This window comes from Trichomycterus rosablanca, chromosome 26 (assembly GCF_030014385.1).
Source record: "Trichomycterus rosablanca isolate fTriRos1 chromosome 26, fTriRos1.hap1, whole genome shotgun sequence".
NCBI classification, from domain to species: Eukaryota; Metazoa; Chordata; class Actinopteri; order Siluriformes; family Trichomycteridae; genus Trichomycterus; species Trichomycterus rosablanca.
Genome location: NC_086013.1, coordinates 10,488,078 through 10,560,166, shown reverse-complemented (window position 1 = coordinate 10,560,166; position 72,089 = coordinate 10,488,078). Strand labels below are relative to the sequence as shown.

Below are 72,089 nucleotides of genomic sequence, written 5' to 3'. Positions count from 1 at the left end.
CACAGACGCATGCTGAACATCTTGCAGAAAATACTTGGAGGCTGTTATAATTGCAAGGATAGAAAACAAGGTTATGGTCAGATGTTTACATGTACAATTATAACTGAGCTGTAAACAAGACATCACATGTGTAGCCAGATTATTCCAAAAACTGACCTATTCCGAGGACTAATAGGCTGAATTCTTTGAAAGGAAATAATCAGATTATGAAATGACTTGCACAAATGAGAAGTGAATCCACCTTGTGACATTTACTGATGACTGGGGGGGATTTTAAAGAATCATTAAGAGCACAACATGGGACCGAGCTGAGCTAGTGAAGAAAATGGCACTATAACATTTAGAAAAAAATAACCTGTGTGTGCAACTAAAAGTAAATTCTTCAAAAACAGCCATAACATTAAAACCACCTTGTTTATCAGCTCCACTTACCATATAGAAGCACTTTGTAGTTCTACAATTACTGACTGTAGTCCATCTACTTCTCTACATACTGTTTAGTCTGCTTTCACCCTGTTCTTCAATGGTCAGGACCCCCACAGAGCAGGTATTATTTGGGTTGTGGATCATTCTCAGCACTGCAGTGACACCGACATGGTGGTGGTGTGTTAGTGTGTGTTGTGCTGATATGAATGGATACGACACAGCAGTTTTTAAACACCCTGTCCACTCACTGTCCACTCTATTAGACACTCCTACCTAGTTGGTCCACCATGTAGATGTAAAGTCAGAGACGATCGCTCGTCTATTGCTGCTGTTTGAGTCGGTCATCTTCTAGACCTTCATCAGTGGTCACAGGACGCTGCCCACGGGGCGCCGTTTGCTGGATATTTTTAGTTGGTGGACTATTCTCAGTCCAGCAGTGACAGTGAGGTGTTTAAAACTCCATCAGCATTGCTGTGTCTGATCCACTCATACCAGCACAACACACACTAACACACCACCACCGTGTCAGTCACTGCAGTGCTGAGAATGATCCACCACCCAAATAATACCTGCTCTGTGGTGGTCCTGTGGGGGTCCTGATCATTAAGAACAGCATGAAAGGCGGCTAACAAAGCATGCAGAGAAACAGATGGACTACAGTCAGTAGTTGTAGAACTACAAAGTGCTTCTATATGGTAAGTGGAGCTGATAAAATGGACAGTGAGCATAGAAACAATATTATGGCTGATCGGTGTATACAGATATAAATGGACAAGATTTCACACATATCAAACAAAATCAAACACTGTGCCACAAGTCTCGTGTTTTACATGAAGGTTTTGTTTTTTTCTCTTTTTTCATTAAAAAAAAATGACTGACAGCTGTACACATATCCAAATGTACATTCTTGTAACAGGTCGCCATGGCTTATACAGTCATCCTCATGCAGTTTTTAATTCCACGACCATAGAGATATCACTTTTAAAAACAATTTACAAAAAAAAGAATGATGTACATTATGTACAATTACTAACAAACAAACATACATTGGGTTAGCTTGACTGGTTTTTAGAGCGTAGGATCGTCAGGTCTGTGTGGCTAAAATGCTGCATGACTGCATCATTTGAATCGACAGCGTTGAAGGAATAAAATATTAGGATGATTTTTATATGGTATTAATTATGGAATTCATTAAGACCCAAACCTAGAAGGAATGAAAAAGAGTGTAGGACAGAAACCAGGAATTCATGAGAAAAATGTCTCCGACAGATTCATCTGGACTCTGGACTCATTTCAAACACTTTGGACAGATTAACTTTTCATAGTCATTAATTTTTGAGGTTGGGTAAAATGACAAAACAAGGGCCTCTAAAAACGAATCCGATAACTGCGGGTCACGAGCACAATCACTAGAATAATGAACGGGTGGTAAGAAAACGTTCTTACAGATTTAAGTCTTTCAGTTTATCTGATTTTGACAAAAAGTGACAAAGTATCTAGAAATTTTGACTCCTGCTTGGGAGTCTATCGCTGGCACAGAAGTTCTTCAAAGATTCAGAAAGTCTTTACCACTTGCCCCTCTTGCTCCAGTCTTTCGGGGTGAAATGCAGGCATTTGGAGTCTATACGGAGGTGCCGCTTATGCATGGCACGTTCGTGACCATCTACAATTTCTTCTGAGAGAGTGAGAATATACTGACCCTGAGAAAAATCAAAGAAAACAGTGCATGTTAAATTGGTTGATTGTACTTCTGACTTCTGGTAACCTCTGAATAGACTGAAATTTCATCTGAAGTACCATGGGGGGGCCGAGCTATCTAATTTATTAAGATTTTAACATCATGTTTTACACACTTTGGTTACATACATGACAGAAACAGTAGTTACTCTATACACAAGTTCATGGACAATTTTGTATCTCCGATTAACCCGACTGCACGTCTTTGGACTGTGGGAGGAAACCGGAGCTCCCAGAGGAAAGCCACACAAACACGAGGGAAACATGCACATCAACACAGAAAGGACCCGGACCGCCCCTCTTGCTGTGAAGCGACAGCGCTACCCACTGAGCCACCGTGCCGCCCCAAGCTATCTAAAACAATATATGTAGCAAAGACCAAATTGCATAATTTAAAGCAGGGTCATTCTTGGAACTCTAGTAAAGGAGAAATACTTAAAGCATATGGGGTTCTTACAAACACACATAGCTAAGCATTCTTCCGGATTCTAAAGAACCACAAACAGTCTGAAAGCAAAAGCTATGTAGCTGATTATATAAAAGTATATTGTATTGTCTTGCTTTTCTTGTTTTATTTTGCACCTGGTCCTGGAGGAACGTTGTTTCATTTTAATTTGTACTTGTATATAGCTGAAATGACAATAAAGCCTCTCCTGAACTCGAGTATATTAAATTTAATTTTCGTAAATGTGTCACTTTTAAAGAACAACAGTATTAAAGCCCCTTGTGTAATGAAGTTTTGTACACAATCTATTTCTAAAAGTTCTATTCAGTTGTGGTTGTTTCACCTATTAAAGTGCAAGGTGAATTACATGATGAACATGCAGTTTCAGGGCTTTACCAGCAGATGTGACCTCAGGTAAAGCAGATAAATGTTATTTCATTTAATTTTCTTGTTTAACTTGGCTTTATCCAAGTCAGGGGGTTTGTGGGTAAGCTATCTTAAAGAGTTTAGTCTGAGGCCAAGTAGCAAGTAAATAGATAAAACCACACATAGCCAAGTGGGATTTCTGTATTGAAGTGTCAGTTTGCAATATTATATTAAACTTATTTTTTTAACAACTTATCATCAGTGGACCAAAAAGAAACACATTGACAGTGTTTAGCAATAAATTCACCGTTCTGGTCATATTCCAAACCACTTACACACAACACTTACAACTGTAGTAAATGTCATTAAAACACAACCACTGAAACACAATAAGGTGGCCCTGCACCTAATAAGGTGACTCTCGGTTTGTTTTTTAAAACACATTAACATTTACCTTGTAGTAATTGATGAGGTTGAGGTACTGTAGTGTTGATATTACATCTTCTTTCTTTACACTGGTTATTTCACTAATTTCACTATAAAGAAGAGGCAAAAAAAGAGCCGTATTTTTTACAGCTTCACAGCACTTTTAGGAAATGTAGTTACATAATAGTCAATATTACAATATAACACATATGGTGTAAAAAAGAAAGGGCTTACTTAATGGTGATTTGTGGTCTTTCTCCATTATCTGATTTAAGCTCCATGAGGATCTCGAGAATGGTCTGGGACCAGTAGGAGCGATAGGACAGCAAACCCAGGTCAGACAGAGGCTTCTCTGGTGTCCCGGTCTTCCCTTCAACTTTGGATAATTCATAACCTAAGAAAGACAGGGAGGAGTTAGGCGGCATAGGATTTTTTTTGGCAAAACTGGTAAGCTAATCTAAAGTGCATATAGTAATGAACAAATAAAATACATGACATATATTGTTTCGTGTATTTTATGTATTTATCTACATCATATTTTAACTACTTCATATTGATTGGGAGTCAGAAAGGCAGGAGTACACCCTGAACTGGGCACCAAAACAACTGAGGGCAACACATTTCTTTGCTGCTTCACAGCTATGAACAATTTAGAGCAGCCAATCCCTGTTGTTCATGTTTTAGAGAGGTGGACGGAAATAAATGCAAACATAGCGAGAAGATGTAAAGAACCTCACAGATGGTGAACATAGTCGAGTTACAAACCCAGGTACCTGAGACCCTTGTGCTTTAAGCCAGATGAAATGTACAGAAGTAAATGTGGATGTGAACAGAATCTAATGATTAATGATAAACAAAAGAATAAACAAGTTGGACACAATGAACCTGGGCCCACCGGGACCCTGACAAGGAGAAAGCAATGGTGAAACATGAAAATGCAAAGGAAATAAAAGAGAAAACTGTGAGAGCAGTTGTAGCTTAGCAGGTAAGGTACTGAACCAGCAGTCAGTGGTTCAAGCCCCACCACTGCCAGACTGCCACTGTCGGGCCCTTGAGCAAGACCCTTAAACCCCAAATGCTTAGACTGTGTACTGTCACATTACTGTAACTCGCTTTCGATAAAAGCGATTTTAACCACCTTTCATGTACCATGAATGTAATCATATTACATTTACATACACTGATCAGCCATAACATTAAAACCACCTCCTTGTTTCTACACTCACTGTCCATTTTATCAGCTCCACTTACCATGTAGAAGCACTTTGTAGTTGCAGCGCTGCTCTGTCTTATCCACTCATACAAGCACAACACACACTAACACACCACCACCAGAAAGCCTAGATATTTGGTTTCCTTTTTAGACCAACATTGTTAAACTGATGCAAGGATTCCATAGTTTTGGTTGTAGAACTTACTGAATTCAATCAGCAGTTTGCCGTAGCCTCTCCTTTGATAAGGCGGTAAGGTCAAAATACAGGCCACGTTATAATCCTCCGTTGACTCTTTTTCCTTCAAAAAGTAAAACATAAAAGAAGCATGGTTGACACACATCTCATACATTTCATTCAATTAAATTCAGTCGAAAGCAGAGTCTGCTGCAACGTGTACCTTTGAGAAGTAGCCGACTATGTGGAAGCCCTTGGAGTCATACTCTGTCATTACGTAAAAAAGGAAGGGGTCTGTGTCGTAGTAGAGCGTCTTGTGATCCAAGAAGCATTTGGCCAGTAAACACAAGTTCTGTGAATATGACTGGAAAAAGTGAAAGACAATCAGTTCTACTGTAAATAAAAATCTTAAAATGAAAGGTTCTTTATATATCAAATAAATCCATTAAGGCAGAGGTATGAAACACACGGTCAAATGTACATTTTCAGCATTTGGCAGACGCTCTTATCCAGAGCGACTTACAGAAGTGCTTCCACAGTAAACATTTACCTACTCTAGTTTAAGTAGACAACAGTCCAAGAATAAAAATATTCTGAAACAAAGGGTTTTTTTTTTTTAAATAAGATGCTATAGAATGTTGTTTGTTTATTAGGGTTTAACGTCAGGTTTTACACTTTGGTTACATTCATGACAGGAACGGTAGTTACTCATTACACAAGATTCATCAGTTCACACAAGGTTATATCAAACACAGTCATGGACAATTTAGTGTCTCCAATTCACCTTACTTGCATGTCTTTGGACTGTGGGAGGAAACCGGAGCACCTGGAGTAAACCCACTCAGACATGGGAAGAGCATGCAAACTCCACACAGAAAGGACCCGGACTGCCCCACCTGGGAATCGAACCCAGGACCTGCTATAAAAGGTAAGAAAGTGCATGTTATTGCTCAGCCTAAGTGCTTAGTAAAGGGTGGGTCTTGAATCGTCTTCTGAAAACGGTGAGAGTGTATGAACGGACAAAGGAAGTTCGTTCCACCACTTGGGTGCAAGTACAGAAAAGACCCTTGATGCGTGTCTTTCTCGAGTTCTGTGTGGTAAGTCAAGGTATCTCATTTTATATGCATGCAGGTTTCTGACAGATTTATTTGTTTTGAATAGCACAGCATATTAGCTAACAATAGTATATATTGCTACAAAAGGCAGAGAAGGAGGCTGCTCAGGTGGCGCAGCGGTAAAACACGCTAGCACACCAGAGCTGGGATTTCAAATACATCGTTCAGGGTGGGACTAGCCAGACCAGGGTTCCTCATAACTGGTGCAATTACGACCTCTGCTGGCTGATTGACGGCACCTGTGCAGGGTTGAGGAATAATGCTGATCAGGGTGTGGCTCTCCGTGCACAAGGCCGATCCGCATATGAAAGATGCAGTCGGTGCGGCACATGTGTCGGAGGGGGCGTGTGTCAGTTGTGAAGCGCCTCGGTAGGAGAAAAAGAGAGGAAAAAAAGCAGAGAAGAATGAGAATTACTTTGTTTTTCCTGCCGTCGATTTCGAAGAAGGAGATGGTCCCTTTGCGGTAGATCTCATTTCCTGGTGGATGTCGAAGGTTGCATTTCGTCTGCACAGAGTAAAAGAATATAGAAATTACCTAATGACCACACACAAAGAACTGAAGTTAAATACATATTCGGTACTAGAGATGCATGAGTACCGATACCGCGCTCATTAACTCGTACTCGTACTCGCAAACGAGGCTCCGATACTAAACATCCGATACCGTGTGCCTAGTGCACGTTGCTGCGTTATGCCTAGTTCACACTACACGATTTTTGCCCTGATTTTCGCTCGGCGCTCGGATCGAGTTTTCTAGCACGTCAGATATCTGATCTGAGATGTGCGACTGGGAATGAGTGACATGTCGAACAGCCAATGAGAACGCAGGATACGGTGTGAGGGGAAACGCAGGAGAGGAGTGTAAACAGGTGGGACAGGGGTTTAATATAGTTTATATCAGAATACACCTGCACACACACACGTTTTACAGTATTTCTGACCTGATCGTTCTCTACAAAACATAACAACAAAACACCAACATTGCAAAAATATTTATTAACCTCCAACTCACTACAGAACAATCCATGCTGTTCGTGTTGCCAAATCCACTCAGATTCATTTATTTTTCCTCCTTGATTTCATCACGTCAGCGCACAAACACTTTGATCTCTCGCTACTTGTTGACGTGCATTTTTGGACGTGGTATCATTAAACTTCTCGTCACTTCTCACGTGTGTTTTTGTTTTTAAAAAAACGGTATTCTAAATAGGTATCGGTATCGGTATCAGCAAGTACATTTTTGTACTTGCTGATACAGATACCAATACCTATTTAGAATACCGTTTTTTTTACTTGTACTTGTACTCGGTTGGGAAAAAAATGGTATTGATGCATCCCTATTCGGTACATTAATGTACTGATTACTTAATAACAGCATGTCAAATTCCTTTATTATATTTCATTAGAATTTTTTCATTTTATTTTCATCAAAAGTTTCATCCTGATTGGGGTCACGGCAGGACAAGTTCCAAGCCAGTAATCAATAGCAGGTTTTGGCCATCTTCAATCAGACATATTTGTGTGTTTCCTTTTATATCTGCTTAGTTCTGCAGACAGGGTTTATTTAAGAAATAGGTCTAGTCCCCAGTACTATACAATTCACTGTCCACACTATCTGCACAAAAAAGCTGGATAAAACTAAAACACATGCTGAAAATGAAGTCTCACCAAATGCCTCTGCAGACACTTGAGGCTTTTGAGGTACTTGAGGCAAAACTCGCACAGATAGAGGATGGGCAGCGTGGTAAGCTCCTGAGGGTACGGCGAGAAGTACCAGGGCTTGAGTCTGTGGCGTCCCAGCTCGATGCAGTCGATGTTCTTCATCCGCGTGATGATATCGTCATGGCTACGGTCTGACACGAGACTTCCGGTCATGCGTGGAGCGGAGGGAATGCCGTCCGAGCTGTCCTGCGAGTCCTGACACAGCACAAGGGGCAGAATTAATTAACCAAAAAATGTCTTGCCCCTTCACATGAATAATAAAGCATCCCACACTCATGTTTAGAGATTTGACCATTTTTTGAACACTGTGACCTGTTAAAGATAATTTAAGCCAAATAAAATGACTTCTTACTTAATCGAATCTACATTTACATTTTGTGGCATTTAGCAGACGTTTTTATCCACTTATTTTTTTTAAACCGCTTATTACTACTTTTTTTTTTAACATATTACCAACTCTTGAGTAGGTTGGTATGGCACTACATTATAAATCTAAATGTAAGGTTAATAACACTCAATTCTTTAATGCTAGAAAATAGTGAAACAGCAAAGAACACACAATGATAAATAAATGTGACGGACCTCTCCTGGAGGCAGAAAGCCAGGTGTGCTGCGAGGGCTGTTATACTGGAATACCTTTATTATCTATCAGAGAAACAAAAGGGGGTTGCAAAATGGCTTTGGGATACTTGCATATCACATGGGAGGAAAACAGGTTACAGCACAACAGATATTATTTTTTTAAGGAGGACTGGGGCTCTTAGATATGATAAGAGCGGGCCAAGACTTATACAGCATATATATACAGGGGTTGGACAATGCAACTGAAACACCTGTCATTTTAGTGTGGGAGGTTTCATGGCTAAATTGGACCAGTCTGGTGGCCAATCTTCATTAATTGCACATTGCACCAGTAAGAGCAGAGTGTGAAGGTTCAATTAGCAGGGTAAGAGCACAGTTTTGCTCAAAATATTGCAATGCACACAACATTATGGGTGACATACCAGAGTTCAAAAGAGGACAAATTGTTGGTGCACGTGTTGCTGGCGCATCTGTGACCAAGACAGCAAGTCTTTGTGATGTATCAAGAGCCACGGTATCCAGGGTAATGTCAGCATACCACCAAGAAGGACAAACCACATCCAACAGGATTAACTGTGGACGCAAGAGGAAGCTGTCTGAAAGGGATGTTCGGGTGCTAACCCGGATTGTATCCAAAAAACATAAAACCACGGCTGCCCAAATCACGGCAGAATTAAATGTGCACCTCAACTCTCCTGTTTCCACCAGAACTGTCCGTCGGGAGCTCCACAGGGTCAATATACACGGCCGGGCTGCTATAGCCAAACCTTTGGTCACTCGTGCCAATGCCAAACGTCGGTTTCAATGGTGCAAGGAGCGCAAATCTTGGGCTGTGGACAATGTGAAACATGTATTGTTCTCTGATGAGTCCACCTTTACTGTTTTCCCCACATCCGGGAGAGTTACGGTGTGGAGAAGCCCCAAAGAAGCGTACCACCCAGACTGTTGCATGCCCAGAGTGAAGCATGGGGGTGGATCAGTGATGGTTTGGGCTGCCATATCATGGCATTCCCTTGGCCCAATACTTGTGCTAGATGGGCGCGTCACTGCCAAGGACTACCGAACCATTCTGGAGGACCATGTGCATCCAATGGTTCAAACATTGTATCCTGAAGGCGGTGCCGTGTATCAGGATGACAATGCACCAATACACACAGCAAGACTGGTGAAAGATTGGTTTGATGAACATGAAAGTGAAGTTGAACATCTCCCATGGCCTGCACAGTCACCAGATCTAAATATTATTGAGCCACTTTGGGGTGTTTTGGAGAAGCGAGTCAGGAAACGTTTTCCTCCACCAGCATCACGTAGTGACCTGGCCACTATCCTGCAAGAAGAATGGCTTAAAATCCCTCTGACCACTGTGCAGGACTTGTATATGTCATTTCCAAGACGAATTGACGCTGTATTGGCCGCAAAAGGAGGCCCTACACCATACTAATAAATTATTGTGGTCTAAAACCAGGTGTTTCAGTTTCATTGTCCAACCCCTGTGTATATATATATATATATATATATATATATATATATATATATATATATATATATATATATATATATATATATATATATACAGTGTATCACAAAAGTGAGTACACCCCTCACATTTCTGCAGATATTTAAGTATATCTTTTCATGGGACAACACTGACAAAATGACACTTTGACACAATGAAAAGTAGTCTGTGTGCAGCTTATATAACAGTGTAAATTTATTCTTCCCTCAAAATAACTCAATATACAGCCATTAATGTCTAAACCACCGGCAACAAAAGTGAGTACACCCCTTAGTGAAAGTTCCTGAAGTGTCAATATTTTGTGTGGCCACCATTATTTCCCAGAACTGCCTTAACTCTCCTGGGCATGGAGTTTACCAGAGCTTCACAGGTTGCCACTGGAATGCTTTTCCACTCGTCCATGACGACATCACGGAGCTGGCGGATATTCGAGACTTTGCGCTCCTCCACCTTCCGCTTGAGGATGCCCCAAAGATGTTCTATTGGGTTTAGGTCTGGAGACATGCTTGGCCAGTCCATCACCTTTACCCTCAGCCTCTTCAATAAAGCAGTGGTCGTCTTAGAGGTGTGTTTGGGGTCATTATCATGCTGGAACACTGCCCTGCGACCCAGTTTCCGGAGGGAGGGGATCATGCTCTGCTTCAGTATTTCACAGTACATATTGGAGTTCATGTGTCCCTCAATGAAATGTAACTCCCCAACACCTGCTGCACTCATGCAGCCCCAGACCATGGCATTCCCACCACCATGCTTGACTGTAGGCATGACACACTTATCTTTGTACTCCTCACCTGATTGCCGCCACACATGCTTGAGACCATCTGAACCAAACAAATTAATCTTGGTCTCATCAGACCATAGGACATGGTTCCAGTAATCCATGTCCTTTGTTGACATGTCTTCAGCAAACTGTTTGCGGGCTTTCTTGTGTAGAGACTTCAGAAGAGGCTTCCTTCTGGGGTGACAGCCATGCAGACCAATTTGATGTAGTGTGCGGCGTATGGTCTGAGCACTGACAGGCTGACCCCACACCTTTTCAATCTCTGCAGCAATGCTGACAGCACTCCTGCGCCTATCTTTCAAAGACAGCAGTTGGATGTGACGCTGAGCACGTGCACTCAGCTTCTTTGGATGACCGACACGAGGTCTGTTCTGAGTGGACCCTGCTCTTTAAAAACGCTGGATGATCTTGGCCACTGTGCTGCAGCTCAGTTTCAGGGTGTTGGCAATCTTCTTGTAGCCTTGGCCATCTTCATGTAGCGCAACAATTCGTCTTTTAAGATCCTCAGAGAGTTCTTTGCCATGAGGTGCCATGTTGGAACTTTCAGTGACCAGTATGAGAGAGTGTGAGAGCTGTACTACTAAATTGAACACACCTGCTCCCTATGCACACCTGAGACCTAGTAACACTAACAAATCACATGACATTTTGGAGGGAAAATGACAAGCAGTGCTCAATTTGGACATTTAGGGGTGTAGTCTCTTAGGGGTGTACTCACTTTTGTTGCCGGTGGTTTAGACATTAATGGCTGTATATTGAGTTATTTTGAGGGAAGAATAAATGTACACTGTTATATAAGCTGCACACAGACTACTTTTCATTGTGTCAAAGTGTCATTTTGTCAGTGTTGTCCCATGAAAAGATATACTTAAATATCTGCAGAAATGTGAGGGGTGTACTCACTTTTGTGATACACTGTATATATACACACACACACACACACACATACACACACATTACATAACAATTAAGATTAAATAACTAATGTAAAAACCTAATGTAAAAACCTAATGTAAAAACCTAAGCAGTAAAACAGAATGCTGTTGTGGGATGCCAGAAGTTAAAAGCCGAAACAACTAAACAAAAAAACAGCTTAGCCGTGAAGCTGTACGCCACTTTAATCAACGAGTTCAAAAAAGCCTCTGGAAGCAACGTTACCAGGTCGCTGTGCACTATAACAAGTGTCAGCTTGAGAAGTGTATAACAAAGCCACCATTAAACTTGAGCAGTAAAAAGACCGTCTGGTAATCTTAATAACACAGGGTTTGACAGACAGCAGATGAACACAACCTGTCTGAATAAATATTTGCAACTGTTCCAAAAATGTGGCGAAGTTAAACATGAAGACTGGGGCTATTTGTGATGTTTCGGCTACAAGCGGTTACAAAAAACTGACCCACCAAGTGACCTGACTTCAAACCAATCCAACACTTCTTGGGTTGAATCATAGGGTGACTGCAAGCAGGACTATCACCCAATATAGTGGATGCCATTAATGCAACAAAAAAGACACCAACTTAATATTGATGAAAACTGTTTTACACACAAGGTGAATGACTTGTATATGGAGTACATGTAGTGAAAGCATACATTGAAATGGAGCTTCATGTGATGAATTAATAACAAAGCTTAATGAGAAAATGTGCGGTACCTCATCCGTGCCACCGTTTTTCCTCTTCCTGCCAGGCTGAGATGGGAGAAGACGACGCGCTGTTCCGTTTTGCTAAGGAAGAGAACACGGCCATGTGAACAAAATTGGGAAGTCAAAATGTGAAGGGTGTCTATCCAGACCCCAGGGTAACACTAAAATAGACTTCCTGCATGACTAATGTTTAGTTCATAGACACAGAAAATAAATTGATTAAATTGATGGATGAAAAGAGATAGATGAAAAGAGAGAGAGGCAGAGGGAGAGATAGATGGAGAGAGACAGAGGGGAGAAAATGAGAGAGGAAAGATAGAAAAAATTAGACAGATTTGATAGACAAGCAGATAGAAAAACAGATAGATACAGGGACAGACAGGCAGATAGAAAGATAGAAAACCAAACACATGACAGAAAATTGATTGGGCAGGGTGCTACCGTGGTGAGAGATGTGAGCTGCTCATGCTCATCTCTTGCTTTGGTACTGAAAGGTTCCCGAACTGCAGGAAACACAGATGCCTGCGGGGCCTCTGCAGAGCTTGGGAGTGAAGGCACTGGCGGTGCAGCAGAAACCTGCGATGCCAAGGACACGGACTCTGCTTTTCTCTTCTGCAAGGCAATCAGAAATAAGACAGATAACATTTTTTCTATATGAAAAACCAGAATACAGGATTATTTATTTTACAAAATGAACTTAAATAATTAAATGTTGATACATAAACTATAATAAATAAACTTATTATATATAAATAAATAGATAAATAATATACTTATTATTGCCCTAGATAAGTAAAGCAAGAAATAATTGCATGAAACAATAATTGAACAATTGAAGAAATTTTAATCACTAAAAAGTATGCATTTATTAACTTTCTTACCCTAAATAAAACAAAATATAAAATAAAAAGACCTAGAAAATAAAGTACGCTAGCGCACCAGAGTTGGGGTTTCGAACACATCATATCGAATCTCAGCTCTGCCTTGCGACTGGGCTGGGCGGCTGCATGAACAACGATCGGCTGTTGTTCAGGGTTAGAGGGTAAAAAGTCGGATCATAGGTCCTCATAACTGGTGCGACTGCGGCCCCTGCTGGCTGACTGATGGCGCCTGCACAGGGCTGAGGAATAACGCTGATGGGGGTGTGGCCCTCCGTACACAGTGCCCGTCGGTGCATGAACTCGACTCGTGCAGGTGAAAAATGCAGTCTGTACTGACTGTACGTGCCGGAGGGGGCGCATGTCAGTTGAGAGGCGTCCTCAGTCAGCGGTGAAGGGTCGAATCAGTATAGGGGACGCATTCAGGGTAATCGGACACGACTAGATTAGGGGAGAAAATTGGGGGGAAAAAAGTGGGAAAAATTATTTAAAAAAAAACAAAACAAAAAAAACAGGTAGCGATTTGAATAACAACAACAAAAATGTATCAATTAATGGGGGCGGCACGGTGGCTAAGTGGGTAGCACTGTCGCCTCACAGCAAGAAGGTCCCGGGTTCGATCCCCAGGTGGGTCGGTCCGGGTCCTTTCTGTGTGGAGTTTGCATGTTCTCCCCGTGTCTGCGTGGGTTTACTCCGGGGACTCCGGTTTCCTCCCACAGTCCAAAGACGTGCAAGTGAGGTGAATTGGAGACACTAAATTGTCCATGACTGTGTTCGATATAACCTTGTGTGAACTGATGAATCTTGTGTAACGAGTAACTACCGTTTCTGTCATGAATGTAACCAAAGTGTAAAACATGACATTAAAATCCTCATAAACAAACAAACAAACAATTAATTAATGTGCTAATTAACGTGTTTGCTGTTGGGAACATAGGGATAGCGTCGTGTTAATAGCTGCATAGCTAAGCCCTACAGACACCCCCCAACTAGCTAGTTCTTCTTACACAACAGTGGAAACGTAGACTTTTGGACATGACTTGCTGTGGTATCCCCTTTCAATGGTAAAGCAAAACAATAACAAGTTGTACTACACAGAAGCTTTTTAAAGATCAACATGGTCACAGAGTGTATGTAATTATAAGACATATTTTGTAACACCTGTAGAAATCACATCCTCCACCTCATAAGTGTTGAAAGTACTTCATTAAAGCTTTGTAGCATAATGTTATATCAAGCCCATTACTACAATTTGATTGCAACAATTAAACAGGGTGTTTGCAGTATGGGCAAGGTTTGGCTGTACCGGTATGGGAAGGGTTTTGCCTCTGGAAGGAGCTGAAGCAGTTTGAACGTTGAGATCTAGACTCTTCCTCTGAATTTGAACAAAAAGGAAGAGAGCAGAGTTAAAGAGTACAAATCATGTTGACCTTTTGACAATCAGTTGGAATTAAAATCAATTTGCAAGTAAGCTGTTGGAAAATTTAAATTTTCTTGTGCTTTAAAATCCCTTCCTTGTAATGCCAGATTACTGCTTTTAACCCCATAGCTGGTCTCAAGATTGATGGGCTTGAGAAAAAGCTTATGAAGTGGTAATTAATGGCTGTGCGAGAGAGCACTGAGCCAGTATGCACTGAGATATCAGGGTCTCTCTTACCACTTCACGTTCTGGGGAGCTGGGCCGTGAACCGGGCAATCCATTCTTTGTTGGTGTCTTCGCCTCTTTCTTAGGAAACTGGACTTTTTTCATGTCCAGCCGGTCTGGGTTGACCCATTCATCCAAACGTTTGTTGACTGAAAACAAACAATACATATCAGCTAAGATTAGACAATTATGGCAATTAAATTGAATCTAGAGATGTCAATGATTAACCAGTTAACCGATAAACCACCATAGAAGTCATTGTTTGATTAATGCTGTTGGTTAAAAATGTCATTTAAATTTATGTCCAACAGCTGCCGCTTGATTTCAGAGATGAGTAGTAGATGCAGTCTGTAAATAAGAATGAAGATCTTACCCAAACTTATTTAAATTATAAACAGCAAAAATACTACACATAAAAAAAATGAACTGCAAAGCCAGTATGCACCAGAATGGCATCTGACAGCATATCCAAAAGGCACAGTTGGCTGTGCTTGAGGGTGGGCGGTCAACAGGGCCCTTAACACTGCCGCAAAAGTGACCTCTGCTGGCTGGTTAAATACATTTTTAAAACCAACCAGCTATACAACCGTTCCACACCATTCAGTCAGCTGATAAAGGCACTGGGAGTAAATACTGCTTATGAAAGCAAAACCTATCAATTAATTTTATCATTGTACACTGGTAAGGTACACTATATTGCCAAAAGTATTCGCTCCTCTGCCTTCACACGCATATGAATTTGTGTGACGTCCCATTCTTAATCCATAGGGTTTCATATGATGTCGACCCACCCTTTGCAGCTATAACAACTTCAACTCCTCTGGGAAGGCTTTCCACAAGGTTTAGGAATTTTTTTATCGGAATTGTTTATCGGAATTTTCGTCCATTCTTCCAGAAGCACATTTGTGAGGTCAGACACTGATGTTGGACGAGAAGGCCTGGCTCACTCGTTGGCAATATAGTGTATTAAATGCACCACTGTAAAATAATTCTCGGTCAGCTTAACAGTCCTATACGCAAACCCACCGATACGTCTCTGCGGTGCCACTGGCTCTGAACCCATAACAACCCTGGGTAGGATAATGCAGTTACTGAAGACAATGAACAACTGTAATTTCTTTAATAACAGGTCTCAACTGTTTGGAATAGTAGTTGTCAGCAAACTTCATATTTACAATAATATCTGGTACATCCTTAGTACAGTATGTGTGTAAAACTGGTACTTACAATCAATGTAATGAACATAGTAAAGCTTTTTCCCCGGGACATCTTTGACACTGAGGATTTCAGCCAACGCTAGAAAGAAACAAAACAGGACATTTTAAACATACAAAATTAAAGCAACTGCATAATAATAATTGTGGGCATGAATTAAGTCTACAAGTCTGAATAAAGAGTAAATGATACTGAACTATAATCAGTTCGTATTGGTAATAGCTTGTCATTAGCTTTAAAGGCAGCATTTTGCGTTTAATAAACAACTCAGTCATTTTAAAACAACCTGCATGCACATTGTGGTGAAGAAGCTCTAACAGAATGCGCTCACGTTACGTGAATTATTGTTTTTGATGTATTAAGCCCGAGATTTTGTTTTGAAGGCGCATGCGCTGTAGCGCCACTGGGCGCCGCCATCACACCTGCTTTGTTATTATGCAGCTAGCAGTTAGCATGTCGGCTAACGGCGGAGGCTCGACTTACGCCATTCGTCTTCATTCTCCTGGTTTCTCCTGAGAACAGGGAGCCGACAGCCCTCCACAATCTCTACCTAACAACAAATAACAGAGATATATTTACACTTACTTCACTACAGCGCGTTAAAACATTTATTTACAGCAGTATTTACACAAAACAACACAGCTATTTGCCGAGCACTCACCGTTGAGTCCGCCATTTTTGGTCATCAGTATGAACCTTGACGTGCAAAGAATTGTGGGATGTGAGAATCAAACCAAGCGGCTGAGGCTAGAACCAAACGCTCAGCCGCGGATAATAAAGCTAGTTTATTATTAAATAATTACAATAATTACCTAAATAACGGCTTTTCAACAACTATTTACATAATACCAATTAACTTTTATTTTAATAATTTATTTTTAAATAATTACAATTACCTAAATAATGGCTTTTCAACAACTATTAACATTATACAAATGTACTGAAATAATTACCTTTAATTATTATTAATATTTTAATAATTTAATATTAATTATATTATATTATATTATATTATGTTATATTAATTATATTATATTATTATTAAAATACGCCCTTAAACATATACATCAAAATCAAAAACTTTCAATTACATATTATTTTCTTATACAATTGTCTTTAATATATATTTTTAATAAACTGTTTATGTAAATAAAAATTTTCATGTGTAATAATTGTTTATTTAAACTTTAAAATGTTATCAAAATGATTACTATTTAATGCAATAACTTTATTTTAATAACAAAAAAGTATTTCTTTAAATAACTATTTTTAATTGTCATGACTAAAGATTTTAATAATATTCATTTAAATAGTATTTAAAACTATATGTATGTGTGTATATATATATATACAGTATACATATATAGTATATATATATATTCATGACAATTATAAAATATAAGTATAATATATAAATATAAAGTATAATATATATATATATAATATATATATAATCGGTATAATATATATATATATATATTAGATATATAGTATATATAGCCATAACATTAAAACCACCTCCTTGTTTCTACACTCACTGTCCATTTTATCAGCTCCACTTACCATATAGAAGCACATTGTAGTTCTACAATTACTGACTGCAGTCCATCTGTTTCTCTGCATACTTTTTTAACCTCCTTTCACCCTGTTCTTCAATGGTCAGGACTCCCACAGGACCACCACAGAGCAGGTATTATTTTGGTGGTGGATCATTCTCAGCACTGCAGTGACTCTGACATGGTGGTGGTGTGTTAGTGTGTGTTGTGCTGGTATGAGTGGATCAGACACAGCAGCGCTGCTGGAGTTTTTAAATACCGTGTCCACTCACTGTCCACTCTATTAGACACTCCTACCTAGTTGGTCCACCTTGTAGATGTAAAGTCAGAGACGATCACTCATCTATTGCTGCTGTTTGAGTCGGTCATCTTCTAGACCTTCATCAGTGGTCACAGGACACCAGCTGTTGGCTGGATATGTTTTTGGTTGGTGGACTATTCTCAGTTCAACAGTGACAGTTAGGTGTTTAAAAACTCCAGCAACACTGCTGTGTCTGATTCACTCATACCCATAGCACAACACACACTAACACACCACCACCATGTCAGTGTCACTGCAGTGCTGAGAATGATCCACCACCCAAATAATACCTACTCTGTAGTGGTCCTGGGAGAGTCCTGAGGAGGCATCTACATGGTAAGTGGAGCTGATAAAATGGACAGTGAGTGTAGAAACAAGAAAGTAGTTTTAATGTTGTGTCTGATCGGTGTAAGTGTGCAAGTAAGATCATGACTTTGTGTCACCTCAGAATTTGATACTGTAGAAGATATGAACACAGACCTAAATATAATAACAATGTAGCAGCTATGCAGAGGCTCACAAGAAGTGCTCTTTTACTTGTTAAGTGCTGTGGTTTCCTGAGCAAAAGCCTCTCACCGCAACATATTCCTGTTCATTCTGTTCACATTCACACATAGCAAGGTAAGAAAGCACAGCTGAATCTTTATCTGTACATCTGAGATATCAAACTTATTTTGACTTCATACTTGTACCCTTGAATTTATTTAGATATTTGATATGACTAACTAGAAGTGAAACTTGCAAAACAGACTTCTTATTAAAGCAAGGGTGTCAGGAATACTGTCATGTTTGTTTATGAAACATCAGGTTATGGCATCACTATTTAGCCAAAAGTATGTGGACACCTGACTATGAACTTGTTGGATATCCAATTGGAAAAATATACAATATACAAAACTAACTGCAGAACGCCCAAACGCACATGTATAAACCGGGTTTACTTAGTATAAAATATAATACATATTCAGTATATACAGTGTATCACAAAAGTGAGTACACCCCTCACATTTCTGCAGATATTTAAGTATATCTTTTCATGGGACAACACTGACAAAATGACACTTTGACACAATGAAAAGTAGTCTGTGTGCAGCTTATATAACAGTGTAAATTTATTCTTCCCTCAAAATAACTCAATATACAGCCATTAATGTCTAAACCACCGGCAACAAAAGTGAGTACACCCCTAAGAGACTACACCCCTAAATGTCCAAATTGAGCACTGCTTGTCATTTTCCCTCCAAAATGTCATGTGATTTGTTAGTGTTACTAGGTCTCAGGTGTGCATAGGGAGCAGGTGTGTTCAATTTAGTAGTACAGCTCTCACACTCTCTCATACTGGTCACTGAAAGTTCCAACATGGCACCTCATGGCAAAGAACTCTCTGAGGATCTTAAAAGACGAATTGTTGCGCTACATGAAGATGGCCAAGGCTACAAGAAGATTGCCAACACCCTGAAACTGAGCTGCAGCACAGTGGCCAAGATCATCCAGCGTTTTAAAAGAGCAGGGTCCACTCAGAACAGACCTCGCGTTGGTCGTCCAAAGAAGCTGAGTGCACGTGCTCAGCGTCACATCCAACTGCTGTCTTTGAAAGATAGGCGCAGGAGTGCTGTCAGCATTGCTGCAGAGATTGAAAAGGTGGGGGGTCAGCCTGTCAGTGCTCAGACCATACGCCGCACACTACATCAAATTGGTCTGCATGGCTGTCACCCCAGAAGGAAGCCTCTTCTGAAGTCTCTACACAAGAAAGCCCGCAAACAGTTTGCTGAAGACATGTCAACAAAGGACATGGATTACTGGAACCATGTCCTATGGTCTGATGAGACCAAGATTAATTTGTTTGGTTCAGATGGTCTCAAGCATGTGTGGCGGCAATCAGGTGAGGAGTAAGTGTGTCATGCCTACAGTCAAGCATGGTGGTGGGAATGCCATGGTCTGGGGCTGCATGGGTGCAGCAGGTGTTGGGGAGTTACATTTCATTGAGGGACACATGAACTCCAATATGTACTGTGAAATACTGAGCAGAGCATGATCCCCTCCCTCCGGAAACTGGGTCGCAGGGCAGTGTTCCAGCATGATAATGACCCCAAACACACCTCTAAGACGACCACTGCTTTATTGAAGAGGCTGAGGGTAAAGGTGATGGACTGGCCAAGCATGTCTCCAGACCTAAACCCAATAGAACATCTTTGGGGCATCCTCAAGCGGAAGGTGGAGGAGCGCAAAGTCTCGAATATCCGCCAGCTCCGTGATGTCGTCATGGAGGAGTGGAAAAGCATTCCAGTGGCAACCTGTGAAGCTCTGGTAAACTCCATGCCCAGGAGAGTTAAGGCAGTTCTGGGAAATAATGGTGGCCACACAAAATATTGACACTTCAGGAACTTTCACTAAGGGGTGTACTCACTTTTGTTGCCGGTGGTTTAGACATTAATGGCTGTATATTGAGTTATTTTGAGGGAAGAATAAATTTACACTGTTATATAAGCTGCACACAGACTACTTTTCATTGTGTCAAAGTGTCATTTTGTCAGTGTTGTCCCATGAAAAGATATACTTAAATATCTGCAGAAATGTGAGGGGTGTACTCACTTTTGTGATACACTGTACATATACTCCTTGTTTCCACACTCACTGTCCATTTTATCAGCTCCACTTACCATATAGAAGCACTTTGAAGTTTTACAATTACTAACTGTAGTCCATCTGTTGCTCTGCATGCTTTTTTAACCTGCTTTCACCCTGTTCTTCAATGGTCAGGACCCCCACAGGACCACTACAGAGCAGGTATTATTTTGGTGGTGGATGATTCTCAGCACTGCAGTGACACTGACATGGTGGTGGTGTGTTAGTGTGTGTTGTGCTGGTATGAGTGGATCAGACAAAGCAGCGCTGCTGGAGTGTCCACTCACTGTCCACTCTATTAGACACTCCTACCTAGTTGGTCCACCTTGTAGATATAAAGTCAGAGACGATCGCTCATCTATTGCTGTTGTTTGAGTTGGTCATCTTCTAGACTTTCATCAGTGGTCACAGGAAGCTGCCCATGGAGCGCTGTTGGCTGGATGTTTTTGGTTGGTGGACTATTCTCAGTCCAGCAGTGACAGTGGGGTGTTTAAAAACTCCATCAGCGCTGCTGTGTCTTATCCACTCATACCAGCACAACACACACTAACACACCACCACCATGTCAGTGTCACTGCAGTGCTGAGAATCATCCACCACCCACCTCTGTAGTGGTCATGTGGGGGTCCTGACCATTGAAGAACAGGGTGAAAGCAGTCTAAAAAAATTATAGTGTCTCTATATGGTAAGTGAAGCTGATAAAATAAACTGATTGGCTGAACTGAATGTCACTCACATATCGCTACTACAATATTGTAATATAATAATAACGACCTGGCGAGTGCAGCCAATGGGGGGTACACCATGGACCCCAGTGCACCCCCCCCCCCCCCCCCGGTAGTTACGTCATTGCCTTGAAGTATACTTACAGAACGTTGCAACTTTACTCCCAGTTACACACAACCACATCACACTGCAATTTCAAGTTTTATTCATGTTTAAATGTTTACAACACGTTCATGATTGTAATGAAAAAGTGACCTAAAGCTGACATTAACAGTTAGGCTTAAAGGTTTACGTACACCTGTATGGGACATGCATGTCAGTTCAAGGATTCTGAAAAAAAAGCCTAATTTTGCTAACTGGATGATTTTTATTCTATTATACTTCTATCGGCACGGTGGCACGGTGGGTCGGTGGGTAGCACTGTCGCCTCACAGCAAGAAGGCCCTGGGTTCCATCTTCAGACGGGGCGGTCCGGGTCCTTTCTGTGCGGAGTTTGTCTGTGTGGGTTACCTCCAGGAGCTCCGGTTTCCTCACACAGTCCAAAAACATGCAATCAGGTTAATTGGAGACACTGAATTGCCCTATAAGTGAATGGGTGAGTGTATGTATGTGTCTGTCTGCCCTGCGATGGACTGGCGTCCCGTCCAGGGTGTTACTGTTTGCCTTGTGCCCATTGAAAGGCTGGGATAGGCTCCAGCACCCTGCTAGCAACTGCTGCACACACAAAAGCTGGGATTTCGAATACATCGTATCGAATCTCAGCTCTGCCATCCGGCCACATGAACAACGATTGGCTGTTGGGATGGAAAAGCCAGACCAGGGTTCCTCATAACTGGTGCAATTACGACCTCTGCTGGCTGATTGATGGCGCCTGCACAGAGTTGGGGAATAATGTGAAAAGAGGCAGTCGGTACTGATCACGTGTCGGAGGGGGCGTGTGTCAGTTGCGTAGCTCCTCAGTCAGCAGTGGAGGGTTGTATCGGTAGAGGTGAAGCATAACGCAACCAGGGTGATTAGATACGACTAAATTAGGGGAGAAAATTGGGGGGGGGGATCTAAGAAAAATAGGGGAATAGGGCAATATATATATTATATATGTATAAGCAAGACTTTTGATGCCTGTCAAGATTTGATGAGTGCCACCTTCTACAGCTGACCATAAAGATAAATGTTCTCTTATCTTGATGGATAGACCAGTGTTGCATGTACTTTTTAACTAGTTCTATTTTGATGGGCACGAATAAGTCACCAGCTTTCCATCCTAATCACCAAGAAGGAATTAGAACGCCATGCCACAAAGTCCAATGACATTATAGCACGTTCGTTACTATTAATTAAATTAATAGAATAATTTGGACTGTATATGCTGTATTTCTGACCCAGCAGAATGCCATGAGAGTCCCTTACAAGTGTATGTAAACATGACTAGCTATAAAAGACTGATACTGTATAGCCTGCGTCTATCTAAATGCAATGAATAGTGTTGTCAGTTTATAAAGGTCACACATAAACATTGAAACCCTAGAATACAGCACTGATCAGTTTTAGCATGGATACACGTACTGCCTTTGTGTAAAGCTATAGCCATGTTTTTAAGATGCAGATATAACTGTGGATAGTCCTTCACAACAATGTTCCAACCGTCGTTTTGGTTAGAACACCTGTTTCCTGATGTTTGGGGTTTTGTTCAGTCCCATTTCTCTCACCCAGGATGTCTTAGAGAGCTTCATGGCCTCCTGTCAGTTTGTGGAAGAGCTCCTCATTCAGGGTGTCGTTTTGCTCTCGGTTCCGCGTCGACATGAAGATGTAGCCGCCGATGTACTCATGGACGATTTTACAGTTTGCCGTCACACAGGTGAAGGCCACGTTCACGTTCCCGTTGAACTCGATGGCGACCTGAAACCAAAAGCAAAGGTTTGCAGTAGGTTCAAAAGATTAAACAGAAGATAAGCAGCATTCTTCAAACCAGGGTTGGTATACAGTCATGTGAAAAAGTTAGGACACCCCATGAGAACCTTTGTCTTTTTGAACATATTTAAACATATGAACATTTGAGCTTATATCATTAAACAAACAAAACTGAAAAAAATACTTTTAAACACAAGTTGTAAAACATAATGAAGAAAAATGGAAATGTATTGTGTGGAAAAAGTTAGGACACTCTATGTCCTAATAGCTGGTATTTCCCCCTTTATTATAAATAACCTTTATTAGACGTTTCCTATAACCATCTCCCCATCTCTGACATTGACTGGGAGAAAGTTTTTCCCACTCCTCCATGCAGAATTTCTTCAGCTGTGTGAGGTTTGATGGGTTTCTTGCATGCACAGCCCATTTCAAATCACCCCACAGAATCTTAATAGGATTAAGATCCGGGCTTTGACTTGGCCATTCCAGAACTCTCCATTTCTTTTTTTTTGAGCCATTCCTTGGTGGATTTACTGGAATGTTTTGGGTCGTTGTCATGCTGCATGGTCCACTTCCGCTTCAGCTTCAGTTTTTAGACAGACATTTTCCTCAAGCACCTTCTGATACAGTGAAGAATTCATCGTGGATTCTATAATGGAGAGCTTGCCAGGCCCTGCTGCTGCAAAGCAACCCCAAACCATGACATTTCTACAGTACCTCCATGCTTCACGGTTGGTATGAGGTTACTGTGCCCAAATAATCCAACTTTGGATTCATCTGTCCAAAGCACATAAAACCCCTCCACATAATATATTACCTCTTATCACATCTTTTTTATTTGACGGTGGTTCAGTGGGTAGCACTCTTGCCTCACAGCAAGAAGGTCCTGGGTTCGATTCCCAGGTGGAGCTGTCCAGGTCCTTTCTATGTGGAGTTTGCTTGTTCTCCCCGTATCTGGGTGGGTTTTCCCTGGGAGCTCCGGTTTCCTCCCACAGTCCAAAGATGTGCAAGTAAGGTGAAATGGGGATACAAAATTGTCCATGACTTTCATGTGTTTGACATTAAACTTGAACTGATGAATGTTGTGTAACCAGTATGCACCTGTCCTGTCATGAATGTAACAAAAATGTGTAAAACATGACGTTAAAATCCTAATAAATAAAAGAAATAAATATTTCACACACTTCCACTGATTCCTTAATGATTCCTTACATATAGTTTATCTATAGCCAGAAAGCTGCACTTGCCGGAGACACATTAACCCACCTGTTTAATATCCCAGTTAACGTTCCACTGTTTCATCGTGTTGTACCTCCATGTCTTCACAACTTCGTCCGTGTTCAAGTCGATGCGGATCAGCCTGTTATTAGCGATACCCAGCACCTCATCTTTACGACACCCTTTAAACCTGGAGAATACAGTAGCATAGATGACATTTCTGGCCTCGGCTGACAGTGTTTTTATTTGATGGCTGCTGTGGTTTGCTTTACCTGACTACGAAATAGGAGAGGCCAAAGTCTGGCAGGGCTTGCCAGATCTGCAGAAACTTTTGTATGGCATCTGTTAGGGAGAGCTGTGCTATGTTCTGATAGGCCTCTAGAATTCGAGGAGCCAGCTAAGACAGAGAGAAAGAGAGATCAGCTACTTTACTTACATTTTACATACAGTAGGTGATATCTCCCCTCTCTCTAATTTCCTTTGGGATCAATAAAGTATCTATCTATCTATCTATCTATCTATCTATCTATCTATCTATCTATCTATCTATCTATCTATCTATCTATCTATCTATCTATCTATCTATCTATCTATCTATCTATCTATCTATCCATCTATCCATCCATCCATCCATCCATCCATCCATCCATCCATCCATCCATCCATCCATCCATCCATCCATCTATCCATCTATCTATATAGGTGTTGCATATCTTTTTTCCTTTAATAAATCTAATCATATTTTCCATATCAGAGAAAACGAGTCTGACTGAGATCATTCCTAATACAACGTCTATCCAATTGAATAAGGTTAATCCTTTCCATGTAAACACTTGCATCTGATTACATTCCAAATCTGAAAGTTCAAGTACGTTCTGCACATGTGCATTCACGTCTTAACTGCGCACTTTCATCCAGAGGTTTTGTGTCATTAGTGGTGGCACACCAACTGAAAACTCAGGTAACGCACTGCTGCTCCTCTTACTCTGACTGGACTTGTGATGCTTGTTGTCATGGTAACATCTACACTAATGCCAAGATATTTTTCTTGAGTCTGCGAGCAATCGAGTCGTTAAACAGTTCACACATAGTGATTGAGCCAATTTTCGAGCCCCGAACGAACGCCGAGTTGCTTCCGAGCTGCCACATCCAGCGGCTACCCATTTTTGGCTCATGACCCATCCAACCCGGCTCTCCACATGTGCAAATAAAGAGGTTTTTTTTTTGCATTTTTCCCAATTTTCCTCCCAATCTAGTTTTATCCAATCATCCGATTGCATCACGCATCCTCTCTACTGATGCTGATCCCCACTGCTGATTGTGAAGAGCGAGACTGTCCCACGCCCCCTCCGACACGTGTGCAGTAGCCGACTGCATCTTTTCACCTGCGCGAGGCGAGTTTATATGTGGATCAGCTTTGTGTACGCCATCATTTAGCCATCAGAGGTCGTAACTGCATCAGTTATGAGGTCCCTATCCGGCTTTCCACCCTGTATGAACAACAGGCCAATCGTTGCTCATGTAGCCGCCCAGCCCAGCCGGATGGCAGAGCTGAGTTTTGAACCGACGAGTTTGAAATGTCAGCTCCGGTGTGCTAGCGTGTTTTACCGCTGCGCCACCTGAGCATATAATCAATAATCAGAATGCATTCAATCAGATTGGAGAAAATAGTTGCATGTGTGTTCAGTATTCAGCCATAAATATTCAGCACTACCTGCTTGGGCTTATATTTCTTCTGATAGCGGGGAGACACGAGGCTGTGTGTGTTGATGCTCTCGTCGTTCTGGGCCGCCTTATTGCCCGTGGTCTTTTGCATGGCCAGGAAGGACTCAATGCTTTGGACTTCACTGGAGTAAGAGCTGTCAGCCAAGGTCTTTCCCTTAGAGGCCAAACGGCATGCGGCCATCCATTTGCTGTACTGCTGCTCCTGCACAGACATTTAAGATGATAAAAAATGAAATGAAGTGATACATTTATAGTATTTATGTGTAATAAACTTTGGAGACGGTACTAACGTTGTCACAGCGCAGGTAGACCTCGTTCATGCCGTCCGGTTCAGGAATCAGGAGTTTGATACAGAACTTCTGGGTGGCAACACTCACGTCGGGGGTCACCTCGCAACCTGAGGAAGAGTTGATTAGTCCATGTGTGTGTTGTTCTGCTTTCACATCATCACCACATGAAAACCTTCTTCCCCTTAAAGCTTCTTTGTAGAACTACAAATTACGCTGGAACCATTAAGGACCTTCCCCAAATTGTTGCCACAAAGCTGGAAGCACTTATTTATCTGATGTTACTGGTTTATATACCATTCATTTGGTAATATATAATGCAACTGAATGAATGAATGATACTGTGTGTGTGTGTGTGTGTGTGTGTGTGTGTGTTTACCTCTGAGGTTCATTTCCTGAATAGGTTCTTTGCAGCTCTCCTCTTTGCTCTTATAGTACATAAAAGATGTGTCCTTAAAAGTGAACCAGAACTGCTTGTATTTCTTTAGCGTCTGCTTCTTTGGTCTGGAGAAAATGAGCATAGTTCGGGTAAATACGCTATGTGGCCAAAAGTATTTGGACACCTGACCATAAGCTTGTTGGACATTCCATTTCTAAAATGAGAGTGACCTTTATGTGATCTTCCCAGCTATAACAACAGCCACTGGTGTATGTATTATGTGTATGCATGTACACCAATGTACACCCTCCTAATATTGTGTTGGTCCCCCTTTTGCTGCACCACAAGCAACAAACTGTGATGCACTGTGTATTCTGACACCTTTCTATCAGAACCAGCATTAACTTCTTCAGCAATCTGAGCTACAGTAGCTCGTCTGTTGGACGCACACGGACCAGCCTTCGCTCCACACGTGCATCAATGAGCCTTGGCCACCCATGACCCTGTCGCCGGTTTACCACTGTTCCTTCCTTGGACCACTTTTGATAGATACTGACCACTGCAGTTTTGGAGATGCTCTGATCCAGTCGTCTAGCCATCACAATGTGGCCCTTGTCAAACTCACTCAAATCCATTTTTCCTGCTTCCAACACATTTAGGATTAAATGTTCACTTGCTGCCTAATATATCCCACCCACTAACAGGTGCCGTGATGAAGAGATAATCAGTGTTATTCACCTCACCTGTCAGTGGTCATAATGTTATGTCTAATGGGTGTATATGGGAATTTGTGCCTATTAAGTCAAATGAGCATTTGAATACCCTGGAAGGTTTGATGAAGATTTCATCCAACGTTGATTAAATCATGAGGAATTTTAACAATTTACTTTTCTCATAATTCTTGATTCATAGCAGAAATAAGACTGGTTCATCTTTTATCATCCAAACCCACTGTCACCACTAAGTGTGTCACCATGAGTGTGAGTGTCTACATTTGTCTTACCTGAAAATCTTCAAATAGTCATGCAGCTCAGGTGCCAGCATTGTGTCCTGTGAGAAAACAGGCATGATACATTAGTGAAATGACAAATTTACAAACTGGAAACCACAACCAGACACGGGTAATATGATGATACACTATATTCACAATTGTCTCCTTCACAGATAAAAAAAATATAATATACACTGATCACTTTGTGTTCTTTATTATGCTCGTTGTATAATTCGGTATAAGTCGGTGAAATTATATCTTATATGACACAGGTCTGTGGTGCAAAAAAGCTTAGGGTAGTTCATACATACCAACATCTCCTCTGCGCTGCTCTCTGACTCTAACTTGACCTCCAGGCATTGCAAAGCTGAGTCCAAATCATCCATAGCTGGACAAGAATCTACCAGCTGCTCTGTCTGGGAAACTTTCCCTATGTGGTACTGTCAGGATACATCAATAATACACCAAAAGAAAGAGAACATAAGATTGTCACATATTGTATCAGCTTAATTGCAGTTATGCTTTTTTATGCATCTATGCATTGCGTTATGCTTCCTCTCTACTGGTGCTGACCCTCGCTCTGATTGAGGAGAGTGAACTGACACACCTCCGACATGTGAGCGGTAGCCGACTGTGTAAGCAGGGAATCAAACTGGACAGGGTCAACAGGATGGTAAAAACATTACATTCATTGCTAATTAACAATCAAAGAGAACCTTTTTCTACCTTACAGCCAGCCTCACTGGCTCGGACCAAAATGTTGTTGCAATATTTTGGCCAGCATGGCTGGCCTATGGGGGAACTACCTACATAATTATCCATAGGCCATTGCTTCTGGCCCATACAAGTGACATCTACGGAGGTGTGTACTCTCTGAAGCTATTAATAGACTAATTTATTGGGATTTGTATTGGATGGATTGAATTGGGCAGTGGTAGCCTAATGGGTAGAGCTTTTGGCTATCAGTCGAAAGGCTGACAGTTCAAATCCCAGCTCTGCCATTCAGCCACTGTTGGGTCCTTGAGCAAGGCCCTTAACCTTCTCTGCTCCAGAGGTGCCTTAAGATGGCTGATCCTGCACTCTGACCCCAGCTTCCAAACAATAGAATTTAGTTGTTCTGTACACCTGTATATGAATCTATGAAAAATAAAGGCATTATAAAGGTTAATCTACCTGTAAGGCTGCGAAAAGCATCATCTCTTCCTCCGTGCAGTCAATCTCTTCCAGCAGAATGGCCCATTTGGCTTGCTCATACAGCTGAGTTAAACGCACAGCGTCCAACTGCATACAGAAATTCCCATCACACTATTAACACTATTGATGATCCACAAAACATGAATCATCATCATCAGAAGTGTCATTTATAAATAAACCATAGGTATGCAAGGTTAATGCTATAGCAAAAATGAGGCAGGATTTCATTTTAGGAACTACCTGAGGAGCAATGTCGAAAAAGGTGTAATATTTAAAGCGCAAGAAGAGTTTATCATTCTCCTTGATGCCCTGCTGCAGAAGAGAGCGTGACGAGTCAAGCCACCTAAGGGAAAAATATGTATTTACATGGGTCAACGCAAAAACAGAAATACAGACATTTATATAGGCTTTACAATGTTTACCAATGTTTCACATTCTCTTTTATTATTGAATCATTTTAACTAAAATCAGCCTTTTTATGATCAGGGTTGTGGTGGAACATGTGTCACCTGTACACAGACTGGACAGGGTGACTGTATAGTATCAATACAGCATTACCTCAATGTGTATGACAACAGATACAATTTATAGTGTAGTACTTTTTTTTAAATTGCTAATTATAATTCAGAGTGCTCTTAACGACCCTGTAGTTTACCATAATATGAAGTAAGTGTTACTTCATGTTAGTGTTCATGCATGTGGCATGAACATGTGGCAAATAGAGGGTCAAATCCAGATAGATATTATTCTTTTTACAGTGACCTAAAATGACCAAAAAAGCTGCCACATATGTAAGCATCTGAAGTGACCAGATGCTACAGGAGCTCAATGTGCATTTGGGATAAAATAATAATAAATAAAAATGAGGCCATGTATAAAAATAGTCATACATAGAAAAACTTAATTTCCACAGTTGATTATGGAGAATGCTATGCTATGTGCTCATTCATTCATTCATTTTCTTATCCGCTTATCCAGTTAGGGTCGTGGTGGTGGGGGTCAGGCATTGTACGACGCACCTGGAGCGGAGAGGGTTAAGGGCCCAACAGTGGCAGCATGGCAGAGCCATGATTTGAACTCTCAATGTGGCTAACACATTTGAACTGGTCATTTGAAAGGTGTGTCCGCACACATTTAGCTGTGACATGCAATTTATTACACAAATACATTAGGATTATCAGTAGTTATCAGTAGTATTTTTGCCAACCTGCTGTTAACTTGTGCTTTGTCCACCTTGCTGGTGGGACGGTACATCTTAGCAATGGTCTCGGGGGAGGGAGCTGGCTGGCTTACTGAAAGCATCTTGTATGCTTTCTCTGTCTGAGGAGATTCAGCAAAAAATGCCGGCATTCCATTGGCCAACTTGGTAATAAAAGCTGCGGTAAAAAAAAAAAAAGAATGATGTCTCTTACATACACTCACCAAGCACTTTATTAGGGACGTCTATCTGATACATATGTTTAGTTCTTATTGTACAAGCTACATCTACCATACAGATGAACATTAGTGATTTACAATTACTGACTGTAGCACATCTGTTGCTCTGTTTAAACTTGTCCTTTTAATTAGAAACACATAGCCTGATAACATGTGTTGTACATGTACAGTTAACATCTAGAGTTATCAATGCCAGCATTGGCAGTGAGGTGTTTAATACAGTGCTAAGAATGGTCCATCACCCAAACATCATCGGGTCAGTAAGGGTCACACTGGGGTCCCTTATGATTGATAAATGAGGTACAAGGGTGACAAAGTGTACAGAGAAACATATAGGTATATCTTGGGTGTACATAATAGAAAAAGAACAAACAGGAATGGACATAACAACAGAAACACCACATGGGGGTGCTGGAGCCTATCCCAGCTTTTCAATGAGTGCAAGGCACACAGGAACACCCTGGACAGGGCGCCGGTCCATCGCAGGGCAGACACACACACACACACACACATTAATACACACACTCATACACACACCCATTCACCTATAAGACAATTCAGTATCTCCAATTAACCTGACTGCATGTTTTTGGACTGTGGGAGGAAACCGGAGCTCCCGGAGGAAACCCACGCAGACACGAGGAGAACATGCAAACTCAGCACAGAACCCAGGACCTTCTTGCTGTGAGGCGACAGTGCTACCCACTTAGCCACCGTGCCGCCTTCACACTTGAACAGTACATACTAAATTCGAAGCAGTGCACAGGAGGTCGTTTAGGTACTTGTCACGTACTGTTTGATGAACACTACATATTCAGACACACTACCTGCTCTCGCATCCTGTTCAGTATGGAAGTATGCAATTTCGAACGCAACCTTAGAATTGTCTGGATTCCCTGAATCTGTTCACAATATTATGTACGGTAGATGGTGAAAGACCTAAATTATTTCCAATCTTGCAATTGAGAAATTAGAAACATAGAGTTTATTTTATACATGTATTTGCATTTAGCTTTTGGCTGTTTAGTGTATAGAAATTCGGACACACTACCTGCTCTCGCATACTGCTTTTGCATACTGTTCAGTATGGAAGTATGCAATTTCGGACGTAGCCTTAGAATTGTCTTAGATTCCCTAAATCTGTTTACAATATTATGGACGGTAGATGGTGAAAGACCTAAATTATTTCCAATCTTGCAACTGAGGAAGTCAGAAACATAGAGTTTATTTTATACACCTGTTAGCAGTGGCTAACACATTTGAATTGAATATTTGTAAGAGGTTTCCACATACTTTTGGCTGTTTAGTGTATAGAAATTCGAACACACTACCCCCTCTCGCATACTGCTTTGTGTACTGTTCAGTATGGACGTATGCAATTTCGAATGTAGCCTTAGAATTGTCTGGATTCCCTAAATCTGTTCACAATATTATGTACGGTAGATAGTGAAAGACCAAAATTATTTCCAATCTTTCAATTGAGGAAGTTAGAAACATAGAGTTTATTTTATACATGTGTTTGCATTTATGTTTTGGCTGTTTAGTGTATAGAAATTCGGACACACTACCCACTCTCACATACTGCTTTGTGTACTGTTCAGTATGTAAGTATGCGATTTCGGACGCAGCCTTAGAATTGTCTGGATTCCCTGAATCTGTTCACAATATTATGTACGGTAGATGGTGAAAGACCGAAATTATTTCCAATCTTGCAATTGAGGAAGTTAAAAACATAGAGTTTACTTTATACATGTGTTAGCATTTAGCTTTTAGCTGTTTAGTGTATAGAAATTCGAACACACTACCCCCTCTCGCATACTGCTTTGTGTACTGTTCAGTATGGAAGTATGCAATTTCGAACGCAGCCTTAGAATTGTCTGGATTCCCTGAATCTGTTCACAATATTATGTATGGTAGATGGTGAAAGACCTGAATTACTTCCGATCTTGAGGAATTGAGGAAGTTAGAAACATAGAGTTTACTTTATACATGTGTTAGCATTTAGCTTTTGGTTGTTTAGTGTATAGAAATTCGGACACACTACCCACTCTCACATATTGCTTTCGCATACTGTTCAGTATGGCAGTATGCGTTTTCGAACGCAGCTTTAGAACTGTCTGGATTCCTTGAATCTGTTCACAATATTATGTACGGTAGATGGTGAAAGACCAAAAATATTTGCAGTCTTGCATTGAGGAGTGTTTGTGATCCACAATCCATCTTTGATTCAAAGCCAGAGCTGTTGCTGAATCCTCCTTTTATAACCAATCATGACACTCTCACCTGTTAACAATTCAACTACTTATTGGGACATGTTTCAAAATGGTGTGTGTTGCATCAAATGTAAAATTTGTTTATATTTTAATAAAGATCCTAAAAGTAATTTCTTTGTACTTTTGTCAACCAAGTAATAACAAATATTATAAGCAGTCCAACAGCCAAACACATTCCAATATGAATTATTCTCCTCCAGAGGAACAGTAATCCCCTGTTGATATTTAAATATATGAAAACAGTCTACCTGTGGGCAATGGTGCAAAAGTGACATCATACACTTCTTCATCATCATCCTTCTGTTTCTTTTTCTTTTTCTCTTCCACTGGCTTGAGAAGTGAAAGTTCTTCCGGATGACGAATATCTAACAAAGAAAGTGATCAGGGCAAATTAGAGAAGAAGAGGTAGAAGGAAAAGGGGTGAGACATTCAGTATATATTTAGTATGCAAATTAAAAAATCCCCCACAGTCAGAAACTTCTCTTTAATCATACAGCTGAGTCACAATAAAGTACTGTCTTATTGTAGTTGCACAATTTCACCACAAGTCTAAACTGAGATCATAAGTAAATCATGCTAATACTGTATATGATTATCAGTCATTTTAGCCCATTTAAATGGGCCCTATAGCTGAAAGAATGCACGTTTTACTATTTGAAGATATGCAGTAAGGGTTGGTAGGGTGTAACAAGTCAACCAGAATGACGTGCAGGCACACACTTAACAGTTAGTAGTTCCAGGCAAATTACATCTCCCGAGGACTGTTGCAGTCATTACTACATACAGTATAAGTGTGCTCAGCCACTGTTGGACCCTTGAGAAAGGCCCTTAAACCTGTCTACTCCAGGGGCACAGTACAATGGCTGACCTCACAATGGGATACACAATGATGTCACAAAGTGGCATCATACACAGTGCTGTCACAAAGTGGCATCATACAGTGATGTGTATCACACAATGATATGACAAACTGGCACTTATACAATGATGTTGCAAAGTGGCATCAAACACAATGATGTGTATAACACAACACATCATAAAGTGGCACTTACACAATGATGTCACAGAATGGCATCCTAAATAAGGATGTGTACTACACAATGATGTCACAAAATAGCATCATACACAGTGATGTGTATTACATAATGATGTCATAAAGTGGCACTTATACAATGATATCACAAAGTGGCACTTATGCAATAATATCACAAAGTGGCACTTATACAATGATGTCACAAAGTGGCACTTATACAATGATGTTGCAAAGTGGCATCATACACAATGATGTGTCATAACTTGGCACCTACGTAATGATGTCACAAAGTGGCATCATACAGTTATGAGAATTAAACACGTCATAAAGTGTCACTTAAACAATGATGTCACAAAATGATATTATACACAATTTTTGTATAACACAATGATGTCATCAAGTGACACACAATAATGTTACAAGATGGCATCATAAATAAGGATGTGTACTACACCATGATGTTGCAAAATGGCATTATATACAGTGATGTGTATTACATAATGATGTCATAAAGTGGTGCTTACACGATGAAGTTGCAACGTGGCATCATTCACAATGATGTGTATTACATAATGATGACATAAGTTGGCACTTATACAATGATGTCACAAAATGGCGTCATACACAATGATTTGTATGAAGTGGCACTTACACAATGATGTTATAAAGTGGCATCAACACAATTATGTCTTTATCAGTCACCTATCAATATACAGCAGGATTATGTTTGTGAATTACCTGGATGTTTACATTAATAACTAAAATGTGATCTGTATTGTATCCATACCAATAGACAACCCCAAGTTTAGACCACGTCATGATCAAATAATGCCAAAATCTGAAATTCAAAAAGCTTTTCTTTATATAGAAGGTGTACCCAATGAAACAGCCTGTTGACTGGCAATGAAGTGTGTACAACTTACTGAGCAGTTTGCAGATGCCCATCACAGAGCGAATCATTGGGCTGGAGAAGCAGGCACGGATGCTGATTGTGGAACCATTTGGCATGCCAAGCTTCAGAGGCTTGTGTTGGGGTGTTAGGAGGAGGCGGGCATCGGCATGAATCCCATATTTATCCAGTGTCCATGTTGGCTTGAGTAGCCACTGCTGCTTCTGCTCCCACCACAGAGCATGGTCCGACCAGTCTGTCTTTATTTCTACGGAACATCAGAGGACATAACAAAGGGATTAAGACTTTTAATCTCTTAACAGATAAAGGCCTTTCCTAAAATTGTATTGGTATAGCTACAAACACTGGTCAACATTAATGCCTATTATCAAATAAGATGACCAACAAGTTCCTGGTCAGGTGACCGCACACTTTTCAACCTGTAGTGTATATCAAATTAGTTTTAGGATTTTACGTTGTCTACATTTCTAAATCAGCAGATATGTTCTCTGAAAAAAAGGTCAGCCATGAAATTTAGAGCATTTTGTTGATAAACCCCACTGGGTTTGAATCCATGCTGTTAAAAAGTCAAGCTGTAGGCGGCCAGGTGGATATTTCTTGGTTTCGAAACTCGGGTCGGCTAGGGGGCACAATTGGCAGTGCCTGCAGCAGACACTAATTGGCCACCATGTCTGCTAGGGTGGGATGACCGGACTGTTTGGGTGGGGTCTTCAAACGCTGTGCAAGAACCCTGATTAGCAGATAGAGGCGCCTGTGCAGAATGCATGGGCAAAAAGAAGGGGTCCGTTAGGACTGCGCACGTGTCGGAGGGCCTCATACACAATGGCACAATGGCACAATGGCACAATGATTTGTATTATACCATGATATAAAGTGGCACTTATACAATGATGTCACAAAGTGGCATTATACACAATAATGTGCATTATATAATGATGTCATAAAGTGGCACTTATACAATGATGACGCAAAATGGCATCATACACAATAATGTTTATTGTATAATGATGTCATAAAGTGACACCCAATGATGACACAAAGTGGCATCATACACAATGATTTGTATTATACCATGATATAAAGTGGCACTTATACAATGATGTCGCAAAGTGGCATTATACACAGTGATGTGTATTACATATTAATGTCATAAAGTGGCACTTATACAATGATGTCACAAAGTGTCATTATACACAACAATGTGTATTATATAATTATGTCATAAAATGGCACTTATACAATGATGTCGCAAAGTGGCATTATATACAGTGATGTGTATTACATAATGATGTCATAAAGTGGCACTTATACAATGATGTCACAAAGTGGCATTATATACAATAATGTGTATTATATAATGATGTCATAAAGTGACACCCAATGATGACACAAAGTGGCATCATACACAGTGATGTGTAATACACAATGATGTCACAAAGTGGCATCATACACGATCTTGTGTATAACACATTGATGTCGCAAAGTGGCACTTACAAAATTATGTCACAAAGTGGCATCAACACAATTATGTCTTTATCAGTCACCTATTAACATACATATTACAGTTGTTCCGTTTGGACAGCACATTATTTTCCTATGGCAATATGGCAACACTCCTAAAGCACAATTAGCTTGGCTAAAACCACTGTACATTTATAAAAGTATTAAAGCTTACGTGTTTTTTCCACCACTTTCAGAATAACTCCTCCAATATGAAGCTCAGATGTGACACTGATTTTAAGAGGAGGCGCTTCTGGCCCCAGTTCCTCTACACAGATGGACAGATCCCACACTGCCATGCTGGGGGGACAGAAGGCAGATAAAATTAACTTTTTCTTAATGACTTGTGCTTAAGAAATAAAAAATGAATTTAAAATTTAACGTTTTACAAAGAAAGGTCACAAAAAAAGTCAGTAAACAGTCAGTGCAATGAAATGTAATGTAACACGTTAATATAATACATAAGTAATATTATATTATAATATAATATTATTGTCTATACACATCAATATCTTCAGTGAGACACATTTACTAAATACCTGCTATTTAACCAGTTCATTAAGAATAAATAGCATTTGGTGGGGAGTAAGACAACGTGTCGGCCATGACGTTGTAGTCAAGGCCTTACTACCCTCGTTTTTCCGTGCCTCACACAACACCCAATACACACCAACAGAAAATCACACACAGACACAGACCATTTCACCCTCCCTTGTAACACCCATTTTCTTCTTCTTACCTTGTTTGTGGTACTTAAAAAACACGTTTAAGCGACAACGCCCTTAGTCTCAGTCTGTTACTGTCTCACTCTCTTCCACAGTTTGTGACTGTGCTGCCACTTCCTCCAATTTCTGTCTCTCTGTCTCTACACACACACACACACACACACACACACATGTTGAGGTTTCACATTGGTTGTTCCTCTTTCAGCTTATTTCTTAAGCGTTTCGTTCACAGAACCGAGTTTCTTTTCCTCTTACTGAATTGCATCCTGTTTTGAACAGCTTGAATACAAATTTGTTACACCAAATGCAGTATAAAACCATCTACTGCCGCTCGAGCTAAATAACTCCGATATTCAGTGAAAACAGCATTTGTGAGGTCAGGCACTGATTTTGCAAGGAAAGGCCTGACTCATAATCAAGATTCAATGCATCCCCGAGGTTGAGGGTTGAGGTCAAGGCTCTGTCCAGGCCAATCCAAATTTGTCAAATCATGTCTTTATGAAATTCAGTTTGTGTATGGGAGAGTCATGCTGGATCAGAAAAGAGGGTGCTCCCCAAAATCTGCCACAAAGTTTAGAGTTTATTCTCACTGCACATTTTTTTTCTTTTTCTCCCACTTTAGCGCATCCAATTTCTGCCCGTCAATCATCCTCTCACTAATGCTGGTCCCTGCTCCTGATTGAGGAGGACGAGGCTCCAACACGTGTACAGCAATCGAACATCTTATCACCTACACTTGACGAGTGCAGTGCAGTACAGCGCTGTGTATGGAGAGCAAAACCCTCTACCGCACTCCTTTCCCATCTCCGTGCAGGTGCCACCAACCAGCCAGCAGAGGTCGTACTCGCACTAGTCTGAGAGAGAGAGACCATATCCGGCTTAGTCCCGCCCCTTATCTGAACAACAGGCCAATCGTTGTTCATGTAGCCGCTCAGCCTCAGCCAGCATTCGATATTCGATACGATGTATTCGAGATCTCAGCTCTGGTGAACAGCGTGTGTTTTACCGCTGCGCCACCTGAGCGGCTTATTCACTGCACATTTTAATGCAACTTAGTTTATAGTTTTTATTTCTTTGTTGTAGACATAATACAGTGTTAAAACTTCTGGAACTTTCCAGAAGTTGGCTGCCCAGACAAACTGTGCATTCAGGCAAGATGGGCCTTGGTCATGAAAGAAAGAAATAAACCAACAGTCACTCTTAAAAAGTGCAACCATCTCTGCAACATAAATCATAGTGGCAAGACAGAAGATATTAACTAAAATGCATATGACAGATCACTTAAAGTTTGCAAAAAGGCACAAAAAGGACTCTAGGGGCACAAGGAAAACATTTTGTGGTTGGAAAAGACATATATTAAATGATTTAGGTAAACAAGAAGCACAATTTGTGGATAAAAAAAGGCACTACACATCTCCTGGCCAATACCATCCCTATAGTGAAACATAGTAGAGGCAGCAACACACTGTGGAGGTGCTTCTCAACTGCAGGGACAGAGTGACTAATAAGAACAGAGGAACGAATGAATGCAGCCAAATACAGGAACATTATTGAAAAAATCATCAAACCAAAACAAGTGGATTGGCTTTAGGGCAAGTATTTGAATGCATATGAATGGCCCAGCCAAAGCCCTATCAATCACCTGTGAAGAGTTCAAACTATATAATAGTTAAATAAATCAGTGCTTAAAATTGCAAGTAAGAATATCTCCTAGAAATTTAGCTTAGCATAATGAACGTGTTTATTACATCACAACATAAAAGCATACAATAAATCTGCAACCTACACAGGCCTGCAGCAAATGATTGCTGATAAAGACAGTTATTAATGATTGTTAGTTGCACAATGCACAATAAACCACACAAAACTAACCACAAATGGAAACCTTCCTGCTGTCTAGTAAAGATAATCCATTGATCTTATCAGTGTATGCTGTTAACTTTGTTTTTTTAACATTGTCACATACACCGATCAGCCATAACATTAAAACCACCTCCTTGTTTCTACACTCACTGTCCATTTTATCAGCTCCACTTACCATATAGAAGCACTTTGTAGTTCTACAATTACTATCTGTTTCTGTGCATGCTTTGTTAGCCCCTTTTCATGCTGTTCTTCAATGGTCAGGACCCCCACAGGACCACCACAGAGCAGGTATTATTTGGGTGGTGAATCATTCTCAGCACTGCAGTGACACTGACATGGTGGTGGTGTGTTAGTGTGTGTTGTGCTGGTATGAGTGGATAAGACACAGCAATGCTGATGGAGTTTTTAAACACCTCACTGTCACTGCTGGACTGAGAATAGTCCACCAACCAAAAATCTCCAGCCAACAGGGCCCCATGGGCAGCATCCTATGACCACTGATGAAGGTCTCGAAGATGACCAACTCAAACAGCAGCAATAGATGAGCGATCGTCTGACTTTACATCTACAAGGTGGACCAACTAGGTAGGAGTGTCTAACAGAGTGGACAGTACGTGGACACAGTGAGTGGTATTTAAAAACTCCAGCAACGCTGCTGTGTCTGATCCACTCATACCAGCACAACACACCACCACCATGTCAGTGTCACTGCAGTGCTGAGAATAATCCACCACCTAAATAATACCTGCTCTGCAGTGGTCCTGTGGGGGTCCTGACCATTGAAGAACAGGGTGAAAAGGGGCTAACAAAGCATGCAGAGAAACAGATGGACTACAGTCAGTATTTGTAGAACTACAAAGTGCTTCTATATGGTAAGTGGAGCTGATGGAATGGACAGTGTGTGTAGAAACAAAAAGGCTGGCTGTGCAAGCAGCGTTTTTTTTCTAATAAGTGGGTTTAGCGTTTTCAGCCACAACCTCTGCAAATAATGATGTCTAAAAGAAATGGATTGATGAGTTTACTGATGTAGAACGCGACTGGACCACAAAGAGCCACCTCAGCTCCATTCATTATCTTTGGGATGAAGTAAAACAGACTGTGAGTCAGGCCTCATCATCCAACATCAATGCCTAACCTAACTGTACTGAAACAAGAAACTGCAGACCAAAGAAACTATCAAATACAACTCAATAATAATGGGGAAAGTGTTTAAGTACTTGGACAGTTCACAGTATGAATATTTCACTGTTCTTTAAAGGCTTTAATGAATATGAATTAACTGCTTAGGGACTTTGGACTTGTTGTAAGGGTGAGATAACAGACTCGTCTTGGATTTGAACGTAGGACTCTACATAGCACAAGGTTGATTTTCATTTAGATCGTATTGTACACCGAGTTGTATCCACAAGAAGTCTGGATGGATGGATGGATGGATGGATGGATGGATGGATGGATGGATGGATGGATGGATGGATGGATGGATGGATGGATGGATGGATGGATGGATGGATGGATGGATGGATGGATGGATGGATGGATGGATGGATGGATGGATGGATGGATGGATGGATGGATGGATGGATGGATGGATAGATAGATAGATAGATAGATAGATAGATAGATAGATAGATAGATAGATAGATAGATAGATAGATAGATAGATAGATACTTTATTTATCCCGAGGAAATTATTGATTAGAATATACAAACAGTCAAGTAGTATCTGAAAACCACTGCATTTTAGTTTTTGTTTATTTGAAAAACTATGTAATTTGTCACATAAAGGATTGGTTACTTTTACTATAGCCTCCATGTGTGAGACTAGCAATGGAATTGCTAAACAGTTTGATTAAAGGCCGAGAAATAAGTAGATTTGTCAATTTGTCACAAAATAGGCTATGTTTATCATTATTTTATGACTCAAATATTAAATTACGTAATTTTTGGTAATGAATTGAATAATGAAATGAATAATTTAGGTCAGGAGTGTAATTATTGGTAATGTTTAGTACCATGTTTTACCCATGTTCATGCTAATTGCATGATTTGTAAGACTTGAATTTGAAGAATTTGAGAAAACTGCCTAATATATGCATTTTAATAAATATAGTAAATAAATTTATAACATATATGATTACCTCAGGATATAATGGTGAATGCTAAGTAAAATAAAACATTTGGGCTGATTCTATCAAGTTTCCAAGCTAATAATTGTCCAAGCTGTTGTTTACACTACAACCAGAAGGTGGAAGTGTTTGTACGTAAATGTTTAACTTTATTTTGCACTTTGAGCTGGTGGTACAGTGAACAGTGTTCTCATACATACAGGTTTGTCCGACTACTATAGTAAATTTTGCGGTAAAACATGAGTAAACTGTGTAAATCTGTAATTCTTTTATAATATTTAGTGCGGTTTTGTGTAGGTCCCGAGAAGTCTCGTTCTGAGGTAATGAAATGCTCGAGCTTTTGGCTTCTCGCGAGAACTGGGCACGACCAGTTTATGCATTGTATACATAGTCGTAGAGGTTTGGTGTTCGGTTATTGTGTAAATATTCACATTTAAATATACTACATTAAAAAAAATTTTTTAATTTTTTGTAACTTTCAAACTACAGTCAGTAAATGAATCGATAACTTTAGCACTATCTGACGAATTCTTATCATGTTGTTGCTCTGTACACTTGTATACCCCCTTGTATACTCAATCAATCAATAAAAAGGAACCTTCAATGGGTAAATGTTACCTGGTTGGTGGACTAATGACACTGGCATGGTGTTGTTCTCGTATGAGTCTATACGTTGGGATTTAACATTGCTCTTGTTAACACTTATTCTAGGTGTATACAGACTAAAGCTTGTAACAGTTTACAGTATCATGCCCACCTGCCATGCCACTTACAGCCAGAAGAGAGGCATGGAGACACAGATAACTGACCGTGACTTACAATTGAGACTGTATACATTGCAAGCAATTGAGGGTTAAGGGCCTTGCTCAAGAGCCCAGCAGTGGCAACCTGGCACATGTGGAGTTTGAACCAGTGACCTTCCAGTTACTAGTCCTGTACTTTAACCACTGAGCTACCACTGCCAACTCGATCTGGACTAGTTCTTCCGCGAGTGCATACGTCGGCATAGATAACATGACACTGTTAGCTTTATATCTTTGGCTTGAAGTCTCCCAGCTTTGACAATGAAGTGTTTAAAAATCCCACCAACACTGCTGCACCTGCTACACATACCAGTACAGCACAAACTATCATGTTATTACAATGTTAGTGGTGGGTAGCACTGTCTCCTCACAGCAAGAAGGTCCTGGGTTCGATCCCCAGGTGGGGCGGTCCTGGTCCTTTCTGTGTGGAGTTTGCATGTTCTCCCCATGTCTGCGTGAGTTTACTCCGGGAGCTCTGGTTTCCTCTCACAGTCCAAAAACATGCAAGTGAGGAAAACTGGAGATACTACATTGTCCATGACTGTGTTTGATATAACCTTGTGAACTGATGAACCTTGTGTGAAGATAAACTACCGTTTCCTCTCATGAATGTAACCAAAAGTGTAGAACATGACGTTAAAATCCTAATAAACAAACAATGTTAGTGTCATTGCATTTTTGAAAATGGTTCAACACCCAAATAACATCTGGTCAGTGATGGTCATATGGGTGTTCCTTTTGATTAAGGTACAGGAGTACAGTGGGGTGATAAAGTGTACAGAGCAACAGATGGGCTACAATTATTGGGTGTTCTCCATAAACTTATAATTTATTATTATTAAATTAATATTTATAAAAATGTTCTCATTGGTACAGATACGATGAAATACTGCAGCACACGTGGAGGGGTTTGTGGCTGGGAATTCAAGGATGTGCTGTTCTCAGGTTATGCCCCAGATGGGGGTATGTTCATGCCCGAGCAGTTTCCCTTACTATCCCCTGCCACCATCCGATCCTGGAGCTCTCTGTCCTACCAGCAGCTTGTGTGTGAAGTGTGTTCTCTGTTCATACCTGAGCATTTGATCCCAAAGCATGACTTAAAAGGTATCAGATGCCCTTATTCATTTTATGTTTTTTATCATCCTAATTTAACACATCTGTAAAGAATAAGTGATTACCACAGATAATTATTTTTGTGATTTCATGTATCTACAAAAGAACTGAATATGTCTAAAGGCAGTTCTTAAAACTATCAGTTAATATTTATGTGAAACCAATTTTGCTTAGTAATGGAATCTAAGTTTTCAGTAAATGTATTGTGTACAAAAATTTTAATGTAATATATAGTATGTGGAGCAGTATGTATAGTCATATTTGCAAGAACTAACAAAAATGAAGGTATTTTATTAGCACAGAGAGAAACTGTCTTTTTCTTGTGGTATTTCACAGCTTCAGCATCATTTTATGTTTCAAAAAATCTCACCTGTTATAGCGTAATGAGACGATTAGCATGCATGCTGAAGTGCATATCTATTGCTGATTTAAAGTCATTGTGAATTGGGGTGAATAATAATAGTGTAGGAGAACATGAGGACAGAAGGGAGAAGATAGAAATCTCAAAAAGCTGCTGTTTTCCATACAGCGCTCCAGACATTTTGTTTGCGTTAAAACTATTTAATGTCTATAGTAAAGCAAAAACAATTATTTAGCAACTTTAAAAATCTAACCATTGTTGTTTGTGGGGTTTATTTTGTATAATTTCAGTGCATATGGATATAAATCTATTAAAAAAATCTATTTTTTTTTTTTTTTTCAAAATCTGCCTTCATTCCAGCCCTTATATCCAGTGCGTTGTCCAAGTTTTCTGTGCCAGATGCGGTGAAGATGGTGCCACTCAAAGGTTCTCTAAACATCCTAGAACTTTTTCATGGAGAGACGCTGGCTTTTAAAGATCTGGCCATGACCTGCACCGCACGCTTCTTGGAGTACTTTCTGTGCAAGGAAAACAGACGTGCCATCATCCTTGTGGGTTAGAAAATCTTACAGTATTATTTCTCTAACTTGATTTATTATTTACAGCGGTCCCCCAACGGACCGGTTTCATATAAGATCAAATTTCACGGACCGTAGAGTGGAAAATCAGTGTGAATCATAAGCAACGAGACGCTGCTCCCACCTAGTGGTGATCGGAGACAATAACACCCGAAGAGTTTTTGAAATGTAATTGCTCTTGTAGTGATCTCTAATTATTCTTTCTGTGTGCCCACGGCCCAGTGGTTGGGGATCACTGATTGAATATTTAAGCTCTTGGTTTAGAAAATGTTTACAGACTGCATCAGTAAATGCAAGGCTCAGGCCAATTCTAAAGTGACCAGTCCCTCAGATGGAGGGATCTTTGAAAAGGGTACTTTCATACTGGGCCGTTCCATAGGGTAATTTCAGTCTGATAAGAGAAAAGCATTTCTCACTTTCTCTAGCCTTTTTCTGGTCAATGTCTCAGTAGAGAGCAAGATGGACAGGTTTCTAACTCATTGCAGTGCTTCAGCCATCCCCCAGAACAGAATCCTGTCTGTGCAGACACCCGGCCAGATCTCAGTAGCGCGAAGGCCGCTGTCTCACCCAAGTGCTTTGCGGTGTTTCTTTCATTAAGAAGTGGCAACTAGGGCTGAAAGATATAGTGAGTATGTGACATACTTTTTACACCAAACAGTTTTAAATCCCCATACAAAATGTAATAAGATATAAGGAGAACTACTTGTAGTGGCAACAACTACAATTTAACACCTCAATGTCTGGAGATCTTTTGGTATCCTTTGCAGATTTTGCTGTATTTTTTCATATTAAAGCCACATTATTGGGCTTGAGGCCATGGTCTACTCGTTTCAGGTCCTGGTTAGGTCAGATTTTTGATGAAGCCACTACAATCCTCAATTTTCAGGGGTGCACTTGCTCTTGTGTTTTGGATTGTTGTCTTGTTACATAACAAAAGTGCACTTGAGCTTTAAGTTTCGAACTGATGGCTAAACATTCTTTAGGATTTTCTGGTAGAGAGCATCATTTATGTTTCTCTTAGTTATGGCAAGTCAGCCAGGCTCTAAACAGCAACATCCTTACACCATTAAATCACCATTCTTGACTGTTGGTATGCTGTTTTAGCTTTATGCCAGATGACTGAAGATTACACAGTGGTTCATGACTTTACAGAGCATCCTCTTGGGCTTGAGGGTCATCAAGGTGTATTTTGGCAAATGTGAGACAAGACTTATATGGGGTCTTGTTTGGACTTGTTTGGGTCTTGTTTCTCTGTCTATTTCTATGCTGGATGGTGCACCTTAAATGCAGTCACCTGGACCTGGAGTTTCCTCAAATTGACTGAATTAGTTGGTCACTTCTTGGATGAGTAATCAAGATGTTCTATTTCCATAGGCTAGAAGATTGACCATTGTGTCCAGTTTTCTTCATTTGCCTTTCACTATTGTTTACTCAAGCCACAGAACCCTAGAAGTGACTTTTCTTTCTATGTTCCTTTCGATGCAGGAACATCTGGGGATACTGGAAGCTCAGCCATCAGCAGTGTGTGTGATCTCAGTGCAGTGGACGTGGTTGTTGTTTTCCCAAAGGGGCGCATCACCAAGGTGCAGGAAAGGCAAATGACCACCCATCTGGAGGATAATGTACATGTGTTTGCAGGTCAGCAGTGAAATATCTAAAGCTGGTTCATACCCTAATTTTTCTACTTTTATATCTGGCATCAGACTTGCCAGAAACAAGGAGAGTTGGTTGAAAGTTCAAAACCCAATTTAAACACTACTTACAGTTTAAAAATACATTTATTTCCTTACCAACTTGAAAGCAATGTACTAAATTTTCTTTGTTGGGTCCCAGAATATAGTAAGCATTTTTCTAAATACACTACATGGCCAATAGTCTGTAGTCACCCCTCCTAGTATTCTAACCACTTTACACACAAGTAAAGAAAGCAAATCGACCCCTACTCTAATGTTTAAATACAAAATCTATTATTCAGTCATGATAATAACCATAGCAGCCAATATGGCGTTAAAAATTAAATAAACATACAAACAAACATCCCTCCTAGTAACTAAAATTAGTTGTTTCTGACACATCGATTGCTAATAAGTGTAGACAATGTATATTAGGTAAATTATTTGCTTTTATCGTTGTTACCTTTCGGCAAAACAAGGTCTATAAAGACATGGTTTGACTAGTTGCGTGCAAAGGATCTCCAGCTATCAACACAGGGCCAATTTTTCAACCCAAATGAACACTTTTGAAATGAATTAAACTTGGATTGTGAGCCAGGTCTTCCAGCTTTTCCAGCATCAGTGCCTGACCTTACTGACTTGGCTGAATGGGCACAAATTTGACACAGACACAGTCCAAAGTCTTGTATCATGAAGATATTAAAGCTACAAATGAAAGATGGAACACATTTTGGAATGAGGTGTCTAACAAGCTCATGACCACGTGTCCCAATACTTTAGTCCAACTTAGTTCCAATTTTTCCAATATAGTTTACCATAAGCTAACATTGACCAGTTCTCTGCTCTGACCTTGTAGCATAATGTTTATGTAGGGTCTTGGTTTGTGTTTTCTTGGCTCTGAGGCAAATGGAAGCAAAATATCTAGCTAGCTAAAACTGAAGTGCAAAGCTAGCTAGCTTAAACACAAGCTTTTTTTCTCTCTCAGGCAAGTTGTCCTCCCAAACTGACTTCAGGCTAGCATTCAGATCTGCACGGTTTTGAACAAATCACAAAAAAATGTAATCAATATCTAATCTTACTTTTTTTTTTTTACCAAACTAATATGTAATTTGTTCTACAAATACACATGAACATATTTTTATTTTATGGTTACACCTCTGATGTATTTTTCTTTGCTGTAAAGCGGATGGAAGTTCGGATGATATCGAAGCTGTCTTGAGGAGGCTTTTCGCTGATCAGGACCTGGTAAATCGATATCGCCTGATGAGCCTGAACTCGCTGAACTGGTCGCGTATTCTGGTGCAGCTCGCCCATTTTCTGTACGCCTACCTGCAACTGAGTGGAGTACAGAACACAGAGGGGGACGCGCTTCCAAGTCTGGAAGTGGTGGTACCCACAGGAGGGGCAGGGAATATTACAGGTACAGGCACACTGCTTTAACACATTCATTTCTCCAGGCTTTTACAATCATTTGTACATGATTTGTACTGCGACCCAGGCAGCACATCAAATTTATTAAAACAAAACACAATATAATTAATGAATGAAAATTTTGGTAATTTGGCCTCAATGTGGTTTAAAAGGTGTAACGCAAAGTCTCCACAAGTTCTTTTGTATGTCTTTTTATGACATATCTGTTTAAATAAAATTCGTGTATTTAATTATTATTATTTTTGTCTGCGACCAATTTTTTGTATACCCTGCATTACTCATTTACAGTCCCATATATACATATCAGCTATAACATTAAAACCACCTCCTTGTTTCTACACACATTGTCCAGTTTATCAGCTTTACTTACCATATAGGAGCACTTTGTAGTTTTACAATTACTGACTGTAGTCCATGTATTTATCTACATACCTTTTTATCCCCCTTTCATGCTGTTCTTCAATGGTCAGGACCACTACATGACCACTACAGAGCAGGTATTATTTAGGTGGTGGATCATTCTCAGCACTGCAGTGACACTGACATGGTGGTGGTGTGTTAGTGTGTGTTGTGCTGGTATGAGTGGATAAGACACAGCAGAGCTGATGGAGTTTTTAAACACCTCACTGTCACTGCTGGACTGAGAATAGTCCACCAACCAACAGCGCCCCGTGCGCAGTGTCCTGTGACCACTGTTGAAGGTCTAGAAGATGACCAACTCAAACAGCAGCAATAGATGAGCGATCGTCTCTGACTTTACATCTACAAGGTGGACCAACTAGGTAGGAGTGTCTAATAGAGTGGACAGTGAGTGGACACAGTATTTAAAAACTCCAGCAGCGCTGCTGTGTTTGATCCACTCATACCAGCACAACACACACTAACACACCACCACCATGTCAGTGTCACTGCAGTGCTGAGAATCATCCACCACCTAAATAATACCTGCACTGTGGTGGTCCTGTGGGGATCCTGACCATTGAAGAACAGAGTGAAAGCAGGCTAAAAAGGTATGCAGAGAAACAGATGGACTACAGTCAGTAATTGTAGAACAACAAAGTGCTTCTATATGGTAAGTGAAGCCGATAAACTGGACAATGTGTGTGGAAACAAGGAGGTGGTTTTAATGTTATGGCTGATATATACAGTATATAGATATACTGTAGTTCTTCTGGTCAGTGGAGATGATAAAATGGACAGTGAGAGTAGAAACAAGGAAGGTGGTTTTAATGTTATGGCTGATCAGTGTAAATGATTAATCACTGTGGTGTGTGTTATAGCTGGATGTATCATTAAGCAGATGGGGGTTCCTCTGCGACTGGTCTGCATGGTGAACTCTAACGACATCATGCACCGCACAGTTCAGAGCGGAGACTTTTCCATGGCGGCCAGCGTCAAGCAAACTCTGGCTCCTGCTATTGATATTCAGGTATTTCAAACGTTCATCCAAACAGTCGGTCTTAAACACGTAGCGCAAAAGTACAAACAATTCAGAGGTAGCTTACTGGTTAAGGTACGGGACTAATCATCAGAAGATTAAGTTGCCACTGTTGGGACCCTTAACCCTCAAATGCTCAAATTGTATTTATTCATAATTGTAAGTCACTTTGGATAAAAGCTTCTGCTAATTGCACCAAACGTAAATGCAAACTATACGTCTTTTTAGGACCCTTATAACATGGAGCGAGTGTTTTGGATGTTGTCAGGAAAAGATGGAGCATTGGTAAAGGGAATGATGGAGCAGTTTCAGAGGAATCACGCTCTTTCCCTACCCAAAGCGCTCCATAAAGAGGTATGTCGTGTTATAATAATGGCTACAGCCCTATAATTAGGATCTTAATAATTCGCAGGACAATGTGCTTAACTCCACAGACCTTGTTTTTCAAAAACAATCACAGATTTCATGGATTTTTCAAGAATAGTTCCACATTTCACAGCAGTCATTAAATTACATGCATAAATTGAATGATAGAATAAATAGAAGCTACAATACACAGCACAGCCTATGCTAATGGTTGAATATAAACCCAGAACAGGCTTCATGTTGTCTCAAAGATGAAAATACTTGTCAGTTTTCTCTATGTCCACAGAATTGGTTGGGAGTTTTCCAAACTCAGTTACCTGAGTCGTGTTTTTAGCTGATTTAGACTTCAACATCTTGGACAGCTTGTCTGACCCACATGTGTCAAACTCAAGGCCCAAGACGTAATGATTGTCTTAAAAGACACTGTAAAATCGTACATAAACTCCATGTCCCACAATGCATGCCGATTGTGTGACCCGCAAAGTGACCGCATGTCGCCACTAGATGGCAGTGTTTCCACATCAGCGTTTAACTGAGGCGGTTTTCCAACAAGTGATGTTGAGGAATATCTACAAACAACCCCAAAGTGTACAAGAAGAGAAAATTGAAGCAGAAAGTGGTAAAGGAGTACAATATAAATCTGTCTGTGTCAGTGGTAAAGGTCTGTGGTAAAGGAGTACAATATAAATCTGTCTGTGTCAGTGGTAAAGGTCTGTGGTAAAGGAGTACAATATAAATCTGTCTGTGTCAGTGGTAAAGGTCTGTGGTAAAGGAGTACAATATAAAAGTAAATATACATTATAAATACTGTATATAGTATACATTTGGCATTTTGACACCAAATACAGAATTTAGCTTTCAAGAAAAACAACAAATTGTCAAAGACTTAAGAGGCAGACTGCAATCACAGCAGGATACGTTACAATCGGCCCTTTGAGGGCCACAATAATGCAGATTTTGGCCCTCTGTGAAAATGAGTTTGACATCCCGGGTCTAACCGATTGCTAGTGTAACCGAGCGTCTTTAGACTTGAGCGTCTTTTAGAGTTTATAAAGTAAGAAATAAACTGTACATAGACAAACTATCGGGAGCTTAATACTTTACTGGCTTGTTCTTTTGAGGCACAGCACAGACTACAGAGATGATCACGTGTGTAGAGAATCAAACTTTTCTATCGATTATGGGATCCCCAAAGGGACAAAATGCACTCAATATAAAAACACATTCAGTACATCAAACATTGTGAGCACACTACACCACAGAAAAGTCTGTTACACTAACTTAATTGCCGTATGATTGCTAGGACTCGTATCGCATATTGCGCCTCGTATTTCAGATGCTACGCGAATGAACAATGTTAAATCACTAAACACAAACCTGTAAATTGCATATTACACAGGACAAGACTCGTTTCACGGTCCGTAACGCGATTTTCACAGCTGTGAATTAGGTAGGACCTTACTTATAATACTGTATGTATTAGGGTCTTATGACATCTATCAGCAAGTCAGAAAACTGATGGTCTGATCTTTTATCCTCATAATACAGTCAGATCACACATTATAGTAATTCACACATCGGTAAATCAGGGGAAAGTGGTCACAAAGATAAATGAATTATTTATATTTGTGGATACAGAAATGTAGTGCAAGTCGTATCTAGTTGTATCCAACATGGCAACCCAAAACTTTAATCTATTGAATCTGGATGAAGATTAGACTAGATTTTATTTGTATTATTATATATAGAATGAATTAAATGACTGGTGTTTGTACTTACATTCTCATCTTACTCTCTCTTTTTAGCTGTGCTCAGTGATGAGTTCAGGTTCTGTGTCTGATGAGGGTATAATAGAAGCTATGGTAGAGTGCTGGAGAGAAAACCAGTATTTGGTGTGCCCTCATTCAGCTGTAGCGGTCTGGCATCACTACCACTGCCCTGTCCAGCCCCGGGAGAACAGGTTAGACAAATTAGAACACAACATTCACAACAATTATTTCACATATTAAACAATAATTTAAATAATTTCACATTATTTAAAAAAATCCATCCCGCTCAGGTGGCGCAGCAGTAAAACACACTAGAACACCAAAGCTGGGATCTCGAATACATTGTATCGAGTCTCAGCTCTGCCACATGAACAACGATTGGCCTGTTGTTCAGATATGGGTGGGATATTAAAAGCCGAATAGGGACTCTCTCATAACTAATGCAATAACGACCTTTGCTGGCTGATCGATGGCGCCTGCACAGAGACGAGGAAAGAGTGCGCTGATCAGGGTGTGTCTCTCCCTACACAGTGCTGATCCGCATCGTACTCGTCAAAGTGTAGGTGATAAAATGCATATGGATGCTGCACACGTGTCGGAGGAGGCGTGGGTTAGCTTCGTTCTCCTCATTCAGAGCGAGGATCGGCATTGGTGGAGAGGAAGCATGACGCAGTCGGGCAATTGGACGAGCTAAAAGGTAGAAAAAGGGGAGAAAATGCATAAACAAAATATTATGTGTTAAATTCAGATCTTAACTTTATCCAGGTGTTGCATTGCGACAGCTTCTCCAGCCAAGTTTCAGGAGGTGGTTCTGAAAGCAGGTCTGACTCTAGACCTGCCAGAGGTGCTGAAGGAGCTTGGAAACAAAGAGACGCGATATGACGAGCTGAATCACGGGCAGGACTGGGAGAAAGCGCTAAGAGAGCGCATCAAGGCTATTGACTCTGTACGGCAACAAGGAGGGATGTTCTTTAGCTAGGTTTATGTAATGTAAATGGCAGTGGTAAGTTAGCATAGCATTCTGGGTTGCCAGATACCCACTGCACACTTAAAGTGGCTAAAAATAATCATGTTCGTTAAACATTGTAAATAATCTATGTAGATTAATACCTGTAATCATTAAAAGTATACTATTATTACTAGGGTAGCTCGCCGCTCAGGTGGCGCAGCGGTAAAATACGCTAGCACACCAGAGTTGGGTTTTTGAATACATCGTATCGAAACTCAGCTCTGCCATCCGGCTGGGCTGGGCGGCTGCATGCACAACGATTGGCTGTTGTTGATAGGGTTGGGCAAGCCGGATCATGGGTCCTCATAACTGGTGCAATTACGACCCCTGCTGGCTGATTGATGGTGCCTGCACAGAGCTGAGGAATAATCAGGGTGTGGCTCTCCGTACACAGTGCTGAGGTATATATATAAAGGGGGCGTGTGTCAGTTGAGAAGCGTCCTCAGTCAGCGGTGGAGGGTTGAATCAGTGGAGGATGCAATCAGGGTAATTGGTGAACTCTAACGACACTAGGGTAGCTCAGTGGGTAGCACTGTGGAGTCTCTCTGTGTGGAGTTTGTATGTTCTCCCATGTCTGCGTGCAGTCAAGTTAATTAAATATATACTACAATTGCCCTGAATGTGTGTATTAATGTGTGTGTTTGCTCTGTGAAGAACTGGTGACCTGTCTGGGGTGTTTCCTACCTTTATGTTCAGTGAATTGTACCCATCATGACCCTAAATAAAATAAAGTGGTGGTAAAACGACAATGAATGAATGAATGAATAAAACCTAAACCTATTCATAAACATCCAAACTGGAAACGCTTTCATGCCTTCTGTTGCCTTCCTGTGATAACAGGCCGGCTTTTTATACACTAATACAACACTCACTAGCCATTGATTAAGAATGCCGTAGTACTGGATTCGCTCTCAGAACAGTATCAGTTCTTTGTGGCATGAATTCCAAAAGATATTGGAGCCAACTTTGTAAGATCATGATTTCCTTACATTATCGCTGCAGATTAGATTCAGATCTGGTGACTGAAATGGCTAATAAAGTTCACCAGTTTATTTTTATGTTTATGGGACTAGTTGGATATGACTGGAAGTCTTATTGGAATTAGTAGGCCCAATGTGTGACAAGAAAACATTCTATATATACTTTATATTACAGTGTATCTGTAAGAATTTGTGCCCATTCAGTAAGTAGTGTGGCCTGCACTACTGTTGGAGAAAAAAAAGTCTGCCTTTGCATCATTCCAATTTATTCCAAAGGTGTTCAAGTGGGGTGGAGGTGGTGGATGCTGTATGCAGGTCCTGGTCATGCTTAAAGAGAAAGGGGCTTCCCCCAAATTGTTGCATATAATTTACACCTTTATTAATAGGTGTGGCAAAAACACACAAAGTAAACTGAGTAATTACTATTACTATTAATGTACTATTACTTTTGATCTATTAACTTTGTACTGAGGCCTTAATTTTCTTCAGGATTAATAAAGTATCTATCTGTCTGTCTAGTCTATCTAATTCGAAGGGGTGTTAACATACACTTGGCCAACATACACTTGTTACATCTTGTAAACCACAGTGGAACCAGATTGTGCAGAACAGAGACAGTAGTATGCGTTGTTCGGTCACATAAAAAATCATGGACAAAATGTAGGTCACACACACACTTTCTGACTGTGTATACGGCCTTTCTTCATTTGTTTGACTGTATGATTGTAAATTTGACCTTTTGGACTGTCATGAAAGATAAGCATGACAGTATGATCAAATCACTATACAAACACGTCTGCCTTGTTGAAACAATCGTCATTCTTGTAAATGATTATACAGGCATGTAGGTCTTTTTTTGCACCAGTCTATATATGGGCGTTGGCTAAGCTTTGTCATCTAAGTGCATGTTTGTTGTGTCAGTCTTGGGATTTCAATTCATTCTGCAACTGTTCTTTTCTGTGAATAAATACTTGGTACACATACTTTCATCCAAGTGATCAGTGGTCCAACTTGTAAAGGTTTTATTGTTTCAAACAGAATCAACATAATGCCAGAGCATATTAATATTTCCATCTACAATGTTTGATTTTAATTTTACAAACTCTGTACAAAGGTAATCTAAGATGTATTTTTTCATACTATAAACACACTAGGGTTTGGTCCTCATTATTATGCCATCACTGCAGGTTACACTTATTGGTTAAGTCTGTAGTTTGTCCAGTGAAGAAGTTTCAGCAGGAGGTCTTTGCTGTTGGCAGGTAGACTCATAGAGGGTAGATCGCCTTCACCTTCCAGACAGGACTGATCAACGCTGCAGCTCTCTGATTTATAAAACGAAGCATATATCAGCTCAGGAACGTTCATCCAAAGCAATCACATTTAGAAAGCGTTAAAATTTTAATTAGCTTTTGCTGGACAAGGCTTAAAGAAAGATTGGAAGGGATTTGCTTATTTTTCCCTCTACAGTGCATAATATCATTAAACGATTCAATTTCAGTGCATAAAGGGCAAAGTTGAAAAATTAAACTCATTTAATATTCAGACTTTGTGCCAACAGTTTTAAGAGTTTTAGCATATCTGTGCCCCGGTGCACAAAGCAAGGTCCATACAGATGTGGTAAATACATTTAGTGTATAGAATCTCCATTGGTCTTTACAGAGCCCTGATCTCAACATCATTAAGCATGTTTGGAATGAAAATGAATTTTGATTGCAAGCCCGGCCTTGTAGAACATCATTGCCCGACCTCATCAACAGTTGTTTGTATGAATGAGCAGAAATCCACACGGACACACAACAAAAACTTTTGGAAAGCACTCCTACCAGAAGAAAAGAGGCTGTTATAGTATTAAGTATTAATGTACAATACTTGTAGGCAATACATATAATAAAGATACAGTATGTAATATGTGATATAAAAGACAATTATAAAAGTGTCCTGTGCAGTAAATGTTCACAGATGTGCAATGTAGGTTCCATAAACAGAGTGACAGATCATGCTTCATGAGTCTGTCCTGGTAGTCCTGGTAGTGACTCGGTGTGATATGATGTCCCGGCACAGTGGAGAAGAGTTAAACAGTGAAATCGCTTTGGGTTCAAACGATTTCCCGTATTGTTCCTTGTTACAGCGGAGCTGAATGAGTCTGTTACTGAAAATGCTCCGCTGTCTGACTAGGAGGTCATAGAGGAAGGTGTGACTAGTTGTCCAATATAGAAATGAGTTTGTTAAGGGACCTTCTTTCGACCACCTACTCGAAACCTTCCAGTGGGCAGACCAAGACTGAGCCAGGCTTCTTGATCAGTTTGTTGAGTTTGGGGGTGGGATGGGATATCTAACAAACTCACGGTCAGTTGGTCATATCGTGTACATTTTTACATAGGAAAGTAGTGTAACATAAACTTATTCAAGGTTTATCTAGACTGTTGTACCTTAGAGGACATACATTTACCTTCTAATAAAGACATGCTAAAGGTACCAAAGACCTCCCCTTAAGGGTACCACCCCAGGAACAACGGTACACTGTGTTGTTGTGGTTTCTTAAATGAACTACAATCAATATTGTTGTTTTAGGGCAGTTGTAGCCTAGTGGTAAAGGTACTGGAATAGTAATCAGAAGGTTGCTGGTTCAAGCCACACCATTGCTAGTTTGCCACTACTTATAGTCAATAAAAACACTACGGAATTCAGAGGCATTGAGTTAAATGACATTGAAGACCTACTACACCACCAAAAATAATAATGTAGTTTTGATCAGATTTAGTCATATTTAACAATACATGAGCAGTTGAGCATATAAAATCATTCAATTAATTCTTGGACAATGTAGTTCTTTCAATTATGTAGTAAGTTAGTAAGTTCCCTAGACTGTCCTGACTTGCATATCATTCACAAATGTATGGAAAGTTTTAACAACTGACCTGAGTCACAGCAAACACCTGGTGCCGCACAGCGACCCTGTCCAGAGCCACAGGCTTTTCCACCAGCCTCACACGGAGAGGGCACATAGTCTTCCTCCAAACAGTGCATGGCCTCTAGAGTGCCCACCAAGCAGCCCATTTCCTCTCCACAGCAAATACTGGGACCAAAGCATCGGCCCTTGTCTCCAGGTCCACAAGCCATACACTGTGGCAGGACAAAATTGTTTGTTATAATGACTATACATAATATATATCATATAAAATAATAAAGTTTCATGACCCTTAAAAGTAAACATTTGTTAATCATAAAGTCGTTCAAGGTCAATGTAGTTATCTGTGTGATGCCCTGGCACCCTGTCCAGGGTGTAATATTGCCCTGCCTCCTGTGTTACCTGACAAGCTTTAAAACCACTAACCCTTACCAGAAACAAAGTAAATAAACATGATGATCAATCAATGAATATTTGTTATTTTAGCAGTAGAAGTAGCAATAACAACATGTCCACACAAACCTGTCGAGCAGGGACATCCTGTACAGCCCTCTTGCCACCAATGGGGCAGTTGGAGATATAGCATGCTGCACACACTGACAGCAGACACATCAGGTAAAAAGCTGAGGATTGTGTTCCAGACATTTCTGTGACGGAATGAAAGAAATGCTCTGTTTCAGTAGTCAAACCTCACACGGGGCACCAGAAATGTCAGTTGTAGGTTGTCACAATTGTTACACAATCACCAACAATTATTTTAAGATGATAGGGTAATAATTAGATGAAGGCTCTTTAGTCTTACATTATTAGAAATGTAACCCACATCCCAAGGACCTTGGTGCTTTTCGGCACCAAAAATATAAATAATTTGGCTTATTGGTTCTATAGCCTTTCTTACAGTATCCTTACATTAGTAAAGACAAAATATGAATACCAGGGTAATCTTATGTATATATAAACACTAATGACACCCACTATAATTACTATTATTGTTATTGGACAAGAGTCACATATACTGTACAGTAAAACTACATAATTAGTCTTATAATTATATGCTTACATTTAATAAGTCTAATACATGGTGTACATATAGTTTATGTCTACAGGAGTAACAATAAAGACCACAGTTAATATACCCTATATACTCAAAAGGACCTTTAATATAAATATTAAATTATACAATTTGTCCCAGATATTTGGGTGGTGCAGCGAGACCCAGGTTTGAAACTCAGCTATCAGATGGCTGGGCATCTACACAGACATGAGTAGCTATGTCCGAAGGAGGATGGCATAAGCCCTGTAATGCACTGGTATTCTGTACAAAGTATTTCTGCCTTGTACCCAGTGTTTCCCAGTGGAACTGGACTTGCTGCAACACTGACCAGGATAAAGCAATTAAAGAATATGAAATAAGCATAATTTGTCCCATTACTTTAAACAGACTTGACTTGAAAAAACCAGCTATTGTTATAATATTATAATTTATTTTACATACTAGTTAAACACAGATTAATACTAAGACTAATCTTAAGCTAAGGACAAAAAGAAGCACACATAGATATTCCATACTCACCTAGTCAAGGCTGATGTAAAGATAAGACAATGCCTTTCAATGTCTTCAATATGTGATGCTCCTTTGTAAGCCAGGAGCAGATCCCTTATATACCTTTGTGGGTCTTTTGGTACGTGAGGTGACAATATAACCGCTTATAAAGGTCAATCAAATGACCATAATTGGCCAGATATTAATTATGTGAACTGATTAGGGCAGAAGACCAGTCACTTAGTGGTCCAGTAAAATGGATAATTAGTGTTCAGGCCGTGATCATGCATACATTTTTGAAAAGACAGGATTTAGGAGTTTTTTATTCAGCTTTAAATTATAAAAAGTTGTTTTGTTATAGGTAATAAAAGCATAGAATATGAAAACAAGAATACAAGAGCACAGAAGTTTTCTGGTAAATTAACAGACTCCATGAATTTAAACATGGATTTACTGTACATGTAGTAGTATCAACCTTTTCGATAGTTGATTCTAAGTACAGTGGTACCTTGTAACTCAACATTCCCTAAACTCGACATGTGTGCGACTGCTGCTTTGTTCACCGCTCAGCTTGAGCGGTGCGGTAAAACATAATCAAAGTGTGAATACGAGACAAATCTGCATTTGAGTGGAATAACCATAAAATTCTCTCTGGAATTTTCTTCTGTTTCACTTTTAAACTTGTGTTACAGCTGGAGCTTCTGAGAAACTGTGAGAATCAGCTTTTCCGAGAGAGTCTTATATTAAAAAACCCTTAATGTATTAAATGAACGACATAGAAACACTTAAACTCTCTTAATTATTACTGCTCATAAGGTCTTATTAATGGTTTAGAAAATGTTTGTGTGTTTAGCTGCTCTAACAATGTTACAAGAGTCTGATAATAAAATCACACTTGTTTATATCTAACTATACAGGCTGTCAGAAAGTCCAAACTGGCTAGTTAGCTGATATGTTGAGTGTGCTTAAATGTTAGCTGCACGGAATCTCAGTTTAAAAAACACTTGTTGCTGCTGCTGGGATCTCGAATACATCGTATCGAATCTCTGCTCTGCCTTGCCGGCTGAGGATGAGCGGCCACGTGAACAACGATTGGCCTGTTGTTCATATGGGCGGGACTAAGCCGGATGGGGTCTCTCTCTCATGACTGGTGCAATTACGACCTCTGCTGGCTGATTGATGGCGCCTTCAATTAGCAGGGTAATTGAGGTTCAATTAGCAGGGTAAGAGCACAGTTTTGCTCAAAATATTGCAATGCACACAACAAGAATTTGCATTTTGCACTACTGGATCTTAAGAAGGTTCTAAGTAGAGCTTCACAATGCTAAAAGAAGAAATGGGCGCAAGAGACAAAAACTTTTGAGCAGGCAATTTATTGAAAACAACAATTTAACTGAAATAGGCTGTTCATCAGCTGATCAAAAGTTTAAGACCATAGCTCAAAAAAAACCGAAAACCCCCTCAAAACAGAAATCAAAGTGTCAAAAAAAGGACTCAGTAATGAGTAGGTCCACCATTCTTGTTGATCACTTCAAACAATCGTTTAGGCATGCTTGATGCAAGTGTTTTCAGGAGGCTAGTGGGAACGTTGCTCCAAGTGTTGAAGATGGCTTCACGAAGGGCATCCACTGTCTGGAACTGATGTCCATTTTTGTAAACTTCCCTTGCCATCCATCCCCAAATGTTCTCATTCAGATTTAGATCAGGGGAACACGCAGGATGGTCCAAAAGAGTGACGTTATTCTCTTGGAAGAAGTCCTTTGTCAGGCGGGCATTGTGAACTACAGCATTGTCCTGTTGAAAAACCCAGTCGTTACCACACAGACGAGGGCCCTCAGTCATGAGGGATGCCCGCTGCAACATCTCCACAAAGCCAGCTGCTGTTTGATGCCCCTGCACAACCTGAAGCTCCATTGTTCCATTGAAGGAAAAAGCACCCCAAATCATGATGGCGCCCCCCCCACTGTGCCGCGTAGAAAACATCTCAGGTGGGATCTCCTTGTCATGCCAGTAACGTTGGAAGCCATCAGGACCGTCAAGGTAAAATGTTTTCTCATCAGAGTATAAGACTTTCTTCCACCTTTCAATGTCCCATGTTTGGTGCTCCCTTGCAAAGTCCAAACGGGCAATTTTGTGGCGTTGAAGAAGACGTGGCCTTTGAAGACGTTTTTTGTTTCTGAAGCCCTTCCCTCGCAGATGCCGTCTGATGGTTATTGAGCTGCAGTCAGCACCAGTAATGGCCTTAATTTGGGTCGAGGATTTTCCCGTGTCTTGACGGACAGCCAATCGGATCCTGCGGCTCAGCGCTGGTGAAATGTTTTCGGGTCTACCACTTGACTTTTTTGTTCCATAACCCTCAGGGTCTTTTAATAAATGCAAAATGACTGTCTTACTGCATCCAATCTCAGCAGCGATGGCACGTTGTGAGAGGCCTTGCTTATGAAGCTCAACAATCCTACCACGTTCAAAGTCAGTGAGCTTTTTTGCTTTTGCCATCAGGAGGTCTTGACAGTGTAAATACTTGACAGAAAATGACATGGAATCCAAATTTCTGCGCACATTTTGGCTTTTAAAGGCTGTGGTCTTAAACTTTTGATCAGCTGAAAAAAGCATGTTTGAGTGTAAATGCAGTTTTCAATAAATTGGCTGCTTAAAAGTTTTTGTCTCTTGCACCCATTTCTTCTTTTAGCATTGTGAAGTGTGGAGAAGCCCCAAAGAAGCGTACCACCCAGACTGTTGCATGCCCAGAGTGAAGCATGGGGGTGGATCAGTGATGGTTTGGGCTGCCATATCATGGCATTCCCTTGGCCCAATACTTGTGCTAGATGGGCGTGTCACTGCCAAGGACTACCGAACCATTCTGGAGGACCATGTGCATCCAATGGTTCAAACATTGTATCCTGAAGGCGGTGCCGTGTATCAGGATGACAATGCACCAATACACACAGCAAGACTGGTGAAAGATTGGTTTGATGAACATGAAAGTGAAGTTGAACATCTCCCATGGCCTGCACAGTCACCAGATCTAAATATTATTGAGCCACTTTGGGGTGTTTTGGAGAAGCGAGTCAGGAAACATTTTCCTCCACCAGCATCACGTAGTGACCTGGCCACTATCCTGGCCACTATCCTATATACAGTGTATCACAAAAGTGAGTACACCCCTCACATTTCTGCAGATATTTAAGTATATCTTTTCATGGGACAACACTGACAAAATGACACTTTGACACAATGAAAAGTAGTCTGTGTGCAGCTTATATAACAGTGTAAATTTATTCTTCCCTCAAAATAACTCAATATACAGCCATTAATGTCTAAACCACCGGCAACAAAAGTGAGTACACCCCTTAGTGAAAGTTCCTGAAGTGTCAATATTTTGTGTGGCCACCATTATTTCCCAGAACTGCCTTAACTCTCCTGGGCATGGAGTTTACCAGAGCTTCACAGGTTGCCACTGGAATGCTTTTCCACTCCTCCATGACGACATCACGGAGCTGGCGGATATTCGAGACTTTGTGCTCCTCCACCTTCCGCTTGAGGATGCCCCAAAGATGTTCTATTGGGTTTAGGTCTGGAGACATGCTTGGCCAGTCCATCACCTTTACCCTCAGCCTCTTCAATAAAGCAGTGGTCGTCTTAGAGGTGTGTTTGGGGTCATTATCATGCTGGAACACTGCCCTGCGACCCAGTTTCCGGAGGGAGGGGATCATGCTCTGCTTAGTATTTCACAGTACATATTGGAGTTCATGTGTCCCTCAATGAAATGTAACTCCCCAACACCTGCTGCACTCATGCAGCCCCAGACCATGGCATTCCCACCACCATGCTTGACTGTAGGCATGACACACTTATCTTTGTACTCCTCACCTGATTGCCGCCACACATGCTTGAGACCATCTGAACCAAACAAATTAATCTTGGTCTCATCAGACCATAGGACATGGTTCCAGTAATCCATGTCCTTTGTTGACATGTCTTCAGCAAACTGTTTGCGGGCTTTCTTGTGTAGAGACTTCAGAAGAGGCTTCCTTCTGGGGTGACAGCCATGCAGACCAATTTGATGTAGTGTGCGGCGTATGGTCTGAGCACTGACCGGCTGACCCCCCACCTTTTCAATCTCTGCAGCAATGCTGACAGCACTCCTGCGCCTATCTTTCAAAAACAGCAGTTGGATGTGACGCTGAGCACGTGCACTCTGCTTCTTTGGACGACCAACGCGAGGTCTGTTCTGAGTGGACCCTGCTCTTTTAAAACGCTGGATGATCTTGTCCACTGTGCTGCAGCTCAGTTTCAGGGTGTTGGCAATCTTCTTGTAGCCTTGGCCATCTTCATGTAGCGCAACAATTCGTCTTTTAAGATCCTCAGAGAGTTCTTTGCCATGAGGTGCCATGTTGGAACTTTCAGTGACCAGTATGAGAGAGTGTGAGAGCTGTACTACTAAATTGAACACACCTGCTCCCTATGCACACCTGAGACCTAGTAACACTAACAAATCACATGACATTTTGGAGGGAAAATTACAAGCAGTGCTCAATTTGGACATTTAGGGGTGTAGTCTCTTAGGGGTGTACTCAATTTTGTTGCCGGTGGTTTAGACATTAATGGCTGTATATTGAGTTATTTTGAGGGAAGAATAAATTTACACTGTTATATAAGCTGCACACAGACTACTTTTCATTGTGTCAAAGTGTCATTTTGTCAGTGTTGTCCCATGAAAAGATATACTTAAATATCTGCAGAAATGTGAGGGGTGTACTCACTTTTGTGATACACTGTATATACAGTATATATATATATATATATATACACATACACTGTATATTGTTGATTTGTTCATGCTTCTGGTACAGTTTTATATCGTCTAATTTTATCTTCTGTCTACTTTTCCCTATGAAGTTAGCACTGGCAGCAGGTTGAATTCACTGGTGTTTGGAGCTATATGTGACATGTAATCTTTTCTGTGGATTCTGGGTCTGCACTTGATTTTCTGTTCAGTGACATGTCTCAAACAGATACAGCTGGGGCCATTTATGGAACGACTGAATACTCTCCAATTAGGATTAGATACTCAAAGGTTCTTTTAAATGGCCTATAAGCGCTCTATCAGTCTCTCAGACACAATCAATTACTACTTCTCCCGCCCTCACCATTACCAACAGTGGCACAGCAAGTGGTGTGGGTGTTGCTCTGGTCACTGTTCTCAATGAGATGTGTTCTCCTTCTGTCTATGTGGGTGTTCTCTGACCAGACCAGTTTGCTCCCACTTCCCAAAAACATGCCAGTGGATGAATATGCACCTCTACATTGAGCCAAGATGTGAGTGACTGGTCAGCTGGGTAAGTGGGTAATGCCCTGTGACGGATTGGTCATGGATTTCAGCCTTGTGTCCACTGTTCCCAGTTAGGTTCCAGACCCACTATGCCACTGACTGGGAAGAAGTGATTCTTCTTTTGAAGTTTTAGAGATTAAATTAATTAATGTGACTCAACTGAATCAGTTATACTGACGTGTGTCACGAGAAAATTAAAATAGCTTCAGATTTTTATACGCATTAATTAATTGTATCGAGGGGAAAATTCAAATTGTCTAATAAATTTTAAACCAGATTGTCCTTTGGGTCATTCACTAACAGTGACTGTCAAATTTCCCACACATCTCTAATTAAGGTGTAATAGAGAATGTAATAGAAGAATTAATAATCAAGAATAGGATCCAAGTGAGCATGCGATGACTACGATTTTAGTGTCTATTTTAGGCAGCATAATACACTACATGGGACAAAGTGTTCGGCGACCATAAGCTTGTAGGACATCTAAAACTATTCACCTATATTTGGATTCGTACAACAGTCTCCACTCTGTTGAAAAGGTTTTCCATAGGATTTTAGATTGTGTCTGTGGAAATTTGGGCCCAATTATTCAAAAGAGTTAGAGGTCAGGCTCTGTTAGACAAGTCCTGGTTTGCAGTCAACAATGTGGTTAAGGACAGGGCTCTGTGCAGGCCAGTGGAGTTTCTTCACACCAAACTTAATACACTTTGTCATTATGTGCTTTACTTTGTGCACTGTCACACAGACATGCTGGAAGAGGAACAGACCTTCCCTAAACTGTCACCACAGAGTTAGAAGCATATTTTAGTATATAAAGGATTTTATAAACCTGTTAGCGATATATGTGGCTTAAACATCTAAACTTAACAAATTCGTGTCTGATTTTGTGGCCATATAGTACCTACATGTTTTGATTTGTGGTACTAACAAATAAATTCATGTTTTTAATAATATTTGTTGTTAGTGTTGATGTTTATTGGTTTATATTACATTATAGAATCTTTATGGTATTGTACCTGTATTGGTATTTATAGGTACTCCTACACAAACCAAAAGCTTGGTGGTTTACATGTTCAAATTGCCCGTAATTGTGAGTGTAATTAATCAAATGTGTGATGGACTGTTGTCCTATTTAGGTTATACTTGTAGGGCCACTGCTACCTTGGTAGCCTGTGGTAGCCTAGTGGGTAGGGCTTTGGGCTATCAACCGGAAGATTGGCGGTTCAAATCCAGGCTCTGCTATGTAGCCACTGTTGGGTCCTTGAGCAAGGCCCTTAACCCTGTCTGCTCCAGGGGCGCCGTAAGTTGGCTGACCCTGCACTCTGACCCCAGCTTCCAACACCAGCTGGGATATGCGAAGAAAGAATTTCATTGTACTGTACATCTGTATATGTATATATGACAAATAAAGGATATCTTTCTTTCTATCTTACCTTGACCAATATGGCACAAAAATGGATACTAAAACATACAAATTATTTTTAATAATTTTATTTAGATTTATTTATTTCTTTATTAAAATTACCTCAATTAATTAAGCTGATTATGGTTTAGAACAAATTGTTATAACATTACTGGTAGGCAGTGATATTTTATATTTAATGACCAATTAATAAAAACCAATCCAATTCACATAATTTTGTCAGACGAAACCGTAAAAAACACAGTGACACTGGAAAAACATCTCAAATGGTCTTAAATGTAAATTTCAAATTTGGAACATGTCTACACCAAGTGAATGTGGAACCTGCCCAACATACACAAATGAGATGTAAACAAGGTGATACTGGGAAAAAATCAGTGCAGTTCTGAGGCACAATGAAGCAATCACATGGCTTATGGAAATGAACAGAAGGAAAATTAATGTTATTTTTGATATAAGACGATTATATGATCATTATACTGTATATGAGGCATTATATTAAATTTGCAATTACCAGCTTGACTATTTTGACTGAGAATAATTAGGGTAAATGAACAATAGGTCATTCCAAGATGAACTTGTGTTTTGCAAAACTGTGTTGTGTTTTACTGTGTACAGTATATGTTCGATTGCACGTTCTAACTTGCTTCCACAGATGCAGAGTGGAAAAAAAGTAAACACAACCTCTGCTGCAAACTGTTTTAAATTTAGATTTTTATATAAGTTTAAATGTACAGTCACACTGTATTTAATTAGTGAAAAATAACCCAGAATAAAAGTTGGAACATGGCACTCAGGGAGTTTATTATGCTAGCCCACCACGGCTGAGACACAGGTTCAATTGTGAGTGGTGCCCACTGCAAACCCTAATCGGAATCAAGCAATTAGTAAAGATGGGGGAAAAAAAGTTGTAGCTTAGCAGCCAAGGTACTGGACTAGTAATCAGAAGGTTGCCGGTTCAAGCCCCACTACTGCCAGGTTGCCACTTTTGGGTCCTTGAGCAAGGCCCTTAACCCTCAATTGCTTACATTGTGTACTGTCACAGCTGTAAGTCGCTTTGGATAGAAGCCTCTGCTAAATGCTGAAAATGAAAATGTAAATAATTAGGACGGCACGCTGTCACCTTACAGCAAGAAGGGCCTGGGTTCGATTCCTCGGCCAGGGAGGTCGGGTCCTTTCTGTGTGGAGTTGGCGTGTTCTCCCTGTGTCTGCATGGGTTTTTTCCGAGTGCTCCGGTTTTTTCCCTCAAGACCAATTGAAGCTACTAAAAATGGCCCGGAGTGTGTGTGTGTGTGGCCTGTAATGGACTGGCGACCTGCATGAGGTGTTTCATGTCTTCTGCCCAATGGATCAGACGTATTGTGACCCAGACCAGAAAAGCCGTAACAAAACAGACAGTGAATGAATTAATAGACTAATGAGACACAGAAACGGCTGAGACACAGGTTAGATTGTGAGCGGTGCTATTAGCCGGCCGAGCTCCCTTAAATCAACTGCAAACCCTGACCGGAATTAAGCAATCAGTAAAGACGGATAAATAATTAGGACGGCACGCTGTCACTTCACAGCAAGAAGGGCCTGGGTTCGATTCCTCGGCCAGGGCGGCAGGGTCCTTTCTGTGTGGAGTTGGCATGTTCTCCATGTGTCTGCATGGGTTTCTAAGTACTCCGGTTTTTCCCACAAGAATGGGCCCTGAGTGTGTGTGTGTGGCCTGTAATGGACTGGCGACCTGCATGGGGTGTTTCAAGTCTTCTGCCCAATGGATCAGACCTACCGCGACCCTGACCAGAAAAGCTGTAACAAAAGACAGTAAACGAATGAATAATGAATAATGAATAGGGCGGCACGCTGTCACTTCACAGCAAGAAGGGCCTGGGTTCGATTCCTCGGCCAGGGCGGCAGGGTCCTTTCTGTGTGGAGTTGGCATGTTCTCCAGGTGTCTGCATGGGTTTCTTCTGAGTACTCCGGTTTTTCCCACAAGAGTGTGTTCTGAGTGTGTGTGTGTCGCCTGCATGGGGTGTTTCATGTCTTCTGCCCAATTGATCAGACCTACCGCGACCCTGACCAGTAAAGCCGTAACAAAACAGTGAATGAATGAATAAACGAATGATTTCTTTGCATTGTTAGCTCCGCCCCTCGGCCACAAGCTCCGCCTCCACCTGCACGGTGAGCGGAAGCAAACATGGCGCTGTTTCGGTAAGGCAGGGCGGTTGACACGTAATAAATTATATATAATATATATGAAAATTATTAACGCATTCTCATGATGTTATCGTTTTGAAATTTAATAGCGAATTTAGTCCTATTTGCGCTGTGGTGTTGAACAACATGACATAGCAGTAAATGAACTGTAGCATTATAGTGCGTACTGGATATTTATTCGATAATGCTCGCGTGTAAAGAGATATGTTCAAGGTAAAGTGATTTTATTGTACATTCACGTTTCTAAGTACTTTCTAAGAACTGTCATTGTGCTTCGACTGCTGTTCATGACGGTCAGCTGACACGTAGATATGTTATTGCTGTGGTCACTTAACCTGTTTACCTAGATAGTGTTGTTTTTTCTTTAAAATAATATTTTAAATGTAGGCCTAGAATATGAATTATTATGTTTTATTATATTTGTCAGTATTTAAATCGAACACAGCACGTTGGTTGTTCTATTTTTGGCGTGTTATTGCAACTCCGTATATACAGCGGTGCCACTTGTCAAGCTGACAGTTGGTTCTGTTTATCTGAGCTAATCAAACGTGTCTTATTCAGTGTCTCGCTTTATGTTGTAGATTTAACCCTCTTTAGTTCCCTTTAGTCTATCTGCAATAAACACGGCCTGTCCCAGAGTGCACTTTTATATGGGTCATGTTGTCTAGTGAAAGCTTTGCATACTGACTGCCTGATGTCATTCTAAAAACCCTTAAGAGTGTAAAAATTAAAAGTGTCAATAATGTAGTTTTTTTTCTCTTCTTTTTGCTTTGTGTCAATTTGGATATACCCAATTCCCTTGTGTGACTTTGCCTGAGCAACTTCTGGTTGCACAACAGCCCCCGCTGGCCGAGTAGGTGTGTACTACTTAGCTCAGTGGTCAATTTCCATAGGTAATCACCACATCTCTTTTATTTTTAAATGCGTTTTCTCCCCTTTTTCTCCCGACATTTAGCATATCCAATTACCCGATTGCATTATTCTTCCTCTGCTGATGCCGATCCCCACCCTGATTGAGGAGAGCGAAACGTGCAGAACCCGACTGCATCTTTTCACCTGCGCGAGGCGAGTTCATATGCAGATCAGCTTTGTATTCGGAGAGCCACACCCTGGTCGACGCATTATCTCTCGACTCTGTGCAGGCGCCATCAATCAGCCAGCAGAGGTCAAAATTGCCTCAGTTATGAGGTGTCCTTGTCTGGCTTCCCACCCTGTATGAACAACAGCCAAACATGCCATTTGTATTTCTTTGCTGCTTGTGTCAGTGCCTCAACCAACAGAATGTGTCTGTTGAGAGCCCAACCAGGCCAATGGCACCATATTTTGAGGTCTAAGGTTGGCTCTTCTACAAAGTAGGGCTTCAATATTAGTAGATCATTATTAAGTTCATTCATATCCAATTACCCGATTGCATTATGCTTCCTCTCTACTGATGCCGATCCCCACCCTGATTGAGGAGAGCGAGCCTGACACACGCCCCCTCCGCCACGTGTGCAGTAGCCGACTGCATCTTTAGGTTATATAGTTTATATGCGGATCAGCTTTGTACACGGAGAGCCACACCCTGGTCGACGCATTATCTCTCGACTCTGTTCAGGCGCCATCAATCTTTTTACATTGTTGACTCAGCCAACAAGAGGCAGAGTGAAGTGGGCGGAGTCGACAATGTAAAAAGTTGAGCAAAGTTAAAGTGGTGATGCGCTCAGGTGGCGCAGCGGTAAAACACGCTAGCACACCAGAGCTGACATTTCGAACTCGTCGGTTCGGAACACAGCTCTGCCATCCGACTTGGCTGGGCGCCTACAGGAACAACGACTGACTGTTGTTCATACAGGGTGTGCAGTAGCCGACTGCATCTTTTCACCTGCACGAGGCGAGTTCATATGCGGATCAGCTTTGTGTACGGAGAGCCACAATCGGCCAAGCAGAGGTCCCTATCCGGCTCCCACCCTGTATGAACAACAGTCAGTCGTTCTGTTCGACGAGTTCGAAATGTCAGCTCTGGTGTGCTAGCGTGTTTTACCGCTGCGCCACCTGAGCGCATCACCACTTTAACTTTGCTCAACTTTTTACATCGGCTCCGCCCACTTCACTCTGCCTCTTGTTGACGGAGTCAACAATGTAAAAAGATTGATGGCGCCCGCACAGAGTCGAGAGATAATGCGTCGACCGGGGTGTGGCTCTCCGTATACAAAGCTGATCCGCATATAAACTATATAACCTGAGCGCATTACCACATTAACTTTAACAACTTTTCACACTGTTGACTCCGCCCACTTCGCTCTGCCCCTTGTTGTCGGAAATTGTCTGCTCTAATTGAAAATGAATGACAGTCGGTCGCTTTGTCGTATTGCATTGCTGCCGCGCTGAACGTAGGATAAGAAGGATCACACTGTGCCAGCGCCTCAATCAACACAAGGTGTCAGTTGTAGCCTAGTGGTTAAGGTACTGGACTAGTCATCAAAAGGTTGCTGGTTCAAGCCCCACCACAGCACTGTTGGGCTCTTGAGCAAGGCCCTTAAACAGTATATCATCACAGTACTGTAAGTCGCTTTGGATAAAAGAGTCTGCTAAATGCCGTAAATGTAAGGTGACGCTGTTGCATCTGTAAGGAGGTCAATCTTTAGTACTCCAATTGTGTCTGTTAAGTGCCCAATGGCACAATTTTTTGAAGTCTAAGGTTGGCTCTTGTACTAAGTGGGGTTTCAATATTACTATATAATTAAATTCATGCTTAGATTGTTATTACTCTAGCATGTATATGTACTGTACGTATATGACAAAAGCATTAAACTGAGTATGTTTGTAATGTATTTACAGTTTACTGAGGTGTTTTTGTATGATAGCATTAAGCATTATACTACAATTTCTTTGCATCCTTAATACTACTGTACGCTCCTCTGTGCCCTTTTCTGTGCTTACAAAAGCCAAGAGTTGGCATTAATATGCTTAGGGATATAATGGTCTCTATGGCTTCTTAGTATTTGCAAACAGAGGAACAATAAACCAATAGAGGTGCTGTATTCTCAAAGCATATATTCAATCAGCCAGCACAGGAAGGTGTTCTTACCTGTTTGGCATGTTTGAATCCATAAATGCTTTTGTGTTTGGGACATGGCTAAAGGGAAACATAAAGGAAATAGGTGTATGAGGTTGTTTAGTCTAAAAGCTATAGCGAGCCTTAAAAATGTCCTTAAATGTTTTCTTTACTGTGGAAAACCTCACATGCTCGGGTAACACAGCAACATTGCAATGCAGGATAGTTAAATATATTTATGCTCAAATAAGCAACCCAACTTTGGTGACTTGAGCCCAGATCAGGTCAGCTGAGATGTAGACGAGGTTGTATGAAATTTTTAGAAAGTATTATTAGTATTTATATTTATTTTAAAGTTATGAAGAATCCCTTCGATATTCCTCTGATCCTACATTTTCATTTAGGGCATTTAGCAGACGCCTTTATCCAAAGCGACTTGAAAACATTCCTATTATTCAAAATTATTTTAGGTAGGTTATTACTAACTCACATGTTATTTCGTGATTTATTTATTACTTTTGCAGTCATTGTTTATGGGCGTTTTCTTGGCAGCGTTCCAAACCCCATCTTGTGTGCTTAAAGGTGTGTAAATATAACATTCACATTGCCTTAATTAGGTGTACTTTTTAAGTAGTTTTTGTGCTATTTGAGACACACCCGGTTTTATCTGTTGTTGTATTACGTGTCACTGGCTTGAAAATTTCAAACTAAAATTGTTCTCAACCCTAAATAATTATTGTACCTACCCAGCTTTTAAGACAAAATCTCCCATTAGATTCTTTACATTTTTTGTCAGGGGAAAAACACCACAAGAATAGGTCTCGTATAACTGGAAATGTTTGCCCTGCGGGTGCTGTAAACTTAGCTTTAAAGGACTGTCTTTGGTGTCAAGACAGAGGATTAGTCTATATTTTGCCATTAAAATATGTACGACTAGAATATTTATACAGTAAATACTGTATTTAATTTTAAATAAAACTAAGGGGCAGTTTAAACCACAGGTGTCTTTGCATTGAAGCACTGATAGGTGATTCTGGTCTGACGAAGTAGACCTACTATCATCATTGTTGTGTGTTTGCATATGTTTGATAAAAAGCCTGTAATAGGGAGAGTTTCTACATTCGCTACCAATGTTGGTGCCAATAGCCAGGAGGCTACGCTGACATTCCTAGAATGTATAGAATAGCAGAGTGCAGCTGCTGAGGACAGTTGTCGGGTCACTGATGTTGCAAACTTCCCCCGATTTAAGAATCTGTTATTTTAATGTTTAAACATTTAGTACGACACTGTTCAGCTATGAGTTTATAATTTAGGTTGTGGATTGTCTGCTTTAGGTGTCACACGAACAATTACAGTACAGATCACTGACAGACTTATCTGTATTTTGTAAATGTAAACAAATATAGAATTTGTTGCCTGCTGCATAATAAAAAAAAAAGTCAAGACAGTGGCACGTTAGGGCGCTCAGGTGGCGCCAGAGCTGACATTTCGAACTCGTCGGTTCGAAACTCGGCTCTGCCATCTGGTTGGTCTGGGCGCCTACATAAACAACCATTGGCTGTTGTTCATACAGGGTGGGAGCCGGATAGGGACCCCTCATAACTGATGCAATTATGACCTCGAGAAATAATGCATTGATCAGGGTGTGTCTCTCCGTCCGTACACAAAAGCTGATCCGCATATGAACTAGCCTCATGCAGGTGAAAAGATGCAGTCGGCTACTGCGCACGTGTCGGGGGGACGTGTGACAATCTCGCTCTCCTCAATCAGGGAGGGGATCGTATCAGTAGAGAGGAAGCATAATGCAATTGAGTATGCATAAACACACATGATCCACCACCTAAATAATACCTGCTCTGTAGTGGTCCTGTACTGGTCCTGACAATTAAAGAACAGGGTGAAAGCAGGCTAAAAAGGTATGTAGAGAAACAGATGGACAACAGTCAGTAATTGTAGAACTTCAAAGTGGTCCTATATGGTAAGTGGAGCAGTGTATGTTCATAGACGATGCTTCTGGGACTGAAGGCCTTGAATGTGGAACAGAAACAAAGAAATCAGAGGATTAGCAAAGCATTTGAGAGTGAAATGTGCTCCTAAGTGTAAGGAAACTAGGTTTGAGTCCAATAGCAGGATGATGATGCAAAGCACACGTTCAAATGATAATACTGACCAATAATATTGACCAAAACTCTGGAAATATGTCTGTGGGAATTTTTGCCTATTTAGTCAAACAAGCATCCGTGCAGTTGGATGATGTTGGATAAAAAGGGTGTATTTATAAGACCTTAACACAGATATAAGTAAACGTGTCCTAATACTTTTGGCCACATACAGTGTATCACAAAAGTGAGTACACCCCTCACATTTCTGCAAATATTTCATTATATCTTTTCATGGGACAACACTATAGATATGAAACTTGGATATAACTTAGAGTAGTCAGTGTACAGCTTGTATAGCAGTGTAGATTTACTGTCTTCTGGAAATAACTCAACACACAGCCATTAATGTCTAAATGACTGGCAACATAAGTGAGTACACCCCACAGTGAACATGTCCAAATTGTGCCCAAAGTGTCAATATTTTGTGTGACCACCATTATTATCCAGCACTGCCTTAACCCTCCTGAGCATGGAATTCACCAGAGCTGCACAGGTTGCTACTGGAATCCTCTTCCACTCCTCCATGATGACATCACGGAGCTGGTGGATGTTAGACACCTTGAACTCCTCCACCTTCCACTTGAGGATGCGCCACAGGTGCTCAATTGGGTTTAGTCCATCACCTTTACCTTCAGCTTCCTCAGCAAGGCAGTCATCTTGGAGGTTGTGTTTGGGGTCGTTATCCTGTTGGAAAACTGCCATGAGGCCCAGTTTTCGAAGGGAGGGGATCATGCTCTGTTTCAGAAAGTCACAGTACATGTTGGAATTCATGTTTCCCTCTGCAGCAATGCTGGCAGCACTCATGTGTCTATTTTTTAAAGCCAACCCCTGGATATGACGCCGAACACGTGGACTCAACTTCTTTGGTCGACCCTGGCGAAGCCTGTTCCGAGTGGAACCTGTCCTGGAAAACCGCTGTATGACCTTGGCCACCATGCTGTAGCTCAGTTTCAGGTTGTTGGCAATCTTCTTATAGCCCAGGCCATCTTTGTGGAGAGCAACAATTCTATTTCTCACATCCTCAGAGAGTTCTTTGCCATGAGGTGCCATGTTGAATATCCAGTGGCCAGTATGAGAGAATTGTACCCAAAACACCAAATTTAACAGCCCTGCTCCCCATTTACACCTGGGACCTTGACACATGACACCAGGGAGGGACAACGACACATTTGGGCACAATTTGGACATGTTCACTGTGGGGTGTACTCTCTTATGTTGCCAGCCATTTAGACATTAATGGCTGTGTGTTGAGTTATTTTCAGAAGACAGTAAATCTACACTGCTATACAAGTTGTAC

The 72,089-nt window shown here is 40.7% G+C and overlaps 4 protein-coding genes across 5 annotated transcripts; 1 reads left to right on the top strand and 3 right to left on the bottom strand.

Annotated features, from left to right (window-relative positions):
* Positions 1–1,248: 1,248 nt before the first annotated feature.
* On the bottom strand, positions 1,249–16,623 carry kat5b (K(lysine) acetyltransferase 5b). The gene is made up of 15 exons (XM_062988474.1): positions 16,546–16,623; positions 16,368–16,434; positions 15,897–15,965; positions 14,682–14,818; positions 14,331–14,399; positions 12,588–12,758; positions 12,156–12,227; positions 8,208–8,270; positions 7,572–7,820; positions 6,319–6,408; positions 5,012–5,152; positions 4,819–4,912; positions 3,635–3,794; positions 3,429–3,510; positions 1,249–2,126 (listed from the first exon to the last, which is right to left on the bottom strand). Exons 1-15 carry the CDS (start codon positions 16,558–16,560, stop codon positions 1,992–1,994), a joined length of 1,614 nt encoding a protein of 537 aa, XP_062844544.1. The 5' UTR covers positions 16,561–16,623; the 3' UTR covers positions 1,249–1,991.
* A 4,657-nt stretch (positions 16,624–21,280) lies between these two features.
* On the bottom strand, positions 21,281–36,761 carry im:7154036 (fermitin family homolog 3). The gene is made up of 15 exons (XM_062988401.1): positions 36,687–36,761; positions 36,123–36,247; positions 34,461–34,694; positions 32,753–32,869; positions 30,002–30,170; positions 29,035–29,137; positions 28,774–28,881; positions 27,912–28,040; positions 27,613–27,659; positions 26,610–26,734; positions 26,234–26,340; positions 25,933–26,145; positions 24,491–24,615; positions 24,267–24,408; positions 21,281–22,988 (listed from the first exon to the last, which is right to left on the bottom strand). Exons 2-15 carry the CDS (start codon positions 36,244–36,246, stop codon positions 22,809–22,811), a joined length of 1,923 nt encoding a protein of 640 aa, XP_062844471.1. The 5' UTR covers position 36,247; positions 36,687–36,761; the 3' UTR covers positions 21,281–22,808.
* A 4,030-nt stretch (positions 36,762–40,791) lies between these two features.
* On the top strand, positions 40,792–51,954 carry thnsl2 (threonine synthase-like 2). 2 transcript variants are annotated; one of them, XR_010007617.1, is made up of 9 exons: positions 40,792–40,866; positions 42,344–42,571; positions 43,302–43,496; positions 45,005–45,157; positions 46,376–46,612; positions 47,904–48,052; positions 48,290–48,415; positions 48,714–49,046; positions 50,233–50,320. XR_010007617.1 is itself a non-coding variant. In XM_062988298.1 (9 exons), the coding sequence occupies exons 2-9, from the start codon at positions 42,349–42,351 to the stop codon at positions 51,173–51,175; spliced, it is 1,452 nt and encodes a 483-aa protein (XP_062844368.1). In that variant the 5' UTR covers positions 40,792–40,866; positions 42,344–42,348; the 3' UTR covers positions 51,176–51,954. The 2 variants fall into 2 exon arrangements, 1 of the variants encoding a protein (XP_062844368.1); XM_062988298.1 differs by lacking the exon at positions 48,714–49,046 and adding an exon at positions 50,962–51,954 and having other exon boundaries at positions 50,233–50,387.
* Positions 51,955–53,185: 1,231 nt separating this feature from the next.
* On the bottom strand, positions 53,186–56,717 carry oxt (oxytocin). The gene is made up of 4 exons (XM_062988299.1): positions 56,667–56,717; positions 55,616–55,740; positions 55,104–55,308; positions 53,186–53,507 (listed from the first exon to the last, which is right to left on the bottom strand). Exons 2-4 carry the CDS (start codon positions 55,736–55,738, stop codon positions 53,380–53,382), a joined length of 456 nt encoding a protein of 151 aa, XP_062844369.1. The 5' UTR covers positions 55,739–55,740; positions 56,667–56,717; the 3' UTR covers positions 53,186–53,379.
* Positions 56,718–72,089: the final 15,372 nt, after the last annotated feature.

Coding starts and splice junctions, on each gene's coding strand:
- im:7154036 (XM_062988401.1), bottom strand. CDS start 36,246: ATGGCAGTGTGGGATCTGTCCATCTGTGTAGAGGAACTGGGGCCAGAA. Junction 27,660..27,911: donor GCAGCGCAGAGGAGATGTTG/GTATGTATGAAC, acceptor GTTTTCTCACAG/GACACAATGCTGGCACCTGA. Junction 26,735..27,612: donor GACTATTTGAAGATTTTCAG/GTAAGACAAATG, acceptor CATTTTCTCCAG/ACCAAAGAAGCAGACGCTAA.
- thnsl2 (XM_062988298.1), top strand. CDS start 42,349: ATGAAATACTGCAGCACACGTGGAGGGGTTTGTGGCTGGGAATTCAAG. Junction 45,158..46,375: donor TAATGTACATGTGTTTGCAG/GTCAGCAGTGAA, acceptor TTTGCTGTAAAG/CGGATGGAAGTTCGGATGAT. Junction 48,053..48,289: donor CTCCTGCTATTGATATTCAG/GTATTTCAAACG, acceptor ACGTCTTTTTAG/GACCCTTATAACATGGAGCG.
- oxt (XM_062988299.1), bottom strand. CDS start 55,738: ATGTCTGGAACACAATCCTCAGCTTTTTACCTGATGTGTCTGCTGTCA. Junction 55,309..55,615: donor AGGATGTCCCTGCTCGACAG/GTTTGTGTGGAC, acceptor GTCCTGCCACAG/TGTATGGCTTGTGGACCTGG. Junction 53,508..55,103: donor AGGTGTTTGCTGTGACTCAG/GTCAGTTGTTAA, acceptor TTTATAAATCAG/AGAGCTGCAGCGTTGATCAG.
- kat5b (XM_062988474.1), bottom strand. Junction 15,966..16,367: donor GGAGAATGAAGACGAATGGC/GTAAGTCGAGCC, acceptor GTTTCTTTCTAG/CGTTGGCTGAAATCCTCAGT. Junction 6,409..7,571: donor AGTGTCTGCAGAGGCATTTG/GTGAGACTTCAT, acceptor TACTCTGTGCAG/ACGAAATGCAACCTTCGACA.